The sequence below is a fragment of the Vigna unguiculata genome, chromosome 4 (assembly GCF_037176805.1).
Source record: "Vigna unguiculata cultivar grain cowpea cultivar isolate G323 ecotype 2 chromosome 4, ASM3717680v1, whole genome shotgun sequence".
Lineage (NCBI taxonomy): Eukaryota > Viridiplantae > Streptophyta > Magnoliopsida > Fabales > Fabaceae > Vigna > Vigna unguiculata.
The window spans coordinates 38,281,680-38,353,768 of record NC_140795.1 but is presented as its reverse complement, the minus strand read 5'-3'; the positions used below and the strand labels follow the sequence as shown (position 1 = coordinate 38,353,768).

Here is a 72,089-nt window from a genome sequence, read left to right as displayed (position 1 = left end):
TTGTGTCTTACATGACACCTTATTCGAACATGCTAGTGTGACATGAAACGAATCCGAAGACCTGGGACTTAGTTCACAAGAATTAAAAAAAATGGTTTCAAGTTTTGAAAAGTTAAATTACAAACAAAAAAAAAAATATTGAAGTGTAGGATTGCATTGAAACAAAAATTCCAAGTTATCATAAATTATATGAGGGAGTATAATATAACTAACACTCTTGTATTGGAAATGAACTTAGTTAGCTCACAAATTTCCATTTTCAAAACGAATGCAGAACAACACCTGAACAAGAGGAAGCAAGTAGGCGAGAGTTTTGCCAGAGCCAGTATGCGACCCCAAAACGACACTCTTCTCTTCCAAAACGGCGGGGATGCCAATTCCCTGTATCTCAGTGGGTACTTCGATGCTCATTTCCCTAACCGCCCCCATAACTTCCTCACTCATTCCCAACTCCTCGAAACTGGCAACCACCTTCTTCTCCTTCTTCGCCCTCTCTTTCTCAGCCTCAGCAAAGGCGGCGCCCCTGGCCTTCTTCCTCGGTTCGGGGGCGATTCTCGCGGCATCCCTGAGGTGTCGCGCCCGGAGCCTCTCCAGGAGTAAAGAATGCTTCGCGTCGGCGGTTTCCGGCGCAGCAGCGACGGAGCAGAGTGGGCGGAGGCGGGGGAGAAGTGGGAGGGGTTTGCGTAGTGGGACGCGCTTGGCGAGGAAGCGCGTGAATGAAGAATAAGAAGAAGAGGAAGAGAGGGAGAAGGTGAAGAGGGTTCTTCCTGTAGCTCCCGCCATGGATGCAAAGTGTGGGGGTTTTAGGATCACATAACAGAGAGGTGCTTTTAGAAGCATTGTTGATAACACTTGTTGCAGGATCAAGATAGTTTTGCAAGCCAAACAAAAGCAGCATCAGATATTTTAAAATTTTAAAAATTTAAATTAGACTTAGGAGAAGAAGACATATTTAATTTATAATTTTTTATATAAAAAATAATTATGTTCCAAATGTATAGCTGATAAGATACGGATAGTAGTTCCTCTGTATCTAAAGCTGTCAAAATAGGTTACCCGACCCATTAAGTGGCCAATCCGTTATGGACCGAGCCGGGTTACCCATCTACAAGAAAAAGAGAATGTTAACTAAAAATATTAAAAGATTAAGTATTAAATAATTAAATTATATATATATATATATTAATTTAATATTTAAAATTTATTGGCGGATTGGTGAGTCAACCCGGCTCATCACGGGTTCAATCCGAATGAATCGGATTCTTAATGGGTTGGATTCATTTTTAACCCGTACTGAAATTTGTAATTTTTTTTCAACCCAAGCCGGCCCGAACCCGTGATGAGGCGGGTTGGCTCGCGGGTTATAACCCATTTTGACGACTCTATCTGTATCCTACTTGCTGAATAAATATCTGTCTCATATCCGCAGTCATATCCGTGTAAGTATCCATTATGCGGGTCACATATTTTGTTTAACATTCACAGGTACCCGCAGTATTTAAAAAAAGAAAATTTAATATTTAATCTACTTTAATCATAAAATCAAATAAAAATACAATGCTTAACAATCATAAATTTCAAACAAAGTGTAAATAACTCATTAGTGTTGAATAACAATTTACAAATAAATGGAGATATTTTAAAACCAAGTGATCCAAAACAACTCATTCAAAATCAATATATTAATGTTTTAATCATATTTTTTTTATTGTTTTTACATTTAAATTAGAGTAGTGGGTACGGGTATTCATAGATATGGATCCTATAATATTCGTACCCGTCCCATTAATTCAAATATAAAAAAAAAATACTCATACCCATTACTTGTGTATATCTATTTATAATATTTATTTCCTATCGTTACTAGTTTTATTTGCACATAAGAATTTTTTTGAACATTCTACTTGAGATTTCGTTATAAAAATGGAGACCTCTGAAATGATTTAACAATAATATTTCTAATTAGATGTGGTTTGGTCTTTTACTTTTTAATTTAATTTAATCGTGTTTAAATTCAATGAAAATAATTTTTTTCCCATGCTTTGTGAGTTCAATATAAAATAAAAAATGTTGATTTCTTATTTAAAAATATTTTCTTTGAAAGTGTGACTTTTAAAAGTATTCAGATAGGTTTCTTTTTAGTGAATAATTCCTAGCAATTTAAAATTATAAGAAATTGTTTACAATAAGTAGGTACGGGAGGGAAAGGAGGTCAGTTTTTTTTTATTATTTGTCAAAAATCACACATTATAAATAGTTATTGGCATTTAGGAAACTATTATTTTTGTGTTAAACTTACCAACGGTGATTGAACAAATCATTTTATTCATTTTAAAATTATAAGAAAATAATTTAACTCTTTAAAAGATTAAAAATTATATTGGTCTAATAAGAAATTCATGATACTGTTTAATTATAAATTGTTGTGTGAATAAAGTTTTTGAAGTAAATATTTATATTTATCATTATTAAATATCGATTCACCTTCCATGTCCATTATTTTATGTTATTAAAATGTATCCAATGACTTAAGTAAAAACATTATTAAGTAACTTCATCTTTAACAACAATATATTTATATTTTTGAATTAAATATTTATATTTATCATTATTAAATATTTATTCACCTTTATGTGTGAGACCTATTTTCTTTTTACACCTTGTTCTGTAAGGGGGTTGGGTCTGACCTTTTCGAGGGCCCGTCCACAGATCAACCCATTTTGGACCTCCAAGACCCCTCTCACAATTACTTACTCTTCATTCTGTCACCTTTACAAAAAAATAGTTCCCTCTTCTCCCTCCAACTATTGAGGAGCAACTTTGCTAGGGCTTACATAAGTTCCTCGATTCCAACAGTTGAAGCCTTCTTCAACCACCTCATTAAGTTGTTCCTAGTCCTAGTTTTCCTCCACTAAGAGTCCCTTAAATACGTTTAGCTCCATTCGAGGTAAGGGAAGCTAGGGTTTAAAGTTTTTTATGATTATTGCATGTTTTCCTAGTTTTAAATCATGTTTATGATGTTTGCTCGCTATTGTGGTTGTCTATAAAGGGTTGAAATGTTGTTTGGTACTCCTTTTTTTGGTTTGCATGCATGAGCAGGGGAGAGCTCTGTTGTTTTCATCTAAGTGAGCAACCCTCGCCTAAGCAAAATTAACAAGAAGTTTACCCCTAGGTTCTACTCGAGTTGTCGCTCAGGCTACGAGCTCTAGTTTTGAGCGAGAGTAATCTCGCTCTAGTTTTGAGCGAGAGTAATCTCACTCAAGCAAGGAGGCCTCGCTTAAGCGAGAACTCGCGAACCTTCATAATGTCTTTGATTTCAATCTCGCCCAAGCGAGAGCTTTTCGCTTGAACGAGAGGCTCCTGTCGCCTGAGCAAGAGCTCTTTAGCTTGAGCAAGATTGACAACAAAGTTGTTTGAATGTTTGTATGCTCCCATGATTGATTTGTATACCCTTTTAAAGCATGAAGTATGATGCCAACGTTTTATGCAATGTGTTTGTGTTTTCTTTAGTTTTTGTTGTTTGGGATTTTGTGCTTTTGCATGTTGAAACCAGTGAAAATTTGTCAGTTTAGCTTAAGCGAGACCAGTCTAGCTTAAGCGAGAATTTCTAGCTTAAGCGAGACCAGTCTAGCTTAAGCAAGAAATTTCAGCTTAAGCGAGAATAGCAGAATTTCACTTTGCTTTTTGTTTGAATTTTAGCTTAAGCGAGAATTTCTAACTTAAGCGAGATCAGTCTAGCTTAAGCGATATTTGCTGCAAAATTTTAATTCCTTACTTAAACTTGAACTTGTGGATTGATTCAATTACTCTTAAAAGCATGAATTTGTGATTATGTATATTTCATGTAATATTGACTTGTTTGGTATGAAATGAAATAAGAATGGGGTGGTTGGTTGTGGTGCATTAACATGTGAAATGTTGTTGGTAAAGGAGTTTCATGGGAAACTCTTGGTGATGGTGTGGTTAATGTATACCTTGATATATGAGATGTTTAGATAAATGAAGGTATCCTGAACTCTAATAATTATTCACACTCACATAGAGTAGAATAATTTATGTGGTGAGAGTGGCAGGAAGTCCTAGTCTTGGGACATATTGGGCCCAAGACATTAGAGGATTAACCTTGTGTGTGGTTGGGTGATAACCCTTTGCGTCTAGACTTTGTAGAGTTTGGAAGTCAGCACAGACACATACTTCCTTTAGAATTCTATATCAAGAGTATGATCCGGATATTGAGTCATAGAGTCTTAAAATTGTTTGCTTTCACATGATTTGGGTGCCTACTGCTTTGACTATGCATAATATGATTTGAATATTGATTTGCTTTATAACATGATTAAAACATTTTTTACTCTAGCTTACCCTCTTGCTTGTGCCTAGGGGTGGCAATGCGGCCTGGCCCGGCCCGTTTAAGCCCGCCCCGCTTAAGGCCTGCACAACGCGGGCTGGCCCATCCCGCCCTGCATACTTTATGCGGGCCGAAAACACTGGGCCGCCCCGCATAGTCCTTGGCCCGCGGGCTCGCGGGCCAGCCCGCTTTTTTTTAAATTTTTAAATTTTTTTTATTTTTTATGATAAAACTTTCAATGTTTAAAAATTGGGAAACTTTAAGAAGTTCACAAAATTAAGTAAAGACTTTAGGAAATTAGATGATAAAGTGATAATTCAACATTTTCATCATATTCATACTATCACATACACAATGTATTCTTTAAATTTTAGCACATTAAAAATTACATAATACTTGTCTTTTCCAGTTATACAAGAATTTGAAACGTTAATGTAAGAGTCCATAAAAGAAGTAATTAATATACACAAGTACAAGTTTTTTTTTTTTTAATTTTATGCGGGCTTGCGGGCCGGCCCGCGCAGACCGCGGGCTAGCCCGAGCGGGCCGCGGGCCGAGCCCGCGCGGGCCGAGCCCGCGCGGGCCTGCGGGCTCACTATCCTAGCCCGCCCCGCATTTTTTCTGAGGGCCTGCGCGCCGGGTCCGCGGACCAGGCCCTAATTGCCATCCCTACTTGTGCCTGTCTGTTTTGTGTGGTTTTCCTTTTGCAATGATCACCAATACTATTGGTGTGAGTAGATGTGGAAACCTCTGGAGGTTCTCAGAGTGGTGACGATGCTGCGATGTAGGGTGGGTTCCTTGGTCTGGGTTGTGGTTCACTGTTGAGCTCCTTTTGAAGAATTCTTAGTTTATTGTGAACTTTTTGCTCTATGAGCAATCTTTTGGAAAACAATAGTACTCTTGTGTTATGTTTTTATGGCATCATAATATACCTAAGCTTTTAATCCAAGTATATTATGGATAACTGTAATAGTTAGTACATGTATACTTTATATCGAGTGCTTTTTTATATTATAATTATGTGATGCGAAATTTTAGTAGGTTATTCTATTAGAAATGGAATGCCACATCATGCTCATTTTATGTTATTAAAATGTGTCCAATGACTTAAGTAAAAATATTAAGTAACTTCATCTTTAACAACAATATAATTTAGACAACTGTTTTATTCTAAACTTTTGTGTTCATATAGTATTTTATCGCATTAATAGTTAACAAAGTTATTGACATGTTTTATACATAATTTTCTTTTGTGCGATTACATCACTATTTTCTCATTTTTCTTAATTAATTGGTTTAAAAATCACATAGAAAGAAAACATTTTAGAAATAGCTTCACTTTTTTATTTTCTTTCCTTTTCTATTATTTTAAACTCTCCTTTCTAGAGATGGACAAAAATTTCATTTTCTTGATACAATTCACTATTACTCTAATCCAATTCATTTAAAAATCATTTCATTAAAATTCAATACATTTTTATTAAATCTGGATTTCAATCTAAATTACGTTTTATAATTTTTTTTTGAATTGGATATCCATTCTGTTTATTTATCAAGCGGTACCTATCTTAATCAAGAGAAAGTTTTTCGACTCCTCCTGATGCATGCATTTGTATGAGTCATCTGCCCACAACAGGGTAAGTTATCCACATGTTTGATCCCACGGTGGCATTCAATGTCGACCAACCTTACTACATCTCTAGTTAGGATGGCCGAAGGTCAAGACAGACCGGCTCATACCGAAAGTCGAGAGGACTAGCCCGGGCCGAAGTTGGGTTGGACTGAATTAAAATTTGGCAAAATTCGATTGAGTCAACTCCAACCAAAACTCAATCAAATTCGACCGAGCTGGGACCAATCGAAACTCAACCAAAATTCAACTAAAACTCAGCCAAATTTGGCCAAGTCGACCTCAATCAAAAAGTTGGCCTAGTAAACCCGGCTAAAATTCAGTAAAATTTGGTCAAGTTGGCTCGACAAAAATTCAATCAAATTCAGTTGAGTCAACCCAACCAAAATTCAACCAAATTAGGTCAAGTTGCCTCTACTCAAAATCCGACCAAATCAACCCTGACCAAAATCCAACCAAATTCGAGGTAATTGGGCCAAGTTGACCTTAACCAAAATTCAATCGAGTTGGTTTCACCAAAATTCAACCGAATTCGATCAAGTTGACCCTAGCTGAATCAGATTGAATTCGAATGAGTTGACCCTAACCGAAACTCAACCAAATTTGGGTGAGTTGACTCCAATCGATAATCGTCCAAATTTGGTTGAGTCAACTTTGGTCGAAAGGTCGAGACTAGCCGACATGGACATGAGATCGAAATGGATTGGTTTGGGTCGCAAGTCAGAGGGGTTGACCTGGATCAAAGGGTGAGACTATCCTGAACCAAGGTTCGAGACTGGTTGGACCAAGGCGAGGATCGAAATAGGTTGGGTCATGCCAATGATACAAGTTTTAGAAAATTCAATTTAATTTTTTTTATAAAAAATAGATTTTGGATTTTGAACTTGATCCAAATATTTGGATCTAAATTTAAAAAAAAAAAAATCAAACTATTTCTACAACAAAAATGGATTTGGATCCAAAATCTCATCAAATTATTTGAATCTAGATTGGATTTTTAAAAATCCAATTCATACCCACCCCTACTCCTTTCCGTCTCAGAAAAAGTATACAAAGTATTTTTAGTAGAGAAAATTGGAAAAAGAATTGATAGCTGGATAAGCACATGACAGTGGATGCCATACTAATGAGCCACGAAGAAAAAGAAATAGTGCGTCAATGGCCACCAATATGCTAGAGGAAAGTTGGTTATAATAACCAACTAACAAATTCCACTCTCACTCTAAACTGCCCACAACGCTTAAAGTGATCACACCAGTAACATCAACACTGAGGCTTTATAAATAGTTTGCAACCACACTTTCAATCCTAAAACGAAGGCTTTTTGGATATCCATAGCCTCTGGGAGATCACAATTACAACTGATTTACATTTGTTTGTAATTTTGCACTGCAACAAAGCTACAACCACAATATAAAACCTTGCCCAGTATAAACGATTAAAAACTTTCAAATAAAAAAGCACATTAGCTGGCCAATCAAACAAGACAACAAACCCACCAAATGCAGAGAAGACCATTAAAGCTCTTGCAAAGAAAAGATGAAACCACCAAAGGCAGATTGAACATGTAAATATCAACATTGATTTCACTTAAACCAGCTAAGTCTCTATCAAAACTTATTTCATCATCTCAAACTCATCTGTTTCTCAAGCGGTACCTATCTCGATCCAGAGAAAGTTTTCCGGCTCCTCCTGGTGCGTGCATTCGTATGAGTCCTCTGTCCACGGCAGGGCAAGTTATCCACATGCCTGATCCCTCGGTAGCACTGAATGCCCACCAACCTTACCACATCTCTCTCAGCGCACTTTTTCTGAAACACACATACACATGACGAAACAAACAAGCCTATTTAGATAAAAATTCTTCTTAAACACATAAGTAGAAACCGAGAAGGTAAAAATACATCAAACCAATTTTATAAGTTAAAATCAAATTATAGATACACATTTTATAGAAGCTCTTTCATCCGAAAACCGACAAACATACGTTGATTTTCACCAATGAGAAAAGTTTGATTCATTTGGCTTTGAGTGAATTATACTGACCCAAAATTTTGTCGAATTTCTACTGCCACCCCTCCTTTTTTCCATCCCTAACTGTCCTTAATCATCTGAAAAATATTATACTGACACCCCTAATAGACCACTTACTCGCTACACTAACCTTCCTTAGTTGTTTTTTTTTTTTTAAAAAAAAAACTTCCTGTAATAATGTTTTTGTAAACAGAACTTAAAAATTTTGTTAGTTAATAATTCTGGTTAAGTCTGTTGTAAACCAGAAATATATATAGGGTTGTTTGGTCTTTGTGAGGGAATAATCTCTCGTTCTCTGTACTTCCACTACAATTTCCTTGTTTAGTGTTGTGAGTGAGTGAGTGTCTTTGCTGTGGGTGTGTAATAGTGTTGGTGAGATGCGTGTAAGTGTTATTAGTCCTGTTCTCACAGCGACATAGTGATAATTCAGAAGAAGAAGCATACATATTCTTGTTTATCACACTTATATTACAAGATATACCACTGTACACAGTAAAGGAGATTGCACACAATGCTGCTGAATACGATAAAGAAGAATAGGAGTTTTCCGCAGTCTCGAAATTAAGGTGCAATTTACTCTTTCTTTCTTTTTTTTCTTTTTTTTTTTGGTATTTTTGTACAAAAAAAAAATAGAGTAATTTATGCAATGAGGGAAGAAAGTACCAAATCATTTCCGATCAAGTACTTGGAGAGCAACTCGCGAATGGAATAGAGTTCCCTCTTGCTGAGATCCTTGACGAATTTGTTCTCAACGCCGAGCTCGCACACGATGTGGTGCGCTTTCGAGCGCCCTATTCCGTGCAGGTGCTGGAGAGCGTACTCCAGACGCTTGTTGTCGGGGATCTCGCCTCCCATACCGCCTCCGATGTTGATGTTCTGCACGCGCACACCTCGAAGCTGCAAAACGGAAGAGAAAAGGACAACGTGAAGCTCTAGAATGTTCGACAAAGCCCATGGCGAAGGCGAATTGAACGGAAGGGAAATTTACCGATAGGTTTTGGCGGAGGCGCAGAGCGACATCGGAGAAGATTCGCGCGGAGCCGAACATGGTGGAGTTGGAGGATTTGAATATGCGACTTAAGAGAGAGACGCACTCTGAGTAGGTTTTCCAATTCAACGTTTTGTTCTTTCAGTATGGCGCTGCCGCTGTGGACTGGGAGGTGCAAATGGTGCACCAAAACTCGAAAAAAAAAATTCCAAAACAAAATAAAATTTTATTAATTTTTTAAAATATGTTGTTGAAATTCTCTTATAATAATTTCAATTATCAATATTTAATACTTTAAAATTGAATTAAGATAGTTTTCAATTAATAAAACTACAAATAGAAAAGTGTTTGTCCGACAATGAATAATTTGATATTATGATATCAAAGTTCTCAAGATATAAAATCCTTTTTAATTCTTTTTTTCGCATAAACAAAATTAAACAATCGGTCAAATCTTTTAATTTTGTTTTTAATATTGATGAAATAATTTTAAAATAACTCGAAAATCGCACAAATAAATCAACCAGTCAAAATAAGAAATAATTTAAGTCTACGATCTTTTAATCTTGTGTTTGCATAAGTGCATTAACTATACTTTGATGTATGTACACCTTCTTTCTGTTTCCTCTCTTCATGTAACCTCACCGGGCTTTTCAAGCCAACTAAAACCAGGTTGCTTATGGACATTTTTTTCTTTCATCACATTCCTTACATTCCCAACCTCTTCCCACTCACCCTCAGCAGCATATATATTCGATAGTGTAACAAAGCTACCTGGTCCCTTTAACCTCATTCTCATTATTTCCTCTGCCATCATTTTAGCTAGATCTCTTCTTCCATGGACTTTGCACCCATGCAGAAAAGCTCCAGCCATTGACTCTGTCACTTGCATTGGCAAGGCTTTGAAAAAATCATATGCTTCTACCGTCCTTCCGGAGCGGCACAAGAGATCAACCACACAACCATAATGCTTCTTGCTTACCTCAATCCCATAACATTCATTCATTGATGAGAAAATCTCTAAACCTTTCTGCACTAAACCACCATGGCTGCATGCTGAAAGAATGCATGTAAAAGTTACTTCATTTGGCTGCAATCCTTCTTCCTGCATTCTTTTGAACAGCTCCAAGGACGAATCAACCATGCCACACTTTCCATAACAGCCAATCATTGCATTCCATGACGCAACATTCTTGAATGGAATCTTGTTAAATACATTTTGAGCATCTTTCAAACTCCCACACTTTGAATACATGTCAATGAGAGCGCTAGCAATGAAAACATTCGCATCAAACCCCTTCCGGCATACAAATCCATGAATCTCTCTTCCCCATTTAATGCAACCTTCTGATCCACATGCAGGAAGCAGTGCAACGACAGTCACTTGATTTGGCTGAATCCCTGAAAGTATCATCTCCCTAAACATCTTGAACGCTTCCCTGAGTTGATGACTTTGTACAAGCCCAGAAATCAATGCATTCCATGCAACCACATCAGGAACAACACCTTCCCGTTTCATTCTCTCGAAGAAAGCAAGAGCTTTGCTGCTATCACTTGACCGAGCATACGCTGCAATAATCACATTCCATGTGAAATCATTTGGCTCCAATCCTTCCAGCCTCATCCTCTCAAACAACACCAATGCTCGCTCAATTTCCCCCACGTTACAAAACCCACAGATCATTGACGTCCACGAGGCAACATCCCTTTCACGCATTCCATCAAACACGCTGTGGGCACAAGAAATGGACCCACATTTGCCATACATATCTATGAGAGCATTGGCAACGGAGACATCATTTTGAAAACCCATTTCATAAACCATGGCATGAATCTGTCTCCCCATGTTCACATCCATCAAACCAACACAGGCCTTAAGAACAACGGAAAAGGTGAAATTGTTGCCCATGTGGCCAACCTCACGCATCCAACGAAAGTACAACAATGCATCATCAAAGTGACCATTGAAAGACAGCCCCAAAATCATCCAATTGAATGCAAAAACATTGGGGTGTTCGATCTTTTGAAACAAAAGCCTAGCTGATTTCAGGTCAGCACAACCAGCGTACATTCCAACAAGCTTTGAATTAAGAGACAAAATGTTCGTGTTTGTTCCACTAGTGACCACGGTGGCATGGACCTGCATGCCGGGTCTCAAGGTCTTTGCTTTCAGGCATTTTTCAAGGCACAAAGCAAATTCATGTGGTGACCATCTCAATTGTGAAGAAAATGGCATAGTTCTCATTCTTCTCTGATGCTACTCTTTCTTGTGACATGCATTCCTTTTAACATGAAAATAGTAAGCTTATACTCTAATATTTTAGATTAAATTACATTAATGTCTACCTATGCCTAATAGTTTACAAATTTTACAAATTTCACACAAACCACTCGTTTGTTTTGAAAACATTATGGTATGCTTTTAAGTTTTACACTCTTACACACATTACACGCCCAGTATGAGATAAAAGGATAATATAATGATGATGAGAGATAAAATGTTATTGTAAAAGATTTGGTAACCGTTGTTGCTATGAATGTAAACATTCTTCAATTTTCTAAAAAAAAATTATATAAATATTTGTTATCTTCTGCCTATAAATCATTATATGAGAAAAATAAATTACAAATCATGATGTTAGGAAAAAAACCAAATGTAATTAGATTATTTAAAGTATGTAAATATAACTTAATAATGTGACTTAAACTATTAATACTTATAAATTAAGTTTTAATTATTTATTATAATAAAGCAATTTACACATGTAAAAAACTTAGTTTATTTAATTATAGACATTAATCAATCAATTAAAAACTTAAAATATATTTATATACTTAATTTTAATATATATATATATATATATATATATATATATATCACAATTTAATACAAATAAAATTAAGAAAATGTGGTAGATTGATTAGTAGAATGTACTAAGATTTCTAATTTGTGTTATTGTAGCAACTCGGTACTCTTACGTACTAATTATATATAAAGACAAAATGGGTTGAGCTTGTCCATTTACATTATTAAACTTTGGAAAAAAAAATATGCTTAATTATAAAGTTTTCACAAATCAAATTTAGATGTTAATATATATATATATATATATATATATATATATATATATATATATATATATATATATATATATATATATATATATATATATATATATATATATATATATATATATATATATATTCTAGTTACTCATATTATAGTAATATCACAACTCAGACATCAACACTCACATTGAATTCTTAATAGTTAGTTATGAACATATTTCTTAAAACCATGTGACTCTATGTAATTTTCATATGGATAATAATGATATACTATCCCCTTTATTTGACCCCTTTTTTACTACCTACGTGGAATACCATATTTTAATGTTTTGTTAAATTTGAAATGAAAATTGACGCGTGAGGTTAAGAATCGTTTGTAGGTCACGCGCTCACACAACAAAACAGAGAAAGAAAAGGTGAAGAGTGCGGTTTTGGAAAAACAGAGTTTTCGTCTCTTCTTCATCCACAATTGTAAGTTCTAATTTATCTATTGTTCTTCTCCAAATCAAAGGTTAATTTGGTATGTTTTTCTTCCCCGACTGATTTCCCCTATTTATGTGTTGTTCTTCCCCAAATCAAATCCTAATTTCATATGTTCTTCTTCCCCGAGTGATTTCCCCTATTTATGTGTTGTTCTTCCCCAAATCAAACCCTAATTTTGTATGTTCTTCTTCCCCGAGTGAAATGACATTTTTATCTATCCTTGTTCCCCAAATTGATGCTCTCTCAATCCTAAATGTTGTTGTGGACTGTTAATTCGAAATGTGAATGGGTTTGGGTAAGCAAAAATGGTTCGAATGTGCGAATGCTTTTGAAGAAGAAGCGTTTCGGCAGTTAAGTTTGGGTGGGTACAAAATGCAAACTGCAGTTGTGTTGTTGGATGTTAGAAAGTGAGTTTGTTGGTTTCAGCATTTATGCTTGGGTGGGTACAAAAAGCGAACTTCATTTGTATTGTTGGATGTTAGAAAGTGAGTTTGTTGGTTTTTGACTATGTTGTGTGTAATTTTATTGATCCGTGCCGAATTTGTGTAAATTAAATTTGGTTAATGCGTTTGATAATTTTAGTTTAGTTGACATGAGTGACGTTAGTGAAGGTTTAGAAGGTAGTGAAGTTGGAGATTGTAGTGATCCAAACTCTGTTCGTAGGGTATGGTCCAAAGAAGAAGAGGATACCAAAATAGTTGCTGGAGTGGCAACAATGTGTGTCTGTTTTGTTTTGTTTGATGGAAATGAAATATCATTTTGATTTGTGTAATTTAAGAATGGTTAATTGTAATGCAAATGTATGAAACATGTAGGTGTGAACAATTTGTTTTGTTGTGTTTTTGTACTATTATGTTGTAGTTCATGAATAATGACTTTTCATAAGTATTTGTGGTGCTGTAATGGAATTATTTAGCAGATAAATGATGTCAGGGAAGAATAATTCTGCTAACTCTATGGTACAAAAACCACATATGAGAAAGACACTTATTGAACTATAAGAAAACATGTCCTGTGCGAGATATTAATGTTGGGCTTGAACAGCAATTACGTAGGCCCACTCCAATTCTTCTCTCACTTTCTCTCCTGATGCTTCCACACCACACGTGTACACACTTTTCTCACCTACCCCTCTTTCTCCTTTTTCTCTGTTCTCTCTCTTCACTTTCTACTTCACACTAAGCTTACGTTCGAAGCTTCTTCTCCACTCCACCGTCAAGCTAAGACTTGCTTCCGTTCAAAGCTTTTTTAGAGAAGGTAAAATCTCTTTTTTATTGAATATGCGTGTGTATCTCACAAGTACATGAAATTGAAGCAAGTATTTATATGTTGTTAGTTTGCTATGTTTCTAACAGAAACAAAAACTGAAACTGGAACTAATTTTTGGTTACAACTGTCAACACCCCTCTTAATCCAAAAATTCTAGGCTAGTCATCCCAAGATCCTTCCTCAGCTTGGCGAACCTTGCTTGCTTTAGAGGCTTGGTGAAAATGTCCGTTGTTTACTCTTCTGTGTGACAGTATGTCAGTGTCAACTTCCCTTTGCTCACTTGATCATGAAGAAAATGGAACTTTATGTCAATGTGTTTGCTCCTTCCATGTAATGTAGGGTTTTTTGATAGGTTGATTGCAGATTTGTTATCAATATTGAGCTGAACTGGTTTCATGTATTCCAGGTTCAACTTCTTCAAAACTTCTTCCAGTCATATACTTTGACAAGCTGCTTCTGAGGCAGGTATGTACTCTGCTTCGCATGATGACAAGGCCACAACATTTTGCTTCTTTGAGCACCAAGAGATTGGTGCACTCAAATATCTGAATAAGTACCCATATGTACTTCTTCTCTCAACTCTATCCCCACACCAGTCTAAGTCTGAAAATGCCTCAAGCATTGCTCCATTCTGGTCATCAGCCTTTGGGAAGAAAATTCCCCAATCTATAGTGCCTTTTAGGTACCTTAGGATGTGTTTAGCAACTGCCAAGTGGGGTGTTCTGGGGTCATGCATGAATCTGCTGGTCAGACCTACTCCATAGCTCAAATCTGGCCTGCTATTACGCATAAACCTGAGTGAACCTACTATCTGCTTGCATAAAGTTCCATCTACCACTTCAGCCTCCTTTTCTTCTATCAGTTTTACTCCAGGCAGCACTGGAATTATAGCCTCATTGCACTCTTCCATCTTGAATCTCTTCAGAATCTCCTGTGCGTATTTCTTCTGGTGTAGAAACACTCCACTGGGAGTGTGTACAAACTCTAGCCCAAGAAAATAGTTCAGTGTTCCTAAATCTGTCATCTCAAACTCAGCCTTCATCTTTTCTTTAAATTCTCCAACCTCTGCATCTTCATTTCCTGTAATGATTAAGTCATCAACATACAAGCACACAATGAGTGTATTTGTATGACTTGTGTTTTTCACATACACACCAAATTCAACTGTGCATTTCATAAATCCCAGTTTGGCTAGAACTGCATCAATCAACTTGTTCTAGGCTCTAGGGGCTTGCTTGAGCCCATACAAAGCCTTTCTTAATCTGTACACAAGGTGTTTTCTCCTTTCCTTCTCAAAACCAGTTGGTTGTACAATGTATACCTCTTCTTCTAGTGGGCCATTAAAGAAAGTTGACTTCACATCCATTTGAACCATCTTCCAGCCTTTAGAACTTGCTACTGCTGTAACTAGCCTCACGGTCTCCATCCTAGCTACAGGGGAAAATACCTCTGTGTAGTCAATTCCTTCTTGTTGTAGGAAGCCCTTTGCTACCAATCTGGCCTTATACTTGGCCACACTCCCATCAAGTTTCAACTTTAGCTTGAAAACCCACTTCACATCAATAGGTAGTGTATCTTGTGGTAGTGTAACTAATTCCCATGTTCTATTTTTCTCAATTGTCTCCAACTCCTCTTTCATAGCATTCCTCCATTCTCTCACCTTTAGAGCTTCCTTCTAGGTTATGGGTTCTGTGTCAGCCATCAAAGCTTGGTGAACTAGATCACCATTTCCTGTAATTACACCATTTCCATAAACTTCATGTCCAGTAAGCCTAGTGGAGGGAAACCTCATCCTCTGAGTCCTTCTGTTGTCTGAAACAACAACTGAATGCTCAGTTTTATCCTCAAGAACACATGGAATATGTGTTACCGTATTCTCCTTCTCTTCCCAACTCCAGCTGGCTGTCTCATCTACTACCACATCCATGCTAATCACCATTGTTTGCCTTTCTGGGTCATATAGCTTGTATGCACCTGTTGGATAGTACCCAATCAGGATCAAGGGCTCACTCTTGTCATCTAGTTTCTTTCTCTTCTCATCTGGAATATGTCTATAGCATATTGACCCAAAAATCTTCAAGTGTTACACGTGTGGCTTAACACCAGACCAAGCCTCTTCTGGTGTCACAAACCTTAGTCTTTTGGTTGGGCACCTGTTAAGAATGTAGGCAGCAATAGTTACTGCCTCTCCCCAATAGCCATTTGGCAGGCCTTTACCTTTCAACATATACCTTGTCATATCAACCAACATCTTGTTTCTCCTCTCAGCCAGCCCGTTGTGTTGTGGTGTATAAAGGGCAGTCACTTCATGCACTATCCCCTTTTCTTCACAAAATTTGCTGAACTCTCTGGACTTGTATTCACCACCTCCATCAGTCCTCAAAATTTGTAACCTGCTGTCAGCCTGTCTTTCAACACGGGCACAAAAATTTTTAAAGACAGAAAACACCTCTCCTTTCTCCATTATCAAGTACACCCATATTTTCCTCGAAAACTCATCTACAAATGTGAGGAATTATTTGTTTCCTACTAGTGATAGTGTGTCTAGGGGACCACACACATCGGAATGCACCACTTCCAGTACTTGTTTGGCTCTTTTTGGTGCAGAGTCGCTAAATGCCTTCCTGGGTTGTTTGCCAATCACACACCCTTCACAGATTTTGGCTGGTAACTCGATCTGTGGTAGCCCTTCCACCATTTTCTTGCTACTGAGTTGGTTTAGGCTTTTAAAATTCAGGTGACCATATCTGTAATGCCACAACCAACTCTCATCCTCCACATTACCAGCTATTAGGCACTGTATTTTAGTAGTGTCTAGATTCACCTTAAATGTCCTGTTCTTGGATAGTGGTGCCCTAATCACGAGCCTCTATTGTGAGTCATAAATCTCAATCAATTTTTTATGCATGTTCATGGTGTAGCCCTTCTCTAAAAGTTGTCCAAGGCTGAGTAAATTATTCTTCATGCTTGGAACGTATAGAACATCATTCATGTAGGCCACCTTGTCATCCTTCCTTGTGATCATCACCTTTCCCATTCCTTTTGCCACAATGGAGCTATTATCTGCAAATTTAACAATGTTTCTCATACATGGATTAAGATCAATCAACCAAATCATGTTTCCAGTCATATGATTAGAGCACCCTGTATCCAAGTACCAAGACATGTTATCCTCTTCACTGCCTGTTGTCGCCATCAGTAGTACTTGGTCTGAATCAGACCCATTTCCTTCCTCCTGTGCCATATTTGCTTCTTCTCCTTTTTGCCCCTTTTTTGATCTGTCCTCCTGCCAACACTCATAAGAATAGTGTCCGTATTTTTCACAATTGTAGCACTAAACTCTTCTTTTATCATATGGTCTCCAGCCACCTTCTCCTCTTCCTCTGTTTTGATATCCGCCTCTACCTTCAGACCCATTGTTCTCAGATTTTTCTTGGGTCTCTGTTTCACTATTTTTGCCACCACTTCTGCCTCTAGATCTGCCTATAGACCTTCCTCTACCTCTGCCTCTCCAGCCACTTCTACCTCTGCCTCTAACTCCATAACTCACCTTGGCTTGTAGAGCTTGTTCAGTCACCTTCTCACCATTCTTCCTTTCATTCACTCTCTGTTCATGTGCTTCAAGAGAGTTATGCAGTTCTTCTATTGTCATAACATCAAGATCCCTTGACTCTTCTATGGCCACCACAACGTGGTCAAACCGTGGAGTTAAAGTCCTAAAAAATTTCTCTACAATTCTGTTGTCTTCTATGTTCTCATCACATGCTCTCATGGCATTGGTGATCACCTGCAATCTGTCAAAATACTCTGCCACAATCTCCTTTTCTGTCATAGAGAGAAGTTCATATTGCCATCTCAAGGATTGCAGTTTCACCTTCTTCATTTTCCTAGAATTTCCATACCCATTTTGCAAGATCTCCCAAACCTCTTTTGCTGTAAGAACTTTTGAGATTTTTTGAAAGATAGGGGCAACAACACATTGATGCAGCAATACACGAGCCTTGCAGTCCAACTTCTTCATCTCCTTGTATGTTTTCTTGACTTCTTCATCAACATTCTTGGGTGGTTCTTTGAAACCCACTTTCACGACCTCATCAATTTCTTGAAATCCAAGAATAGCGTCCATCTTTACACACCAATCATCATAGCCCTTTCCATCAAATATGGGTAAGCTTCCCGGGATCAAACCTCCACTAGCCATGAGTAGAGCACACAACAATATTCCCAAGATTCCCTTTCTTGAACCTTGCTCTAGATACCACTCTGTTAGGCCTGAACAACAATTACGTAGGCCCATTCTAATTCTTCTCTCACTTTCTCTCCTGATGCTTCCACACCACACGCGTACACACTTTTCTCACCTACCCCTCTTTCTCCTTTTTCTCCGTTCTCTCTCTTCACTCTCTGCTTCACACTAAGCTTTCGTTCGAAGCTTCTTCTCCACTCCACCATCAAGCTAAGGCTTGCTTCTTCTAACTCTCTCTTTGATAGCCGTGTTTCTCTATTTCTCACTCATTAACTAATTCTTATCTATTTGCAGGACACACACCAGTTTTCATACAAACTGGAATAATGAAGAAAGAAAGAAAACAACAAGGGAAAGATGTGAGCTTTTTTAGAGAAGGTAAAATCTCTTTTTTATTGAATATGCATGTGTATTTCACAAGTACGTGAAACTGAAGCAAGTATTTATATGTTGTTAGTTTGCTCTGTTTCTAACAGAAACAAAAACTGAAACTGGAACTAATTTTTGGTTACAACTATCAACAATTAATAGGCTCTAATTGACATGTAACTAATATTTGTATTATTTTGGCACCGCGAAGTTAAATTTATGTACTTAAAATAAATTGTAATGAATTAAAAATTGTTTATGGGGTGAATTAAAATATGGTGACATTATTAAGTTGAAGATTATATTTATTTGAAATGAAATAAATTTTGTTTAAAAATGTCATGTTCATGAATCAGTTTTTTTGCAACTTCGTTGTACATAAAGTACATATGAAAAAGGCAGTTATGGTACTGTAAGAAGACACTAACTGAACCCATTTGTAGGTGCTCCATTTGATTTGGGAATGATGGTTTAATTGTTGTTAGAGTATTATGATCAAGAATTTATGTATTTGAAATGAAATAAAAAAATAAAAAAAAATGTCATGTTCATGAATCAGTTTTTTTGCAACTCTGTTGTACATAAAGGACATATGAAAAAGGTAGTTATGGTACTAGTAAAAGACACTGACTGAACTCATTTGTAGTTGCTCCATTTGATTTGGGAATGATGGTTTAATTGTTTTGTTTTAGAGTATTAAGACCAAGAATTTATGTATTTGAAATGAAATAAAAAAAAAATTAAAAAAATTTCATGTTCATAAATCAATTTTTTTGCAATTCCGTTGTACATAAAGTACATCTGAAAAAGGCAGTTATGGTACTATAAAAAGACACTTACTAAACTCATTTGTAGGTGCTCCATTTGACTTGGGAATGAAAGTTTAATTGTTGTTAGAATATTAAGATCAAGAATTATATATTTGAAATGAAATAAAAAATTTTAAAAAAATATCATGTTCATGAATCAATTTTTTTGCAACTCCGTTGTACATAAAGTACATGTGAAAAAGGTAGTTATGGTATTGTAAAAAGAAATTTATTGAACTCATTTGTAGTTGCTCCATTTGACTTGGGAATGATGGTTTAACTATTTTAGAGTATTAAGATCAAGAATTTATGTATTTGAAATGAAATAAAAAAAATTTAAAAAAATTGTCATGTTCATGAATCAATTTTTTTACAACTCCGTTGTACATAAAGTACATCTCAAAAAGGCAGTTATGGTACTGTAAGAAGACACTTACTGAACCCATTTGTAGGTGCTCCATTTGACTTGGGAATGAAAGTTTATTTGTTGTTGTATTAAGATCAAGAATTTATGAATTTGAAATGAAATAAAAAATATTAAAAATAAGTCATGTTCAAGAATCAGTTTGTTTACAACTCTGTTGTACGTAAAGTACATATGAAAAAGGAAGTTATGGTACTGTAAGTAAACACTTACTAAGCCCCATTTTTAGGGGGCTTCATTTGACTTGGGAATGATACCTGAATTATTGTGGCAACACAGTTGAGTTATTTAACGATCAAAAGCAATGAAATGCACAAATGTAAGAACGTTATTGTCCTTAATAATGATTATCATAAAACTGGCATGTCATGTGCTCAATTATATTGTGCAATTAATTGCGCTAACATGTTCTCTGTTCAAAAAATATTCATAAACAACACACATGTTGTATCCAACAAAACCAAATACTGCACAAAATATATAATTCTGGTATTGTGTGTTAATTGCAAAAATATCAAGTGTCATTAACAAACATCAACCACATAACTTATAATGTGTTTGTCAATGTCATCGGACTTCAATCATGATAGCGTCCTATCCACACAAAAAAACGTGTTATCCACTGAACTTACAACCTGCAAAAAGAATATAATTTGTTACATTGTGGTTCATGTAATGAACTAAATATTTAACGAAATTCATATTATATTACTGTACCGTAATTGGGACGATATTCCAGACATTTGAGTGTTGAACTCATTAGTTTCAAGCGAAGTTAATAAGGACATGAAACCTGAATTTGGAACACTTGAATTCTGCATCATAATTAAAGAACACTAAGCTAACAAAGTGGAAGTACTTTTTTATAGTTTAACTTAGTAAATGTTTTGTACACAAACCCATTCAGGTGTATTTGTTCCTTGATCATCATAATGTTGGTTCTCATTGGAGACATGAGCATCCATAGGTGCCTACAATTTATTTGAATGTTTTTAGTGGCAAACTTATTAATACATGGTAGCTGTTATAATGCACAAATTACTTACATGAGTGTTGCAGTGTGTTTTTAAATTTGGTTGGGCGGAACAACTAAGCATTTTGGGACTAACAAGCTTGAAAGACGGGTTTCTCACGAAAACCTAGCGGGTAACGATTGGTTGTGTGAATGCCCTTCAATGAAGCAAAAAAAAAAGGCAACGAAGACTGCGACCAAGCAATGCGCCCAACGGTACCCACAAATTTCCGGCGAACCAACGGCGTCCAACAACCCAATCCACTGTCGACAAGTCCGCTCTCCGCTTGGACTACTACCCACACCAAATATCAACAAAAGCAACCTTTGTGGAAGAAGAAGTTTTGTGTTTGTGTGAGCTTGTGGAAGAACAACGTTTGCAGAAAGAAGAAGAAGGAGGGAAAACTTTCGTGAAAACTGCTCTTCTTTTACCGTAGCAAGTCAGTTCATTTTTTAAAAATGTTCCTTCAATTTCACGCATGTGCACACTACGCAAAGTAACCTTGCACTCTGCCTCCAATCACAGTAACACTTTAAAACATATTAAATAACATATGCCACATAGGCGGATAAATTTGGGGTCAAAAAAATGAGTCACTGTATCATTATCCTTTTCATATATACTCTAGTTACTCATATTATAGTAATATCACATCTAAGACATTAACATTCACATTGAATTCTTAATAGTTAGTTATAAACATATTTCTTAAACCCATGTGACTCCATGTAATTCTCGACAACACTATGTAACATGCAGAGCAACTTTGATTCTCGAATGTTACAAAAAATGTTTTATTAATAATCAATTTTAGTAAAAAAAAGATATTAGTCACTATATTGACCAATTTAGATATCAATTTACAAAATAAAAAATTTTAGTCTCCATAAAAACCAATTATAGTTTTTTATTCATAAGAGTGACTATTTTAATAACTAATAATTTTATATTTTGTAAATTAGTATATAAATTGACCGCTATAATAATTAACAACTTTTGATCACTAAAATTGATTATTAATGAAACATTTTTTTAATGGAAGAAGAAAGGAAAAACGAAGAGATATGAAAAATGTATTTCATTAGAATGAAAGAATAATACAACTTGATTGTTTTATAAAGGGTAAAGGTATATAGAAGAAAAAAAAACGGAAGACACATGCATACGGTGCATGTGAAACAATAAATGCAGACGTGGCTCTCAACAATGAAAGGTAGCATCGCAGAATACTAAGACCCCTCTAGCAGTATATATTGTGAGGGTCAAGCTTGGCATTAAGATTGGAGAATAATTATGATGGTAAAGCTTTTGTTAGAATACCGGTCAATAACTGGTTCGTACGAGAAGAAGTTTAATCAAGTCATGCTGGATTTTTTCTCTTACACTGTGAAAATCAATTCCCACGTGCTTGGTTCACTCATAGAAAATAGGTTAGTAGCTATCTTAATAGTTGAAGCATTGTCACAATAGAGGACAATATGTGACAGTAGGATCAGGATTCTTCATATGAGTTATTTCATAAGAAATTTGAGTGAGCGCCCTTGATTCTTATACTTTCAACTTATTGATGACTCTCCAAGGTAGACAATGTAGCTGGTTACACAAATGTTGTTGTTGGCATAAAGAAATATATTCAGATATCGCGGCATACGAAAAATAGCTTGGTGGGTGCAGAAACATACTGGCTAATTAAATATTAGTTAGTATTGGTTCATACATCTTGATTATATACATTTTGCATGTAACTTGACAGAAAAATTCAAAGGAGTGCTAACACGAGATGAATTTATCATTGTCATTTAATAGATCAAAAGTGTATTTTCGTTGAGATAGATTAATCCTTATTTGTTTCAGGCAACTTCAAAATAAGAAAATAAGTAAGATTGCCTAAGTTCTTAATTTTCAAATTCTTATCAAGTTGTAAACATAATTTTGATCATTGCTGGTAAGGATGATATCATCACGTAGTTGCACAAGTTTCAACAATTTTAATATCAAGAGAGTGTTTCTGCTCATGTTCGTCGAAAACCATGTTTCAAAATAAAAGTTGAGAGTTTTGCATACCATTGTATATACTTGTCTGCTACAATCCGTATAAAGATTTATGTAGGAGATGTTAGGTAAGCCCGCCCAAAGAGCATTCATATGTATGGTTTCCTTCAAATCTCCATGGAGAAATGCATTATTCACATTTAACTGTCTTAATTTCCAGTCTTTGGATGCAACGGCTAATATGAATCCAACAGTTGAAAGTTTGGCAATCGGTGTAGGCATCATAGAAATCCATGCCTTCAAGTTGGGTGTATTCTTTAGCAAGAAGCATCCCTTGTGTCGTTAAACGTTGTATTTTACCTTATACACCCATTTGCAACCCACTCTATTGTAGCGCAAAAGTTGTGATATGCCATGTATTGTTATGTTTTAAAGCTTATAACTCTGGCTAATTTCGGTTTGGATCTTGACAACTTCATTATAATATTAATAATTTCACAAAGTAAGAGACAAAGAAAGAAACCATTTGATAGGATATTTAATATTACTGGTAATTATTCACACGATAATCTTGAAGGTATATAGGTAATTTTGTAACTCTATTAGAATGTTTTTTTTAAAACTAATTTGTTTCATTTAAAGTTTCAAAACTTATTTAAAACATTAAAAATACATAACCTATTAACTCAATTAGTTAGAATATCGTACTAAAATATTACAAAGCTGGCAGGTTTAAGATATGCATATGCCATTATTTTCGTTGTTTCTATCCTTTTAGAATTAGTTAGTATCAAATTATTTTTGTCAATACAAAAGTTTAATCGGTATCTGCTTAAAAATTAAGAAAACAAACTATTAGAAATATTACTGTAACATCCTTATCTAATTATCTGACACATGTTTAATAAATAGGTTTTTTCGTCATTTTGGTATCCTGTAAGAATAGTTGAAGCAGTTGAACACGTTATTACGTTTTTGTCCCTGTTTTCTGTTCTGTAATGAATTTGTGATTGGGTATTTCGTAATTTCACAAACTTTTAAATGCATCTGACTGAGACTTTTGAAATGCTTTTTGAAATAGCGCGAATATTCTACATGATTTGATTGGATTTCTTTTCGAAGTCAGAAAATTGGTGAAGATTCTTATTGAAGACTCAGGCGGATTAAAATTTTTGAAATGGCTTTCTGAAATTTGAGATTAAACCAGAAACGTTACCTCCTTCCTCTCCCACTGAACTTTCTTAAACCCTAGCAAACCATTTTCTGATTCGGGAAACCAAAACACCTTTTGCTTTCGTATGTCAGTTCTTCTCCTTCCTTTTCCATGCTTTATCAAATTTCTTTGCTTTCTATTAATTCTTCAAATCCTCACAAATGTCTGTCAAAATTTATTTGCTTTCTATGATTCTATCAAATTGCAATCTCTGTTTCAAGTTATATTATTTATTTTGTTGTATCAGTTCTCATCAGGCATGGGATGTGGTGGCTACCATGGAAGTTGCATCAGCAAGTTTCCATTTTTGTCTTCTGGATTCCAAAGTTTTCATTTTTCGTTATTTTTACTATCATTTCGCCTTTGTCGAACTTGTCGTTTGGTTTGATGAACGTTTCACAACTTTTTTTATTTGATTTTGCAGTATTTTCTCCTTTCCCACTCACTTCATCTTCACCCCAGTGCCGTTTCTTTTGGATTATTCATGGTTATGGTTGACGAGTTGTGTAAGTTTTGGGGTTTTTGAAGAGAAGATAGAAGGTTTTTGAAGATCTGAAGTTCTCATGCAAAAAGACGAAAAAGGTTTAACTTTTATTATTTCTCCATTTTTTTAGTTTTATTTTAATATTTTTGTTCTCTGGACCAATCTGTTCCAATGTTTACTGGGTCATGTGACAAATGATAACGTGTTTCAGGCTCTTTTAATTTTGTGGCAGCAAAACAAAGGAGTTCTTCCCCACTACATCTCAATCCATACAGCTGGTCAAAGGTATGTTTTATAAACAATATGGAATTTTGATTGGAAATAATGATGATTTATTGTGTTAGTTATGTTTTCAGTGTTTGTAATTCATGATCACTCAGTAGTTATGTTTTCTCCTTATCAATTTGTATGTTGTTTTTTATTATAGGTTTCAATATTATATATTTGGTGTCATCTGAGTGTGCGTTGGATGAGGCAATAAGGCTTGTGGCATGGATTAGAGTTGTAAGCTCAATACATATTTTGTTTTCTTGGATCATTTAAGTGATTTTAGTTTTTTAGGATGTGAAACATTCCATTGAAAATATGATGTGGAACAATGATTGTTGTCATATTATTTGGTTCCACTATGTGAAAAGGAGGTTGAAAATGCTTGTATGTGTGGTCACTAAAATGAATATATATATATATATATATATATATATATATATATATATATCCAAATAAACAAAGTCTAAATTAATATTCTATCTAAATCTATTTGTGGCGATACAAAATTCTAAGTTTTGCTTAACTGTCTTGGCAGTGGAATCAAATTCATGATCATGGTACAAGTCATTTATGTGTAATAGATCTTGAGAGAAATGACATTTCCATGACTACTACTGTGAATGCATATTTTGGTTCAAAATCCTTTCACCAAGTACTGAATAATGAGATGGATGATTTTTCCATGCCTAGAAATGTTTCCAAGGATGTTCCACCGCTAGCTCCTGCCAATTTCATTGTGTCAGGAAAGCGGCCACCATCATCCATGACACCAACTATTGCCCTCAAGGTATCAAATCCTTGACTCTTAAATTTGACTATCTTTTTCCACATTATCATCTATGTGGTTTTGAAATGTTTCATTATTATTAGTTAAGGTACTCATTGTTCTCTTGCAATGATTTCTTACTATCTCCATGCAGAATGGGAAGCTAAATGTTGTAGTAGGTGCAAGTGGAGGTGCTTTCATTATTGGTGGAACTTCAGAGGTTCTTTTAAATCACATCGGGAAAGGACTAAATCCTTTTTCTTCTGTAACGGCTCCAAGGGTCTATCATCAGGTATCTTAAACTTTTAAATTCTTTTCCCTGACTCTAATTGATAACCTCTGGTTTGCACAAACTAATATAAACTACTTTTCTATAAAACAACAGTAGAATAAATGTTGATATAGAAAGTTGAACAAAAAATGATTATTGTTGATACTATTGCTATGGACCATTTCATGATTGTAGAATAAATGTTGATATAGAAAGTTGAATTCGCAAGAATCATTATGAAACCATGATCGTTTTTATTCTATTTTTGGTCCAGTTGACGGTTTAATGGAACAATTTTATTTTATGAATCAAAGAAAGCATGGCGGTTTATTTTGACGAATTGAAAAGTTTTACTATGTGAAGCATGTGTTTATTTATTCATGTACTGTTTTAAATCAGCATCTATATTAGGGTGGTAAATTGTGTAAATTAACTCTGTTGGGATATCAACTGATATATAAGAAACAAAGGTGTAACATATGCTTTCCTTTTCCAGTTATTAGAATTTGATGCTTTCGTATCAGCTTTCCCTGATGGTGACAGTATTTTTACATGGATTGGTACAGTTAAAGATGGAAAAGGAACTTCGTATGAGGGTTTATCTTATAAACTCTCTTTATGTTTTCCCCCCTAGACTACCCTTTTAAGCCCCACAAGTGAAGTTTGAGACAATGTGTTTTCATCCAAACGTTAACCAGTTTGGCAATATTTGTTTGGGCATCCTTCATGTATTCATTATTTGTGTTTAATTGGGTTTTGCTCTACCATTAATATGAATTGCCAAGTATATTTATAAATGAAATCTTGATTTTCATTGCATCAATTTGCACCAAGTGTTCCATCCATCACACATTATGTTTGGGCTAATAATTGTCCTACTTGTGTGTTTCTACAGGATAAGTGGTCTTCAGCTTATGATTAGAGCATTATTCTTCTGTCTATTCAAAGATTATTGGAAGGTTTGATCTTGATATTGATATCTTTTGAGCTTTGCATTCAACTTTTCATGCTTGTCTCAGAAATTTACTTTCTAATGACAAAGCCTAACTTGGAGAGTCCTCTGAACCACTATGCTGCAACACTATGGAATGATAAGGAAGGTTTGGAAAACTATTTTTAAGCTACCAACGTTGTATCTGTTATAAACTTGTAATGATTTACACAATCTACGTTTATTGTTTGGCTCCCCAGTTTTTTTCATTTGATTTGCTCTTTGATCTAGACAAACATTGTTGGATTTTTCTTAACTTAAGTTTGGGAGATTTTGTATATTTTAATTGGGACTGTGAATGAAATATACCTTCAGATTACCGGAGAATGGTTCACAAACAGTATTTTTCCAGAGAAGCTCTTGAAAGTTGATTGATACAATTCCAAAGCAAGATCAATCAGTTTCCACGTCATTGTTGCAAATGTTTGTCTCAAGAAACAGTTTGCTCTTTATGAATGTCAATTTTTTTTTTTTCATTTGCTTTCATACTGTAACCTAAAACTACGAGAGTTCTAAGTGGTTTGAAATACTTTTAATAAAATTTTATATAAAAGCAGTAAAAGTTGTCATTACAAAAAAGTTATATGATCCAGTTGACTTCTTTGTTATATATTTTTTTTCCTCGGATGTACAATTCTTACAACTTAATATAGATATTACACGTAATATCTACTTTATGATTAAACATTTTTGCGTAATCATGATTAAACATTATTATTGAATATATTAATTATTGATTATAACTTATAATTGATTTATACGATTTATTTCTAATTTTTTTATTAATTACTCAATTAATTCTATTAATTATTTTTTATTTTCTAATTATGAGTGATTTTTTCCTTTATTGTATATGTTTTGAAATCTTTTAAATTTGTATATTTTATATTAACAATTACACAATTAATTTTTAAATATTTTTTATCAATTACTTTATTTTATTAATTATTTTTAATTTGCTTATTTTATTAATTAAAAAACTAATAAAACCAAATCATAACATATAATAACAGCAGTTAATGTAACAAGATTTTATCATTTATCCTAATACTAAATTTAGTAATTGATCGTGCTCATATGTAAAACATAGATTGATTTATACAATTAAATTGATTTATACAATCAATCATGATTATTTTTAAATCTTTTCATTAACTGACTAACTAATTCTATTAATTGTTTTTAATTTTTAATTATGAATGAATTTTTTTTATTCCATACGTTTTGAAATCTTTTAAATTTATCCATTTATAATTAATAATTACACGATTAATTCTTAAAAAGTTATTATCAATTAGTTTATTTTATTAATAATTTCAAATTTCTTTAATTGTGAACTAAGTTATAATCGGTAATTAATAATACTATTATAATTACTATTGTTTTTGTTATTATTATTTGAATCAATAAATATATTTTATTTTAAATTATTTCTTTAATTATTACTCAAAAATCTTAATCAATATTTATTAAATATTTTTATTACATTTCACTATTTTCATTTACCATGTTAGTTTTAGTATTACTTTATTTTTATAAATACCGTATAGATAAACTATTTTAATCATAGTTATTAGTTGATTATGGAAAAAAAAATCAAGAATCAATTCACGTCGTCTTTCTTAATTTATAATCTATTTATTAATAATTATTATTCATTTTAATACTTTTTTCTCGATTATTAATGTTACTTTTACTATTATTTTTTGTTATTATAAATATAATCAATTGTTATATTTTATTTTAATTTATTTCTTTATTTATCAATTTATTAATGCTATAATTTTAACACTCAATGAAGATTGAATTTATATTTATTGAAAATTAATAAATTTATTACACTTTATTATTTTCATATTTAGAATATTAGTAAGAAAAAAAAAAGACTATTTTCAATACTTGGACTTCATTGAGTGCACAATTACATGATTAACCTTAAATTTGATTGAACAGGTGCTAAGTAAATATACCATTGAGTCCTGTTTTATCTCTGTTGTAATTGTGTGACATTAAACACACTAAAGTTTTATCTTTAAAATCTTTATAACAAATATTTATCCATTACATTTATTTAAAGAAATTAATATTCAAATAATATTATTATTTTTTAATTAATTTGTCACTAAATAATAAATACCCACTACAAAAAAATCAGTTAATAGAGGAGGTTATTTAGCAGAGGTTTGTTGGACCTCCACGAATAAATTTAATTAAGGGAGGTTTTTCTAACTTCCATTAAGTTTTAAAGGTTTATTCTGAAAACATTTTAGACTTATTTCAAAATCTCTAAAATACTTTTTTATTTCCCTCAATTTTTTTCATTCATTCCTCTTACCTTATTTTGAACCCTAATTTTCGATACTCCACGGCCAATGCATCAGAACTCTCCACTACTGAATTTGGCCTCACCACCGTCATTTCTCACCCTAATTCTTCCGCAACTATACCGTAGGACACACTTCAATCCCCTCATATTTTCGTTTTTTTCTTCTTGTTCCTCGAATATGTATGATGCGAAGATCTCCACAGTTCAGATGCACCTGGTGAGTTTAATGCCTTGCACACTATTTTCGTTTCTGTTGGAATCGATGATAGGGAGAACGTTTTAGTGTCCCTCTTCGGCCTCGTTTGTGTGATGCAGATTTCTAGGGTTAAGGTTTATTCTATTCTCATTCTCCCGCTTCCACAATTATTTTTGTAATTAGTTTCACGGTATGACTTTTCTGAAACGAAGCTCTCAAGTGCGAGTGGGAGTAAGAGGAGGGAAGGGAAAACTCTGGAGGTGTTATGGTTTCGAAACAATGGGTGAGAATTTGTTCGCTCCCAGTGAAACATCTTGCTCCTTTCCCTCCATTTTTTTGATCACTCTATCTCTCACACTCTTTTACTCCAACTTGTGTGGTGATGATGATGTGTTGTGTGGGGATTATTTATATGCAGTGAGTGTAAAGATGGATGATAAAAGAAAATCAGAAATTGAGGGTGAGTGGGGGTGGCTGGTGGGGCCTAATGATGTTGTGATTTCTTATCTTTTTGGTCGTCCAATCCTTTCAATTCATGAATTGGTTTGAAGGAGACTTTGTTGGAAGACTATGATCAGAGCAACAGACAATGGTAGCGTCCTTGCTGGCACGCCTCTAACCACGCACTTGATGGCCCACTGTGCCATTTTTCCGGTGAGTTGCACCTTCATGAGTTGGTGGTGCGCCGCCGAATGAGGAGCTCCGGAAAGTGGGGTCTCGCGGTGGCCATGGTGAAGGAGTTTGAGAAGCAGTGTGGGACCTCAATTGCGAAGCTGAGACAGGTGGCTGATGCCATGGACATTGAGATGCACGCGGGTCTTGCTTCTGAAGGTGGCAGCAAGCTCAAGATGTTGATTACCTTCGTCGATAATCTCCCTTCTAGGTTTGTTCTCTTCAATCCCACAACCCCTTTTCTCAGGATTTGACTTTTTCTGCTTTGATTACACTCTGCTTTCATGGCTGTTTTTTTTTTTTTTTGTTCATGGTGGTGATGGCTTAGTGTGTTCTTGTTTGGTTTTTCATATTGTTTGGATAAACTTCTTCTGATTTAGCATGTATGAGAAGAAATAATGAGGTGACATAAATTAAGGTAAAATTATCTCTCAGACATGCTAAATTGGAGTGCTTTTGTTGCTATGATAAGATGAAATTCTCCCTAAACATTATATAGGAGAAGAAAATAAGGTAATTCTGTGACATTATGGGAGAAATTGGTTCCATTTTTCTTTTTGTGGTGTGTGTTCTAGGCATTCTAAAGGAAATATGGTGAAAGAGGGGGTTTGAATGACTGAGCTTTTCTGTGTTTTTTGATTGATGAAAAAGAATTTTGTCATATGAATTTGTAACTCTTGAAGGTTTCTTCCTTTTCTGATTCATTCTTTACTCTGTTGCATTGTTTACAGAGATGAGAAAGGATTCTTTTATGCGTTAGACCTTGGTGGCACAAACTTCAGAACACTTCGTGTGCAATTAGGTGGGAAAGAGAAAGGTGTTGTGAACCTAGAGTCTGAAGAAGTTTCCATTCCTCCTCATTTGATGACTGGTTCCTCACATGTAAGTCTGTTAGAAATTCTGTCAGAGTAATGAGCCTAACCACTCTCTCTAATATATTATTTATCATGGGATTGCAGGAACTGTTTGATTTCATCGCTGATAAACTTGCAAAGTTTGTTAGTTCTGAGCCTGAAGAGTTTCACCCTGCCCCTGGTAAACAAAGGGAACTGGGTTTTACCTTCTCTTTTCCAGTGAGACAAACATCAAATTCATCTGGGACTCTAATAAAGTGGACCAAGGGTTTCAATATTGAGGATGCGGTAATTCTCGTTACCTTGATTTTGTTATATTCAATTCTATCTTCCTTTTATTGCTATTCTTTCTTATTGTATCTCATTTGCGTTATAGTGTTTTAACTTTGGAATTATTATGCTGACCTTTGATGGTTTCCAAATTTATCATACAAACTTTTCCAATGAAGAATCCCTTCGAGTTTTCTCTGCACCTCTCTGCTACTCTTTAATTGAGCAGGCTTCTGACAGTTACTATTGTATTGATTTTGTTTGTGATGTTTGTAGGTTGGAGAAGATGTGGTGGGTGAATTAAACAAAGCCTTCAAAAAAATGGAAGTTTACTAAATCTTATTTAGCTATTATCTGGTACAAGTTTACTTTGACATATATTGGTGACAAAGCAATATTCACAAGTCATGCAGAAATTTCAGTCTTGATTTTTATTGGCTGAGATAGACTATTGATTAGGCATTGAAAATGTTGAATGACGGTTACCAAAGTTTACTGCGACGCAAGCCAGGTTACTAATTTGGTTCATTTGACTTTATTGGCCTTTCTTTAGTCATTTTTGAATGTAAGTAATCAATCTACAACACTTATTCTACTCCTGATTCATTTTACAATCTTCTTTTTGATTTATCTCTTTTTTTTATTTATCTCATATTTTTAGTTATTTTTTTTTTCATAATGTGAATATTTAATTATGGTGCTAAATAAAAAATGGCCAATTGGGTTTGATCTCAAGACCTTAAGGAGTAAGCAAATGCTTTACCACTTAGTTAAACACTATATGTTTTTAAAAGGAATTTAAAAAAAAAAAAATATATATATATATATATATATATGATTTTTGTGTATATTTTTTTCATGAAGTATTTTCTTTTTTAATATTTATATTGTAATTGTTAACACTTTATCAAATCATCAATAAAATTAATTTTAGTTCATTTTTGTGTACTTTTCGAATTTATATATTTTATTTATTTTTTATTATAAAAATAATTTTATTAAATTAAGAAATTATAAATGCAGGTGTGTAATTGTAAATAAAGGATATTTCAAATCTCTATAAAAAAATAGTCACCAATAGAAAATGTTAAAACCTTCAACAAAACAACTTTCATAATATAATTTTGGAAATAGAAGAGGTTAAAACTCTCCACAATATAATTCAGATATCAAGGGTTGTCCAAAACTTTTGTAAATAGTTTGTGACGACTTTAATTTTGGAAGTTTAGAAAACTTCCACAAATTAATTTGCAAGAGGATGATGATTGAAAAAATAACTTCCACTAAATAATATTTTTTTGTAAAGTGACCCATAATTAATGTTTTAGGTTTTTTATCATCAAACTCTCTTTTAAAATATTATTTTATAACTATATATAATTATAAACTTAAATATAAATTAAAAAGAAAAAACAAAAGAAACATCGACTCCCTGCACATCTACTTTTTTTTTTTTAATTTCATTTGGCTAATTGTTTTTAATTATTGTTTTAAACTCAATTTAAATCTTTTGTTGTATTTATTTTGTATCTGACATGTAATGCATAATATCCTTACATTTTATTTTTATTCCGACTGTGAATATATATTTCATTTTAATATAATATGTAACTAAATTTTTAATTATAAATTTTAATCATACAATCATATTATTTTACTATACATAATGAGTAATATATTAATATTATTTGTGTTAAAGTGATTAGTATTTAATGAATATTTAACAATATTACTATTATTTTACTTTACTATTGGTATTATTATTATTTTGTACGAGATATATAATTATAGACTATTCTATCATTATTATTATTATTATTATTATTATTATTATTATTTTAATTAATATTATTAGTATTAATGAATATTTAGTATTGTTAATTTGTATTATTATTATTATTTTTTTACGGAATCCATAATACATCATTCATATATATATATATATATATATATATATATATATTACTTTTTATTATAATAATTTATATTTAGATTCACATTTTTTATAATTTTATATCACCAATTCACTTTAAATATTAGTACAAGTTTATGTTTTTTGTTAACAAATTTTAACATCAATTTTATTTTTATATTTATTTTATACAGGATATATAATGCAAAATGTACCTACATTTTATGCATTTCATACGTTTTTATTACATCTCACACAATATTAAACTTATTTAATTTAGAAAACAAATATATACTAAGCAACTATAATATTATTATTTATAAAGCATTAATTGTTCCATCTATAGTTTTTGTTCTTAATAATAATAAATTCTAAAACTTATATTTTAGTTTGCTAAAAATATAAATAATTATTAAATTTATTGTATTATAACCTCTCTTTTATTTATATTTTAATTAGTTAAAACTATACATAATTATTAAATCAATTATATTATAACCAAAACCAAATATTGTTATTGTAAAACATACTATAACCCTAAACATTCTTTCGTGATACTAAGATATTATATTTGTTCTTTTAGAAACATTAAATTCGCTTTTTGTCCTTTGTAATAAATTATAATATTGAAATGTGAATTCAATGGACATCATGTCTAATCTCTCAGAAAAATATATATACAATAACATTTTTTATAATTAAAAAAATACTTATAATTATAACAATATTATCAATATATATATATATATATATATATATATATATATATATATTTATTTATTTATTTATTTATTTATTTTCATGCAGCTAGCTCCATCTTTTTTAGGTTTATGCATTATATACTTTTTAGATCATTCATCACCTTTAATTTTTCAAACTAATATTCAAATTTCTAATTTATAAAATATAATAACAACCAACATATCATTAATTAATTGACCAGAGAAACCTTTTTATGACCATTTGCAGAGACTTTAGATACAAAGAAGTTAACTTTAATTTATATAATCTAATCATACAATATTATATAGATCATATAAATATACTTTTAAAATAATTTCATAAGTTAAGACATATAATTAAATTACAAATTATATACATGTGCGCACAACTACCATTAATTCTTTGATTATATATTAATAAAAAAATATCATATTATTTATAATTATATTAATTTTTTTAATATAATTTTAAAAAATAATAATAATCCTAAACACATGCGTATGTTTTGATACCAGCCACTACTTTTTATTATTAGTTGTATTACATTAATATTATTATTCTGAAATAAATATTATTTATTACTAAGAATACCAATGATTAGTTATTTAATTATTTTTATACGGATTGTTTTTTCACAGAATCCATAATATTATTATTATTATTTAAATTATTTGAATTATTATTATTAATATTATTAATATCGGTGTTAATATTAGTATTACTAAATATTCAGTATTATTATTACTTTTATTATTAATATTAATGTTATTAATAATAGTACTATTATTTTGTATTAGTATTATAATAATTATCATTATCATTATTGATTGTTATTCTTCTCATTATTATTTTGTTCGGGATTTTTAAAATATCTTATGTTTATATTTTATATTGAAAAGTGTAAACTCCACTTCAATCTAGGGATGTCAAAAATATCCGTACCCGTGGGTATCCGCAGATAAAATCCGCAATGGATAAGAAATGGATATTAAAAATGGATACCCGCTATCCGTGGGTACGGGTATTTTTGATACTCGCATGTTAACGGGGCGGGTACGAGTATCATAGTATCCGTATCCGTGGATACCCTTACCCGCTAAACTTTAATTCACAAAAATACCCTTATATATATATATATATATATATATATATATATATATATATATATATATATTAGTAAAAAACATTTTGTCCTAATTTTTTATAAGTTGCACATCTTGTCTTCTGTCTTCATTCTTCCAACTTCAAGTATTGGTAGTTGTCTTTTTTCAAGTACATCCCTTAACATTTTTCTCTTTTCCTTCTTTGAAATTGGGCATATACATCAAACCATATATAGATAGTGACGTTTATGGTATGATTGTTGTCAAATGATGGAATCAAAATAAGAATATTTGGCACGTGACAGTTGAGGTTTATTATTTGATTATTTTTCAGGAATCAATCGGAGAAAGTGGACTTGTTGATCAAAACACTAATTAAAGAATTTTCATCGTGTTGAACGTCATTTTATAATTATTTGGACTTGAGTTAGTTTAAAATTTATTTAAAATTTATGACAGTGATGTATTTTATTTTATTTGAATTTATGATCAAATATTTATTTTTTAAATAATTTTGTAAATACCCGTGCGTACCCGTGAATATGAAAAAAATAGACAGGTACCCGCATAACGGATACCCGACGGATATGGGTACGAATACGGGACAAATATTTATCTAGCGGGTAGGGTACGGGGGAGCTACTACCCATACCCTACCCGCCCCGTTCCGTTGGCATCCCTACTTCAACCTTTTATATGGTTTAATTACACATCATTAATCAATTTTTTAATTTAAAGCAAATAAATGTACATTTAAATTTTATCAAATTATTTATTTAGATACTATATATAATTATACATCATTATAACACTTAAATATAAATTTTCTATTTAAATATAACAATAATTATATAAATATTGAATTAACGGTCTTCTTTCGATCCAATACATTTTTATATTATATACAAACAAACTTATTTTTCCAGGATGAAAACAAGGTAACGAATTTTGGAATTATTTAGTGCACAATCTTCTTGATACAGTCATGAAGTTGTCTTTTCCTTTCTCACCTAGGGTTAAACTTTTTATTTGAACGCAAACAAATCTACCAAACAGTTTTTTCCCTCTTAAAACATCATTTTCCATCTATCACTTTCAATGTTTGTAATTTTGTATTCCAATATATTAAAAAAAAACAATTCCTCACTTTTGCAACTATGTTTAAACTTTTAATTAATATATCCCTCCAAAGATTATAATAATCAATAACCATGTGACATTTTAATACATAAATATCACAATAATAATAATAACCATAATATTATTTGTAACCAATTTATTTATTAGTAAGCAATTAAAAAACATAATATTTTATTATTCCATCTAACAAAATATCTATGATTATTTGTAAGCAATTTTAAAGTAATCTATTAAAAATATAATATATTTTTATTCCAAGTAATTAAAAAAATATCTAAAGTGATTTGTAATCAATTTTAAATTATTTCATTAAAAATTATAACGATAAAGATTAAAGTAACATTTATCCATCCTAATTCTAATAATATATAACTCTAATATTCATTATTATTATTTGTGTAAACAATAATATTGTATAATAATATATATAAAATAATTATTTACTGTAAATATAACTAATGTTCTTTTATTTTACAAACACAAAATAAAAAAAAAAAAAAAAACACAGCACCAGTGCGTACGCACGGTAGAAAAACACATTGCTAGAGTGTTTGTGTTATTAAATCTAATTTTATTTTCAATAAAAAAATTTAACTAGTATATAAAACAGAGAAATGTATGACCTATTAGTTTAGTTGATTAGAGTGTCGTACTAATAAGGCGAAGGTAGTAGGTTAGACCATTTTGCTCATTGTTTTTTTTCTTTTACAATGAATTAGTATCCAATAAAATAGAGAAAGATATGCCATGTTAGGTCAATTTGCAGGTTCGATATTTACACAGACCATTATCCTATTACTTCAGTTGGTTCACTGAGTAATTGGTAATGAGTATGGTCTCATTTCATCAGTATCAAAATATATATATATATATATATATATATTTTGGATGGTGACGAAATTAAACAATACTACAAGAATATAAAGAATTAGCTGCCAAAGATTAGTGTCGGCTTAAATAGAGGCACTATTAGAATCGATTTTAGTGTAGGCCAAAAGACGCTATCCCCATATTATAAAATTAAAAATAATATTAAATTATATTAATTATTTTGTAAAGACTAGATGACACTATTTTTTTCCATAATAGCATCGGTCATGCAATATATTTATAAATAGTATCCGTAGTGGGACACCAATTCAATATAATGTGTAAATATATAGTATTAATCATTTGTGTAGGCTGACTGAAGCTAATTATTTACGGTAAGCGTCAGTTAAGTTGTAAAAGTATAATTCAAAAAGAACATTAATAATTTGTGAGCGTTGGAGGTCGCTAACTTATTCCTAATTAACGTCGGCCAGTCCACTCTATACTTTTAATTTGTTTTGCATTTCATGATCGTTAGCGGACACTTCGCTTTGAGATTAAATTCTCTATCCATTTCCCTCCTTAATTTAACTTTCTCATTTCGCTCTCTGCGCGTCCCTCTTCAATTTCAATCTGGCAGACACAGACATTCCCCTCTCCATTTTCAACCTTGAACACACAACCATTGCACCTAGATACTAGGTGAACTCATTTCTTCTTTATTGCAATTTCAATGTCGCACAATCTGCCCTAGAAAAATCCCTTTCACATGGAACCCAGTTGAGTCTCAACGATGTTCAAGGCGATTTAGCAACTGGATTGAGGTACTCAAGTACAGTGTTAGGCGTGTTGGTTCGTGGTTCGGTGGTTGTTAGTTCGTGGTTCGCTGGTTCCTTGTTGGCGTGCTATGTGATTATGTGGTAAGGATCGAAAATCTTATGTTTAGTGTGTGGTGTGGTTACTTTAATTCACAGCGTGAAAATTTTGAGTGTGATCGTGTAAAGATGGAGAGGATGCAACCTTCACCTATTATCCTCAGTGTGTGTTAGTGTTATTTAGTTTTGTTTGTCTTAATTGTTGGTGGTCGTGCTCTATAATTTTCTAGTGGTCTTAGTATTGCCTCAAATACAAAAAGAATGGCTTTGTATTCTTGTTAACATTTACAATTCTTTTTATCATTTAGAGTCGGTTAGGCAACCCTATGTATATAATTTTCTTTAATTTCTTTTATTCATTTGTGTCAGTTGGTCCACACTATATGCCATTCAAAGTTTCGTCCACTGGATAATGCAAGTAAAATTTGCTTAGAAGGGGTTTATTGGTGGTTTCTTTTCCGACACAGAACAGACAATAATTTTGAATTAGTGTCGGTTTTTTAGCGTCAACTTCGACCCACGCTATTCTCTTGACTTTTTATAAAATAATAGAACTTTAAAATTAGACGATATTCATTGTGACAAAGTTTCTTTTCTTTTAATTTTTAAATTTTTTTCAAATTTTTTTTGTGTGACAAAAGGGTGAAATAAAAATCTGTTTTCTATGATCAATCTAATTTTGATCTGATTTGCTCCCTAAAAGTACATTTTTCAAAATCAAAATCTAGATTTGAGTTTGGATCTATATTTAATAATTTGACAAAGTAGGAGACAAAGGATACAAAGAAAGAAACAATTTAATAGCACATTTAATATTACTAGTAGTTATTCACACAATAATCTTCTTGAAGGTATATAGGTAATTTTGTGACCGTAATAGGTTGTTTTTCTTTAAACTAATTTGTTTATTTTAAAGTTCCAAAAGTTATTTAAAACATTAAAATGTATGACCTATTAACCGAGTTGATTGAAACATCGTACTGATAATACAAAACTGGCAGGTTTGACATGCATAGTCCATTGTGTTCATGGTTTTTATCCATTTATAATTAGTCAACATCAATTTTTTTTTAATTAAAAAGTTTAAACAGTATTTAAATAGAGAGACGAGAGTTGTGCTAATAAATCTAATTTTATTTTCAACAAAAAAGGTTAACTAGTATATAAGGCAGAGAAATGCATGTCCTATTATCTTAGTTTGTTAGAATGTCATACTAATCACGCAAAAGAAGGTCGTAGGTTAGACCATTTTCTTCATTATTCTTTTTTGTCCTTTTATAATGAGTTAGTATCCAATAAAACAGAAAAAGATATGACAGAAAAATTGGTTATAGTGTTATAATAGGAAGTTTGCAGTTTCGAGATTTACATAGAACATTATTGTCCTATTAGTTGAGTTGGTTAGAGCACGTGAAAGTAGATTTTTGGGTTCGAGAATAATTGGAAGCGTGAAATTTATAAATTTAAGCTTGCACACTTAAATCTAAACGTACAATTTAAAAATTTAAGCTTGCACACTTAAATCTAAACGTACAATTTAAAAATTTAAGCGTACAAAATTTAAACATGGACATTATTAATCATGAGTATTGTCTCATTTTATCAACATCACACTATATTTATATATATATATATATATATATATATATATATATATATATATATATATTTTGTAAAAAAACTTTTATATTTAAATTTTGTATACTTAAATTTATACGTTTACATATGTACTCTTAAATTATATGCTGTAATTTGTACACTTTATTTTGAACACTGAAGTCAGTAATTAAACTTTAACAAAATTTAAGCATACCAAATTTAGGTCTTTTATATGTACAAATCGCAGCGTACAGTTAAGAGTACAGTTTAAGAGTACATATGTAAACGTACAAAATTTAAACATCCATTTTTTTGTACAAATATATATATAAAATCTGTTTTTTCTGATGCAGTCTAATTTTTGATCTTATTTGCTCTACTAAAAAGTCCATTTCTCAAACTAGTGATCCATATTTAATAATTAGACAAAGGAAAGAAAGAAAGAAACAATTTAATAGGATATTTAATATTACTAGTAGTTATTGACGATAATCTTGAAGGTATGTAGGTAATTTTGTAACTCTAATAGAATGTTTTTTTAAACGAATTTGTTTATTTTAAAATTTTAAAACTTATTTAAAATATTAAAATGCATAACCTATTAATTCAGTTGGTTGTAACATCATACTAATAATACAACGCAGGTTTGAGATATGCATAGACCATTATTTTTATTATTTTTATCCATTTATAATTAGTCCGTGTCAATTTTTTTTTAATAAAAAAATTTAATCGGTATTTAAAATAGAGAAACATGGATAGAGTGTTGGACTAAGAAATTTAATTTAATTTTCAATAAAAGAAGGTTAACTAATATATAAAGCAGAGAAATACATGACTTATTAGTTTAGTTGGTTAGAATGTCTTTTAATAACGTGAAGGTCGTATGTTAGATTATTTTGTTCATTGTTTTCTTTTTCCTTTTATGATGAGTTAGTATATAAAATAAAGGTATGCCATGTTGTCAATTGGTAATAACGTGAAGGTAAATGTTTTGATTCGCGAGTAATTGGTAGTAATGAGTATTGTCTCATTTTAGCATCAATATATATATATATATATATATATATATATATATATATATATATATATATATATATATATATATATATATATATATATATATATATATGAATTAAATTTTGTATGCTTAAATTTTGTTAAAGTTTAATTACACCCTTCAAGTTATGTGTAATAAATTTAAGTGTACAGATTGAAGTGTACAATTTAAGAATACATATGTAAACGTAGAAGTTAAGCATACAAAATTTAAACATACAAATTTTTTCGTGCAAATATATATAGTTGATGGTGACGAAATTAGATAATACTCATTATGATATCTATAAAATCATCATGAAAATTTAAAATTAGACAATACTCATTGTCACAAAGTTTCTTTTCTTTTCATTTTTAATTTTTTGAGTGGTACAAAAGATGAAAAAAAAAATCTGTTTTATATGATCCATACTAATTTTGATCTGATTTCCTCCATTAAAAGTTTATTTTTCTAACATTTAGATTTGAGTTTGGATCCATATTTAATAATATGATAAAGTATGAGATAAAGGAGACAAATAAAGAAAAAATTTAATAGAATATTTAATATTACTAATAGTTATTCACATGATAATAAGTAATTTTAAACCTCTAATAGAATGTTTTTTTTAACTAATTTGTTTATTTTAAAGTTTCAAAATTTATTTAAAACATTAAAATGCATAGCCTATTAACTCAATTGATTGGAATATCATACTAATAATAGCAGAAAAATGAGTTATCTATTAGTTTAGTTGGTTAGAGTGTCGTATTAATAACGCGTAGGCAGTAAGTTAGACCATTTTGTTCATTTTTCTTTTTATATTTTATAATGAGTTAGTATACAATAAAATAGAGAAATATATGCCATGTTAGGTTAATTGGTTATAGTGTTTTGCCAATATTATGAAGTTTGCATGTTTGAGATTTATATACACTATTAGTTGAGTTGATTAGAGTATCGTCCGAATAACGTGAAGGTAAATTTGTTTAGTTCGAGATTAATTGGAAGCATAAAATTTACAAATTTAAGCTTGTTAAAGTTTAATTACACACTTCAATCCAAAAGTACAATTTAAAAATTTAAGCATACAAAATTTAAACATACAAACGACATTAATAATGAGTATTGTCTCATTTTATCAACATCACTATATATATATATATATATAATTTGTATATTTAAATTTTGTACCCTTGAATTTGTACGTTTACACATGTATTCTTAAATTATATACTGCAATTTGTACAATTTATTTTGAACACTTAAGTTGAAGTGTGTAATTAAACTTTAACAAAATTTAAGCATATAAAATTGAGCTCTTTTATATGTACAAATTGCAGCGTACAGTTTAACAGTACATAGGTAAACGTACAAAATTTAAACATACAATTGTTTTTTACAAAAAAAAAATATATATCTTATTTACTCTACTAAAAAGTCTATTCTTCAAAATCTAGGGATCCATATTTAATAATTAGACAAAGAAACAATTTAATAGGATATTTAATATTACTCGTAGTTATTGACGATAATCTTGAACATATATAGATAATTTTGTAACTCTAATAGAATATTTAATTTAAATTAATTTGTTTATTTTAAAGTTTCAAAACTTATTTAAAACATTAAAACGGAGTCTATTAACTCAGTTGGTTGGAACATCATAATTTTCATTGTTTTTATCTATTTATAATTAGTTAGGGTTAAATTTTTCTTTAATAAAAATGTTTAATCGATATTTAAAATAGAGAAACATGGGTTGAGTGTTGGGTAAGAAATCTAATTTTATTTTCAATAAAAAAGGTTAACTAGTATATAAAGTAGAGAAATGCATGCCCATGTTTCTTTTCCCTTTTATAATGAGTTAGTATCAAATAAAATAAAGAAAGATATGCCATGTTACGTCAATTGGTTACTGTGTTTTGCTAATAATACGAAGTTTGCAAGCTCGAGATTTACATATACCATTGTCCTATTAGTTGAGTTGGTTCGAGATTAATTGGAAGCATACAATTTACGTACAACATTTTTTTGTAATATATATATATATATATATATATATATATATATATATATATATATATATATATTTTTTTTTTTTTTAATGATGACAAAATTATTAGACGATACTTATTTTAAAATCATAAAACTTTAAAATTTGACAATACTCATTGTGAAAACCTTTCTTTTCTTTTTTAAATATTTTTCAAAATTTGTTGACTGTAACGAAAGGGTGAAAAAAAATCTTTTTTCTCTGGTAAATCCAATTTTGGTCTGATTTTCTTCCTTAAAAGTCCATTTATCAAAAATCTAGATTTGAATTTGTATCCATATGACAAAGTAGGGGACAAAGGAGACAAAGAAATAAACAATTTGATAGGATATTTAATATTAGTGGTAGTTATGCACAGAAATCTTGAAGATATATAGGTAATTTTGTAACTCTTATAGAATGTTTTTTTAACTTTTATTTTAAAGTTTCAAAACTTATTTAAAACATTAAAATACATAACTTATTAATTGGTTGGAACATCATATTAATAATACAAAGCTGGCTATTAATACAAAGCTGGCAGATTTCAGACATGTATAGGCCATTATGTTATTTTTTTATCCTTTTATAATTAGTTAGTATCAATTTTTTTAATAAAATAGTTTAATCATATTTAAATTAGAGAGACACATGGTAGAGTGTTGTTCTAATAAATCTAATTTTATTTTCAATAAAAATGTTTAACTAGCAGAAAAATGCATGACCAGCTTAGTTAGTTAGAGTGTCATATTAATAACGCGAAGATCGTAGGTTAAACCATTTTGTTCAGTTTTTTTATAATAAGTTAGTGTACAATTTACAAATTAAAGTTTGTTCTAAGTCTAATTGCACATTTTAATTTAAGTGTGCAAATTGAAGCGTACAATTTAAGAGTACATATATAAACGTACACAAATAAATATATATATATATATATATATATATATATATATATATATATATATATATATTATTGTATGGTAACGAAATTAGACGATGATATCTATAAAATAATAAAACTTTGAAATTAGACAATTCTCCTTGTGACAAAGTTTCTTTTCTTTTTATTTTAAAATCTTTTTCAAAATTTGTTGAGTGTGACATAAGGGTGAAAAAAAAATTGTTTTCTCTAATCCAATCTAATATAATATAATAAAGTGTGGTAATTGTTTCCCATTTAGTAGTATGATGTGGTTTCAAGCGCACACATGATTGACTTTGTAATATATAAAAGAGAGAAAACTAATACAGAAGGTCAAATCATCTATATATAAAATAGCTGCTGACTTATTTTTGTTTGTAAAGAGGGGCTAATCATCTATATATATACAAAGTGATATATGGAAGTTTGTTTTCAGAGTTTGGTGTCATGCAACATTTAAGATGGGTGAGGTTGTTATTGTTATTTGATGATCAATAAAAAAAGACTTGCGTGGAATCTGTCTTATTAGGTTCAGGTTCGTAGACATAGCAGAATAGATGACAGAATTTGGCAGTGCGATACAATAAGCTCTATTATCAGAGTTTGTGTCAACATGGTAGATTTCATTAGATTTTATTAGGTTTTGTATCTGAAAGCAGGTGAACGTAACAAAAGCAAGCAAAATAATCATTTTTCTTGTGTGTAGTATCTATTATTTCACACATATAAGTGTTTAGAATTAGATGAGAAAAGCAAACCAGTGTGATGGTGAGACAGTTACATGCTACTCTGCAATTGATAGGAAGGAAAAGAGAGTTCAAAAGTCAGTATTGGAACTTCACCTTCCAATACTGAAGCTGAGGAAGGACAACTTTTGAAGTCATCATATAATTTGTCTACAAACTTTCAAAGAGGTATTTTATTTTCTTTTTTAGTTTTTTGGTCTTTTATTTTGATGAGGGAAATACAATAATAATAATAATAATAATAATAATAATAATAACTAATAATAATAATAATAATAACTAATTATTGAACATATTTATTTATGATTTTATGAAAATCAATTCCAAATTTTATTAATGATAGTAATGGTTCTTTTTAAGGATAACAACTTATAATTATTATTTTATCATATATTCTATATTAATTCAACGTATACCAGTTATATTAATTCAACGTATACCACTTTAATAACTTAACTATATTTGAATTTCTTCTTTATATTATTTTTATTTATATTCTTTATCAAAAGTTTTGTAAAATAATACTATCATGAAAAGAAATATAATATGACAATTTAAACTTATTTGGGTGTTATTGTTATGATTATTTAATTATATATTTTATTTTTCGTAGAGTTTCCTGTGAGAACTATATTCCATACTCAAGTGATCTCATTGAAAGTTTATCTTTTTAAAAATCTACCATTTAGTTCTTATAATATATCTATAAACCTTTCACTTCGTGAGAAGAACATTTGATATTCATCATATAAAGAGTTTTCATTATTATCTAAGCAATCCAACCAAATATTTCTAGCCAAACTCAAGTTTTAGTTTTTACTATTTTTCCTTTATTAATATACTTTGATGTGAATCTTTAAGATGTTTTATTTTGAATCATTTGATACATTTATTGGTTTTATCCCATTCACTGCGATATCTTACAGAAAACACCTTTCAATTCTTTACACACTACATCCAATTAGTATTTATTATTATTGTTATGTTATCATTACATTTTTCAAAAGCATCATATAATATACATCTTCATATTGACAATTAATGATTGTCGAGTGTTATAAAGTTATTTATGATCCAATTTTCATATAATTAATAATATTTGAAATTGTTACACATTTTATAAGAGATTGGTAAGAGAATTATAGATTGCACAATTAACTACGATTTTTTTAATTGATTTAATTGTTATTTTATAGATTCTTTATATTGAAAACAAAAAAGTGTATTTTATGTTAAGATTGACTACCACTACAAAAAATGTGTTTTAGTGACCACCATTTTGGTCGCTAAATGACCAAAAATCGGTCACAAATCGTTTATTGACCGAAATAGAGACTAAATAGAACTAGTGACGAAAACTCTAGTTGCAAACCACTTAGCAACCAAATATATATTTGGTCGCTAAATAGCCACCAAAATTGTAATCGCTAAAAGGATTGGTCGCGTTTAACTTTTGGAGACCAATTTAGTCACCAAAAATTTCGTAACTAATTCGGTGACTAATATTAAAAATTTAGCAACCCTTTTTTTTTTGGTCGCTAACGACAAAAAAAGAATATATAATTTTAAACTAGTTTGGTCATTAATTAAGTCACAAATGTGATAAAATAACGACCATTTTTTTATCATTAATAATGAACAGTGTTTTTTCTAATTAAATTTCTTTTTGGTCGTTAAATCGATGGCAAAAACTAGAAATGTATAGGTATAAATATATTCCGGTGGCTAAATTGGTGGCTAAACCAATGACTAAAATGATAATTAAATCGGTGACTAAATTAATCTTTTTATATTCAATTTTTTGTCTATTTATAAATGCTCCATATTTAATTATACTAAATAATAATAAAATCCAATATATAATGTAACAAAAACTCCATATTTAATTATACTAAATAATAATAAAATTCAATATATAAAGGAGTAAAAAGTAATATAATACATGATTTAACATGAAAAAAAATGGACTTCTCATGGGTATATGATCATCAACTTCTACATTAAATGTTGCACAAACAGGTTGATGGTCCGAGAACTTAAATTCCTTGCCAACGTACGAAAAGTTGATAGATTCCTCTTCCATGCCACGACATTTTGTCACGCCTGCAATAAAGATAGTGAACTGTAAAGTTTTTTAAACAAATTAGTTTCCAGAAGTGACCTTTTTGTTCAAATGAAAACAAAAATGCTACTTTAAGAAATCATGTCAAAAGGCATAACGAAATAATAACCTTATCTAGAAAAAAAAATCCTAATTCATATATATATATATATATATATATATATATATATATATATATATATATATATATATATCACATTTAAGTGATTTAGAAAATAACGTGAAAGGTGAGGTGGAATAAATTCGGAAGAAATAAAATTTAGACAATCACTATCCCACCTTGTGAAAGCCATCATGCATAAAGCTAATATGCAACCTAGATATCTTGAACAATGCTCATAACACATCTCTGAATTAAAATAAACAAAATATTTTCACTAATAGTAAAACAATCACAACAGTACATATTCTACACTATGGTATATTTATATTGCATATATACAAATGGTAAAAAAAATACTTAAACCCAAAAAATACTCATCATTAATAAACAAATTCTAGTAAACATCAAAACAATGGGAAAAAACTAGAAAGACCAAGTGGGAACTACGATGAACGCTATTGTGAAATTGTGAAAGATATCCGAAAAAATAACTTCTATTGTGAAATTGTCACTTAAACCTTCACACCACTCATTGCTTCAATGTATTCAGCAAGCCTCATTTTATTGACCCTTTTAACCTACAATATCAAAAGGATAGAAAGAGATATAAAGTAGATCATATGATTCGTATTGGATATTAATCCCCTGCAAAGTACGAAGAAATAGGGAAAATAAAAGAAGCAGCTGTTTCCCAGGTTTCCTCCTCTATTGGTTAAGACTTCCAAAGGAAGTTTGCCTTCAGGGGGAGCTAGCAAAGCCTCCGGACAAGGGGTTTCGGATTCTTCAATCCTCCATTTCCGTTCCCCGTCAATAGCCGGTTCAGAGGAGGAGATGCTGGCGAGCCTTTAGAGCTCTCTCGAGACATCTCTGCTGCAAGTGGAGAAATACCTGAAGAGGAAAATGTGTGTATCGTGAATGAGCGGAAGATGAATAGAAAATAGGGTTTCGATGAAACAATGAAATCCAACATTTGGAACAAATAATCCACGAAGATTGTGAGCCAACAATTTTAAGGCTTAAATACATTTTTCGTCCTCATTTTCGTAGTGTTTGTTACGCATGATTCTCATTTCAACTTTTGACATAATGTTTAAAATGGTCCTCATTTTTACCGAATGTTTAAAATGGTTCTCATTTTCGCAATTCGTATTTTATTTAATTTTTTCCTGTGACACCGTTTAATGTGACACCGTTTAAATCAGTAACGGAGCACTATACAGGTGGCACTGTTTGTATTACGTTCATTTGGGTGTTTTACGTGTACTGTACATGTGTGGTAATTTAGAAACCATGCAGAACATCACAACAATCCAAATACAAATAAACCCCAAAATAGAATTACGAAAACCCTAACCCACGAACAAACACAACCCAGAAAACCCTAAACCCACTTACCTCCTTGATGATGATTAACTGCAAAATTAAAATGAAGAGCACGACTGCAATCCAATAATGAAATGACAAGTATTAGTTGTTTCCTCTGCAAATCTGAGCTCAAGAAAGACGAAGATGAAGAAATTGCCTCCAACAATGAAGAGCGTGACTGCAATCCAACTCAAGCCCTAATTGCAAAATTTCCTCAAATTGAAAAGTTAACGTTAATTAGTCATCTGTACAGTACACGTAACACACCCCCAATGCAACGTAATACAAATAGTACCACCTATACATTGCTCGTACATTGCTTCGTTACTGATTTAAACGGCATAACAGAAAATGATCAAATAAAACAAGAATTGCAACAAACACTACGAAAATGAGGACGAAAGAGGTATTTAAGCTAAATTTTAATTAAAAATTTTAAATTGTGAACTTAAAATATTTAATTAATTATAATATATTAATATAAAATTTACTTTTTATAAATTTAATCTAATTAGATATTAACTTTTACTTTTTAAATAAAAAATTGCCAATTTATTTCTCGTCATTAATCTAATAATAAAATTTAAAATAAAAATATCTTAGTGAGAAATTGAAAAAAAAAACAATCATAATATAATAAATACATTTTTATGAGAGAACTTAATAATAGTAAATATTTTTCATTATTATTAAACTAGTTTTTCACCCGTGCAATGCACGGGATTATTTATAATAATTTTCATCAATTATATATTGTAAACAAAGTTTCAATAACCATTTATTATAAACAATTATATTGTAATATAACAAAGTTCAATATCCATAATTGATGAAGTACATAACTATATTGTCATATAACAAAGTTCAATGACCATAATTCATCAACATTACAAAATTATCGTTAATCTAATCACAACAACAACCATTCACGAATACTTCAACATTTGATTCGATGAAATCATTGTCTACTTGAAAGACAACAATATCTCCTTCTTTTAATTCATTTTCAGAACAAAATAGCCTCCAACCTTGACCAATCTTTGTTGAACTTCGTTGTTTGTTGGATATTAGTATTTTGCAATTCACTATAGTTTTAGGCCCTATAAGAAAGACGTCTTCTACCTTGACCTCCCGAATAAAGTTGGCAAACTTTGATGGCAAATCCTACATCATTAAAACGTTTATTGTTAGTATAAGTATTTGAATTTAATTATAGTAATAAGCATAATAATAAATAAGAAGGAATATACCAAGTGACTTGCTTTGCTTTGATACTTTGACAATTTCACTGAAAATATAGATCTTGTATTTTGATGAGTAATATGGTTCATAAATGTTGTCCAACTTATTCGTGTACATCCACCTTTAAACACTGTTAGGTGAAATAAACAATTTCCCAAATACTGAAACTGGATGTGAGAATCACTTTGAATTTGATACAAATTTCTCATATTAAACCAACCTTCAGTGATCCTTGGGTTATCTGAATCCATGTTATAGGTAATTGTTGTGCTCATACCATTTACGTCTACCAAGTGTCATTGTGGACCTAATTCGTGTGCATAACCAACAGAAAAGTGTCGATCAACAAACAAAAATGGCTACAAAATAATGAGGACACTAAATTATTTTCAGACAATAAAGACATTATCAATATTTTTTCTGCAATAACAGAATGAAAAACAAAACATATATAAGTTGTCAACAGACTTATATATCAACAAAAAATATATTTATTTATAACAGACGTTGATAAAAATTGAATTCAGAATTAATAATTCTTTTAAAAAATAAATAGAAAGAAAAAAAAATTGAAAAACTTCTGAACATTGAAATCTTTAGATATATATATATATATATATATATATATATATATATATATATATATATATATGAAAGTGCAGTACATACGTTATGAATACAGAACACTGCGAACCACATGGAACAGAAAATCTCAATGCAGAGTAATAGATCTAAATTTGTATTTGTGTTAAAATTGAAGACATACCTTAGAGAATATGTAGATGGTGTTGAACTTCCAAAGTATTGTTCTCTGATCTTGGGTTTGGTCCATTTCCAATTTTGTAATTGCAGAGAAATGGAGGTTCAAATGTAGTGTTGAGTGAAGGATGTGTATGAAATGGTAAAGTGAAAGTTGTGAAGGAATGGGAAAGTTTAAGTCAGAATAGAGAACATTGTCACGTGCAAACAGTGACAACAAATTTAAAATTGTTATTGTTCACTGACAGAAAAAGTAACAGATAAAATAAAGTATAGAAGTTACAAGTAAAGTAACAGAAAAAATATATAATTCGGATTCTTTAACATTTAGAAAATTAAACAAATGAAATGCAATTATGTCAATACGGATTCAGTAACACCCAAGCACATGTATGTAGATATTTATTGTTGACAATAAAGTAAAGCAACAAATAACAATTGAAAACCAACATATATATAACTAATAAAAGAAACAATAGTGTATTAATATATAAGAAGCATTATTGGAATTCAAAGAAGTAGCTCCTGGAAAAAAAATGATATCTAATGAAAGTATGAAAACATTTATCAATCACTATATATTATACAGTTCTAATCTGCATGAACTGTAATGTGCACCAAAATTTGTATATGGACCCAAAAAATAAAGTAATCTGCACCAATTGTAATCTGCAAGGTAAAAAATAAATACAGTTAAATGTAAAATAATTGAAGAATTGTAAGAATTATATACCTTTATCAAAGATTTTCAAATATTTCTTTGTAAACCACATTTGTAGTTGTAGTGGTTACTTTTCCATCTTCATCCAGAATTAAGATTTTTAGTCCTTTCTTTGATGTGACTCTATAAATTGTTACGTACAATTGTCCATGAGTAAAAACTGGGCGAGGAAGATAAAGTCCAACTTTACAAAGAGTTTGACCTTGGCTTTTGTTTATTGTTATTGCAAAGCATAAGGATATTGGAAATTGCCTCCTTTGAAATTTGAACGGGATGCTGGAATCAGAAGGTGTCAAGTTCATTCTTGGTATGAATATTTTGTCACCAACATTTTTGCTAGTTATTACTGTAGCAGAGATAACATTCTTTCTCAAATCATTAACTTGCAACCTTGTACCATTGCACAGACCATTTGCTTGATCAATGTTTCTTAAAAGCATAATTGGTACGCCAACTTTCAATTTAATCCTATGATTTGGAATTCCTGAACATTTAATATCATTTAGAAACTCTTGAGTAAACCACTCACCTTGAATTTCTTGATCATCATCAGATTGGCAAGGAGTGTCTGAACTTAAATAAACTTGTTCTTCACCAGGAATCAAAGATAAAATGAAGTCATTTACTTGTTCAACACTATCAATTGTAGGGCAAAGTATTGCACCATCATCAAAGAATCCAAGAGTCATGATATTTTCAATTAGACCACCATAAACAAATTTGACTAAAGAAAGTAAAGGTGTTTCACTTTCCTGAATTAGAAGATCGATTGGTATTGAAAGGTTGGCTTCACCACTTTCATTCAAATTCATATTTCCATCGCCAATTTTAAGAATCCAATCAGCAAATTCTTTTATATCTTTTGCACTTTCATTTGAAGCAGCAGTCTTTAACCTCATGTTTTGTGATAGCTTAAGAACTGTGCAATATTGCCACAAATCAGAATAGTTAATTGATGAGTTCACAATATCATACCTTGATCCCTTTCTTACTACTGGCAAGATTTGTCTAAAATCACCGCCCAAGACCACCACCTTTCCACCAAATGGTTTGTCAGCATTATGTTGATTCGTAGCTCTCTTAATGTCTCTCAATGTTCTATCAAAAGCTTGAAAGCATAACTTATTCATCATAGGAGCTTCATCCTATATTATAAGTTTTGCTTCCATCAATAGTTTAGCACAAAGACTTCCTTGATTGATGTTACATGTTGATTCATCATTGATTGCTAATGGTATGCAAAAAGTAGAATGAGCAGTTTTACCTCCCGGAAGCAATAAAGATGCAATGCCACTTGAAGCTACATTAAGGGCAATCATTCCCTTTGCTCTAATAGCAGCTGACAAAAGTTTCCAGAGATATGTTTTTCCAGTACCACCATAACCATATAAGAAAAAGAAATTCCTTACCTCTGAGTTCACTGCTGTCATAATTCTGTTATAAACATGTAGTTGCTCATTAGTGACAGACTGCAATAGAGATTGATGTAGCTTCTCCATTTGTTCTTTATCATAATTCATTTCATCAACAATGAACCTGTTCTGAAATTTGAATGAATTTGAAAGATCAGGTTGAGGAAGGCAACTATAATCTGATAAAGCTCGCCCATTTGAATTTAGAAGTTCTTGTACTTCTAGTAAGCAAAGATTGTGTAAATCATGCTCTTGAATTTGAAAATCTACAAAATAGAATATGTAATTAATACCTAATTATGGAAAAAACAGTGTAGAATAATTCAATTTAGTACCTGGTATGTTCAAGTCTTTTCTTTTTTGATATAGGATACCATTTGCAAGTAAAGTCCAAGTTGCATCCCAAACAACATTTGGCTTAGACATTGTATTCATGATTAACAAAGCAACAAATAACCTTCTAAGTTGATTTCCAGATGCAAGATGGCTAGCCTCTTTAATGGCATCAATGAATTCTTTGTCATCTGCCAATAATCCTAATTCTTGGCAAGCCTCTTGGTATGTGGATAATGTTTTACCATTAATTGTCTTTATACTATCATGATCAATACAACCTTTTTGTTTTGTTAGTAAGATTCTCATGTAGTAGCATTCATCTGGTCCTGGAGGAACATATGTTAGTCGACCAATACTATAACCTTGCTTTCTTGGTTTCCATTGTTTTTGTTGAGACATCCAAACAAACTTTGTTGGAAATTCAGCACAGGTCAAGTTTCTACCTTCCTCAAATTTTTTGTTAGCTTCAAACCAAGCTAGGAACATGGTGTTCATATTCTCATTCCTATGCAATACATCATCAATTCGATCATCATCTTTAAACAAAACTGGTTCTTGATCTTGTAAGTGAAAAGTTAATTGTTGAACAGCTGGCCACCGATGATGGATATCGAAACCAAAAATTCGCCAAACTGCTTCACATGCAGATAAATATCTAAAATCATAGTATCTTTTTATCTCATCAACAATACGCATCCCTGTAGATTCATTCTCCTTGTCTGTAATTTTAATTGTTGCTCTATCAGGACCTTTGTTGACATATTTGAACAAATACTTGATTGAGTTGGATGTGTTGCAATATTCTGTATTAACATGAGCTTGATAACGCATTAAGAGAAGAGGACTATACGGCACCACATTTGCATTACCTAATTTATGTCCATTTTTCAACACAAATAAACCATCATCTCTACGTTTATATACAGGATATCCATCTTCATCAATTGTAGTTGAATGTCTAAATTTTTTAGGAAAAAATTTAGAACACCGACCTTCTTTCATACATGGCGAGTTGAATCTAGCAACTCCGCAAGGACCATGTATCATATATGTTTGAACAACCTTTGAAAGTTTAGGATAGAGATCTGGATGAGGAAGTTCATCAGAGATAACTTGATCTATATGCTTTGCATTTTCTAACTTGTTAGAGTCACTCAACCATAGTAATATATGAGCATGTGGCAGACCTCTCTTCTGAAATTCAACTGTATACATACCTAAATTTGTAAAATAATTATTAGAGAAAACAATAGGCAGTAAGAAAAATAAATTAAGAAAATTAAAATTGTATACCTGCATTGACTTTGCCAAAGAAATTATTCTTCTTGAAATCGGTCATCATTTGGTCTAATTTCATTTTAAAAACTCTGCAAACTATGTCTGGCCTATCTGAAGCAGTTAATCCTCTTGATTTGACAAAATCAACAATTTCAGGCCAATTTACATTACATGTGATTGTTATAAACAAATCTGAATAGCCATACCTCTTGCAAATTGCCATAGCATCTTGGTAATTATTGAACATGTATCTCCTACCACCTGTAAATGAAGCTAGAAGAACAATACGCTTACCAATGGAAGAAGGATCAGTTTCACCTTTGTTAACAACTTCTTGTAACCCATTCAGAATATCTGAATGAATGAGTTTTTGATTATTTCGTATAAAAGACAACCTTTGGGCTTCAATCATGGTGTATGTATCCACTAAAAACTGTTGAAACAATCTACATGAATTTACAACATTACCAAATTCAACCTTTCTATCTTGTATTATGAAAGCAATGAATTCTCGTAAAGAAATGCGAATTCTTTTTCTACTTTGTCCATATTTTTGACAATTTCTAATTGGAATATCCTCTTGATAACCATCCTCTCCATATGGGAAAATCAAAGGATATTGAAGAGGAATGAAACATGTGTGTGTTTCATGTAGTCTTGTTAATTGACCAGAAACTTTCTTGACAATGATGTCCCTTCCTACATCTAAGGTGCTCAAATCACCAACAATCAATGCTGCCACTTCATCTGCTACTGGTGTATTATATACTCTAGGATCCTTAAAGCGATGTCTAAATAACCTCAATCCAAAATCTGATTGTTCATGATCATGTATAAAATCTCTTACTCTTCTGAATGTTTGAGCAAGTACATTGTGTTTGTCAATCATTTTCTTCAATTCTTCGATCAATGATTTATCAAATATGGATTGCTGACTATCAGACCTGAAAAATTAAAAATTAGTCAATTATATGCGCAATGATGGTTAAAACATAAAGAAACTATTTAAACATACCCAAAGTGACTAACTCTGTTGCTTGTTTCATTTTTTGTGTCATAAATATATAGTTGTGCAAATTTGGGATTTGATCCTTTTTCAGGCAATAAACTTCCAATGCGATGTTAATTTTGACCACTAAGAATAAATTGAAGAGGACCTGATCCATCGTTGATTGAGGAATGGATCTTACCACCAATGGATGTAAATGAGAACATGTTGTTGTAACTTCTTATGTAATGTAAGAAATTCTGGCTTGTACTGTCTTCACCTTTTAACAACTTTTGAAGCAATTGTGGAGGTTTCTTCAACAATGGAAGTTGTACTTTTCCCTTTTGACAACAAAGAATGAAATCAACTTGTTTTAATCTTTTGCATTTATCAAATCTTTCTTCGTACCACAGTTGAGCTTGACAATAGGGACACTCAAGTGAACACTCCCCAACATCAACATTTCCTAAGTACATAAAAAACATATATGTCAGTAATTAAATAACATTTATACTTAAATATAAAAACACTAAAAAGTATTCTTTCACCTTGAATTTCAACTTTTGAATACAAATCAGATTTGAAATGTCCAATTATGTTATCTGAAACAAACAGAAAGTATTTATTATTTAAAAAACAATTTTACATAAAGAAACAGAAAGTATTTATTATTTAAAATGAACCATTATTGATTACCATCATTCTCATCTTCTTCAGAATTATTGTCAAAATCCAATATCTTCGAAATAGATTTAATAGCCTGCTCCCGAGAAGGGTGACAAAATTGTAAACCTTTAACATAGATTGAAATGAATATTACCAAGCTGAATTTGTAACAATTAAAGAAATTAAAGTAATGAAATGAATTTTGTTTATATTATAAATTACCATGATTTTGGTGTTGTTGAACATAAAAAGGATTAACAACTTCAGAAAAAGCACAAGAATTTAGTGAAGCATGACTGGAGCTGGTACCCACAATTTCTTTAGGTAACAGTTCTTCTGTATTAAACACATTGGTTTTGCTTCTTCCAATAGGACAATCAAATTGAACAATACCTGCAGGTACATCCATAAATTAATGAACTAAATATTATTGATATATATGATTTTGTAACTCTGTTCTTAATTTAATTTATCATTCAAATATAATGATAAATAGTAAAATATATTAGTGGTATACATTTGAATAACTAAAATAACTTGAATTTCAGTATGCACAACTCAATTTTAAAAAAAATAGTAAAATATATTAAAGCACTAATATATTAAGAGAAAAGAATTAAAAGAATTAATATATTTTTCATTTGTACCTGTGTTGTTACTGTTGCTGTTTTGCAAAATTGGAGCATTGGTAGATCCAATGGATGTAGAACCATGAAATTCTAATAAGAGAGGTAGTAATAGAAAAATTTATTATGAAAGGAATTCAATTGAAGATAAGATAATAATAGATATATAAAGAATTAGTATTTAATCATTTTTATTACGCTTGTAATTACTTTTTTCTGCCAACTTCTTATTTATAATAAGTTTCCTTCTTCTTCGTGCATCTTTCCCATTATTTTGTTCAAGTTCTGCAAAATGCAGTTAAAAAAAGGATTATGAAATGAATTTAAAGATGAAACGAATTAATTACGAAATGATGTCATCTAATATCAATGTGTGTTAATTGTATAATATGCATTAAAGATGAATAATGAGACTAATAAGTATGCAGTGCTAGCATTTGTACTGAATTTGAATGAAAATTAAATTAAAAAACAAACTTACCACAATATGTCAACTCGGAAAGTGGCTTTCGAATAGTAGATTGAATTCTTTGATTCTGCACGTCTGTATCTTCATTGAGAGATAAGTAGGTTTTGCTAGTTGAATCTGGCGTAACATTTTCTTTCCATACTGGTAGAATAGTTAAAAAGTCAAATGAGAAAAGAATAGATGTAAAATGAATGCAGTAATAAAGATTTGTGTTAGTGCAATCAATGAATGCAGATTTGTGAATGAAATGAAAAATAGTTTGAGAACAATGAATGCAGTAATAAATTTGTTGGATGAAATGTATAGTGAATGAAAAAATTATTACCACAATATCTTAACTGAGAAAGAGGTGTAGTATTTGGAAAAGGAAATGCTTCAGTTGGACTGGATTTGTCCTCATTTGTTACTGAAATCAAAATAAGAAAAAAAAATAACATAGATGAAGCAAGATTAGAATTTGCATCTTTGTTTTTACATATGAGTGTAGATTTAATTGAATTGGATGAGAAACGAATGAAATGAGCTCCAAAAAATGAAGAAACTTAAAAATGCAATGTGAGAAACATAAAAATATTGAACCTGTGGACTTCATCAAGGTATTGGAAAAATTTTGTGGGATAATGTTCTTCCTTTTTCTTCTTCCATTTGTTGAATCCATTTTGTTGTGATAATGTTCAAAGTGTGCAGAAGTTATGCATTGTATTGTGGTATTATGGTGTTTTACAAATTCATTACATGTTGGAGGAAGATTTAAAATTAGAAATAGAAAACTAATAACAAAAGCAATTAACAATGCACTGTGAAGAAAGTAAAGCAGAGAGGAAGAAAAAACCTATTAGTATATGTAGGCACATTTTTAGTATTCAACTAACATTCTTCCTAATGATTCAAGTACTGTCAGTACAAAAAAAGAACAAACATTTCATTGATATGGAAATATCAGAACTGAACAAATAACTCAAAATTTGGAAAAGCGTACCTTTTCAAATAGATTTGATCTGCAAAGTCCAAATTGATGATTTGCAGACAATGCAAAGCCTCATTTCAGAATGTGGATCTGTGATATATGTCCTTTTTTGCCAAGCACAAAAGTACTATGCTTTGTAACCATTAAAGTAAACATTTGTTTCTACATTGAGTATAACATGCAACTACTAAAGAAAGGGCAAAAGAAAATTATTTTATTGTTTTCAATTTTAGAAATGAAAAAAAAAATTTGAAGAAATAAAATTTAAATTAAAAAACTTGTAAGAGAGTTCAAAATGAAATGGGCTTTAATGTTTTCATGGTTACTCTATTACTAAAAAACAATTTCAATAAATTTTGCAAGAAATATTAAAATAATTTTTGTAAAGAAATTAATAAAATCTTTTAAAAATTATATTCAGTTAGTATGTCCAATTATTAGTACTGTAGAATATCAAGTTGACTTCTTTATTATTACTTCTAACCTTTTTTTAAGAAAAACAATCAAATATTTTAACATATTTGAATTCTTATCATAATCATTTAAAATTATTTATAGTATCCAAAATGAAAATTTATTTTAGAAAATCATTACTTAAATAAAATTTGTATTACGAAAATAATTAAAATATAAAACTTGACGATAATTAAACTAGGTTAAATACTTTTAGATATGGCTTCTAATTATTAGAAGCAACAAAAAAAAGGATGCTAAAACTATTACAAACAAAATAAAACCAAAGTACTTTCAAAGTTCTTCAAAAAAACATACATAATATAAATTGTAAACTAAAAGAAAAGTGCAATATTAGAAACTGCATTCTTTGTGGTCGTATACTTTGATCTTCTTCTTTTTCATTTTTTTGTCCGCTAGAAACACAAGAATATCTCCTTCTTCTAAACGATTGAATGTGCAGAAGTCCTTCCATCCCTTCCCAATCTTACTTGACTTCTTTGGTGTATTACGGAGCAGAAGTTTACATTGAACAATGAAGGTGTTGTGACGTCCCTATAATTCCAACCTCCTCAATCTACGTTTACGAACGTAATCTGCAAAGTCAGATTGTAGGTCCTGAAAAAAGAACAAAATAATACCACAAATAAAAATATATAAACAAAACAAAATATAAAACCAAAATAATAAAATTATAAGTTCACCAGATGGCTTCCTTTGCATTGAGATTTTGTCAATTTGACTCTAAACAGATGTTTTTTTCGCAACCGAATTAGGTTTGAAAGAAATTTGGCACCAGTCGATATTGTACACATGTTGGGGAATACAGTGATGTGGAAGGTAGAATTGCCAACATATCTAAATACAATTTGATGGATATGTTGCAGTTTATAAAAAAACTCGTAGGCTATACCAACAATCCATGAGAACGGGATGATTCACATCCATATTAAAGGTTAACTGATGTTGATTCCCTTCAATATCTTCCAAGTGCCAAACGAGTCCTAATTCCTCAAAAAATAGCGAAAAATATTGGATCAACATGTCCAAACTCCTAATGAGACAAAAAACAGATAGAAAGGTCAAAAAGATGAATAAGACAAATATGAAACTGATGATGAAAGCATAAATATTAAAATATAGGAATAAAAACATGCATGGGTGATGTAAAACTGATAAAAACAAAAAACAGAAAAGTAGTGAATTTGAATGGTTAATGAAAAAAGTTGACATCTTTAGAAGAAACCAATAGTAAGTCAGAGTTTAAACAAAGTAAAAATATAAGTTGTCTTATGAAAGACAAAAAAGGTGGACATAGATGATAAATGCATCAAAAACAGAAGTTTTAACTGATTTCAATGATTATTGAAGAAAGATGACATTTTGATAACAAAAAATGAAATGAAGTAAGATTTGGAGAATAAATGATGAAGGAAAATATAGTTTAACATACATGAAGCATGGGAAACAAATAGAAAAAAACGACCTTTGAACGATTATTGTACAAAGTTTGAATTTTTAGAAAGAAAATCGAGAATAAGTAATATTGTGTAAAAAGTGAAAATAGAAATACATGTTTTTGAACGATTAAGATGGATGAAGAAGCAATGTGGTATGGTCTAAACTTAAAAAAAAAAACATCAAAGCACATATTTTTTTTAAGTTTTTGTGAAGTAGACGTACCTGATTATGAACAAAATGATATGTGGTGAACCTTCCTAAAGTTTTTCTGACAGTGACACTCAAAGAGGAATCCATGGAAGCAAGTGTAGGGGAGTGACCTTTCTTTTTCAGTGATTTTGTAAAAACATAAAACTTGATAGTAAATAAGGAAAACAGACAGTTATATAGATATGAAAAGACTTGTAATTAAAGAGAAATTAAAGAAAGCTTTTTGAAAATTGAATCATATTTAATAATATTTTAAAATTAATTTTGAGAAAGTAAAATTAACTTTAAAAATAATATACATTTTTTAAATAAATAAAAACAAATAAGAATTTGAAAGAGTAATAACAGATAAAAATAATATAATAAAATATTCAGAAAAAAGATAACTAATTAATAAAAGAATAAAAGATAATATTAAAAGTTAATATATAGATATGAAAAGACTTGTAATTAAAGAGAAATTAAAGAAGGGTTTTTCAAAATTCAATGCTACTTAATAAAATTTTTAAATTAATTTTGAGAAAGTAAAAATAACTTTAAAAAAATTATAAAGAAATGAACATTTTTTTAATAAATAAATAAATAAATAAAAACAAATAAGAAGTTGAAAGAGTAATAGCACATAAAAATAATATAATAAAATATTAAGATAAAAGATAACTAATTAATAAAAGAAGAAAAGATAACATTTAAATAATTGTACCATTATGATTAAGAAAATCAAAATCAACTTTTATCCTTTAAATGCAAAGTTACAAATGTTTTTTGATTTGTTAATCAATTTGTTTGATGAAGGAATCATGGTTTTGAAAACATGAAATAAATTTTATATGATACAAAAATAATAATGTAGTTGAAAAATATACATAGATAACAACTTAATGACTTTGATGTAGCTAGCATCATAATGTAGTTGACATTAAAAGTAATATCAAAACTTCGACATTAGGCTAGCAATATATACTAAATTTGAAAAAAACCATATACAACAAAACGTATATAAATTTATAGAAATCTATTTAAAAAAGGTAAACCAATAGTGAAAATAAAGGATTTTTTATAAACCAAAAGAAAAGGAAAAACCTATGCTGAAATTAATTAATTTAATGTAGCGAGCATGATTATGGTGTTGACAATGTCAAATTATATCAACACACTTTGATTCAGCTAGCAAATTTTGAATGTAAAGATAGAGTACAGAATTAAAAATAAGCATGAAATCTATTCATAATTAAATTAAAACATAGTTGAAGTAATATTGTTTTCAAAATAACAACCAAAGACAAACAGAAAATAATGGTCATGAGTACAAATAAATAACAGCAGCAAATGTTTTTCAAAAAATAACATAATAAACATAAAAATCCAAATAAAGTCTATCACTTTTCAATCTTTATATTCTTCTTCAACATCTTCACTGGAATCTTCTTGTTTTCTTGAACCATAGATCGACTTTGTCTTTTAAGTACTGGAACAGGTGGTTGAGTACCCAAATCAATATTGTCCAGATGAGATGATTCTTTACGGGTTAACTCATGAATTTGAAGGGAGGAACAAGGCTTGATACTATATTGTTCAAATCATCACTTAGAGTCTCAAGATCATTCGATTCTTCTGTGAATTTGATCAACAAATCCTAAACAAAAAAACAGATTAGCATATACAAAGCTTTATAAAATAAGTTAAATTGTAATCTTCAACTACCTCTGCAATGTCCAAATGAGATTTGATTTGTTCGCTCATTTAATTTGCTTTCTTCTTCATTTGCAGAGTATAGATCCTAAAAATTGTATACAATATTAATAATAAAAAAATAAAAGAGAAAAATAGGCTAACACGTGAAAAAAAAAAAAAACTTACCAAAGACTTAATTTCAACATCACAAAAGCTTTCAATTACTTTTTCATCCATGCAAACTTTTTTAACTCTGAATGATTGTTCAAATTTGCTATTATAATCATTCTTGCACTCAACTTTGAACAGATAGGTCTTATCAATAAGGACTTCAAACTCTTTAGACAAGTCTCCAACAGCAGTGTTCTATTAAAAAAGGATTAATATAAACGATGTAAATTAATGTAAAACAATTACTGTACAACAATAATGAATAAAATAAGTGGAAACGAAGTACCCAATATAGAATATGAAATAATTGATTATGAATTCATTTGAAAATTATACAAAACATTTAAGTTAAATGTCAACAATATAAGCAGAAATGATTAGATTAAAAACTTAACCTTGTCTTGCAAGTCAAAAATGTCAGAGCATGATTTCTTCAACATTGCACTTGCATCACGATCAAATACAACAAAAGTTGTAGAATCCGTAGCATCAATTACACGAAGTTTCAGTTTAAACCTAAAAAAAACAATAAAGACATTATGAACATTATTAAGTTTTCTTAATATTATATTAATAAAATCATGTTGTGAATATTGAAAATATTACCTAGGTGTAACCTTAATGACATGCTTGTTACACTTTTCACAAAAAAACATTTTGGAATCAGGATAAACTGCTTTGTTGCAGATACATGTTGTATACCATCAATCATCATGATCTAGCACATGTTTGATAGTAGCTTTTACTACAAAAGTACTTTCTTGTAAAATAAAGAATATCAAATTATGAACAAAAAAAAAATAGTCATTAAATAAAAAAATTTATGTGCAACATAGAGACAAATATTTGAACCTGCTTAAAATCTTTTAGACCTTCAATTGAACTCCTAGGATGCAGCTTAATGAAATCATCTTCTAAGCTAACTTTAGAAGAAGCACAAAGTTGAGTAAGAGCTTGAGAAGGAGATTCAGTATTATCCCACATCCTACGTTAAAAAAATATGTTATATTACAAAGATATACATATATCTATCTATAAACAAAGATATATGTTATGTATATAGACTTACATTTTTTTCAACTTGGTTGCATCTTCACCATCACAGTTAAAAATGATCTTGGTACAGTTCATACAGTTTTGAATAGAAACTTTATCTACAAAAGAGAAAATGTCAAAAAGATTTTTATTCATTAATACAACTGTAATAATGTGGTTTATGTTAGTTACCTTGGAAGGTCTTCACTTTGCAATAATGCAAAGCAATGACAACATGTTGATCCTCTCCAGAGGCCAGAAATGCATTTAACATATCAACATATTGACCAAATAAAGTACACTCCAGTTGCAAACTATTGAATGTTAAAAATCACATAAAAAGAGAAGCAGATGAAATACATGAAGAAAAATAAAAAACAATAAAGAACAAAAACAAATGAAATCTGCTTACCCATCAGCTTCAATAAGGATGACATTCATTTTGGTTTTCTTACCAGCTTTCTCTAGCTCCCTATCTGTTCCAACACCAGTAAACATCCCAATCACATCTACAGAAAGAGGAAAAAGAAAGAAAAAAAATTAACAAAAAGTTATACAAAAAAATGAAGAAAAATAAGCAAAACATACTTACTAACTAAGTAATCTGTGTCAAAACCAGCAGCTATGATTGTTGAAAAAGGGGTGTATGAAGTTGTAGTTTTCGGAACTAAGGTACTTTGCACCATATTGACCTTGGTTCCAAATTGGAAGTTGATCTTATAGGCATGTTTTGTGGTTCTATAAGAACCACCATTACATGAAACACTGAAAGATTGGATGGTGTAAACCTTATCCTCTTTGATTTCAGACTGGAATTTGTATATCAATGTGCGTCTAACAGATGCATGAATTAGTACACCCTGAAAAAACAGATTCATAAATGAAAAAATAGAAGCAGATTTAAACTTACAAAAACATATCTAAACTTTTGGGTAAAAAAAAAAAGTTAGGAAAAGTCAAAAAATAAAAGGCGTTTATAGTTTAAGGAAGATACCTCTTAGTCTTGAAGAACAATTTCCATGGAAAATGGAGTTTTTCCTTTTGTGTAATCTTCAACAAACCATAACCTTACAACTCTTGCAAGGATATTCCAACTCTCCTTCTCAAGGTTTAGTTCTTGTAAAGAGTGAGTGTGTTTTGGGATAACAGACATGGTTGAAGGAATGAGGGAAATTAGAGTATAGTAAGGAATGAAGAAAGGTCAGCAAAAATGTATTTGTACAAAACATAAAAACATTAAAAAAAATAGATTGGAAGATCATAAATACAAAACAACACCATACGCATGCTCTGGTTTTCATTTCACAAATTTAGAAATAATCTGCAAAAGCAAAAGCAGATTTTGACATGAAAAAAGATATTTACTGAAACAACACGCAAAGTGTGGTTTAGGTTAAACAAATGGAGTAAAAATTGGGAAAAGTGACTGACAAAAATACGAAGACCACAGAAAAAAACAAAAGCTGTTTTTCACATGGTTCAATGTTGTGCAATAAAAGGAAATGTGGCAGAAAGCAGTACAAAAAGAAAACAAAAAGTAACTTTAAATGTTGCAAAAGGTTGACAAATCAACGAAAATAGGAAATAAAGATCTGATTTCAAATAAAGATGTATAATTTGAACATTTGAAACTAATGAAAAATAGCTTGGTGAATGCAATATTCATAACTAATCAACAACATTTTTGCTTATGACTTCAGATGGAAACAGTTTCTGCATTCCAACAAAATTATACCTGAAATCTTGGCGTGTCGTGAAAGTTAAGGGGAATGGAAAGTAAGCGAAAATATAAAAAAGATTAAGAATAACAAAGATCAAGAAGTCAAGCAACTTTCTTAGTTAATAGAAACAAATAAAACATGCAATAAGCCACAAAAATATATTTTTAAAACTATAGTATGGAAGATCTTTGAATCAAAGATACAACAACAAAAATAATCAATACAATAAATTCATAAAGAATCAACAACAAATTATCTTATGACATAAGATGGCAACAGATTCTGCATTTAAAGTTGAGGGACAATAAGATCAAGCTCAAACTTCTTCATCAGACATCAGAAAATCAATAACAAAGAAAGACATGTTTAATCAAAACAATGAATTAAACAATTAAACAATACAACATATTAAAGGAATTAATTTGATTACAACATATTCTCATCAGCAGTGGAGAAAAAGAAATTTGATCAGCAACTGGAATACGTAGTGCACGTCAGGATGAAGTTATCTTATTAGAATTAATGAAGGAATGAACCCAAAAACAATCTACATAAACAAAAAAAAAAAGAGTTAGAACAACATATCAGATTGATGAAGTAAGATAAAATATAAAATTAACATAAAAATGAAATAAACCTCAAATGTTCGGGTTCGAATTAAGCAAACCTGAAATGGTGGGATTTCTTGAAAGTTGATGTATAATCGCATCAAATTTGAGCAAACATTAAGAATAAAAAAGATTAAGAAGTGAAGCAACTTTCTCAGTTAATAGAAACCAATAAAACATGCAATAGGCGACAAAAATAGATTTTTAAAATTGTACTATGGAAGATCTTTGAATGAACGATACAACAACAAAAGAAATCAATACAACAAATTCATAAATAGTTCATAAAGAATCAACAACAAATTATCTTATGAAATAAGATGGCAACAGATTCTGCATTTAAAGTTGAGGGACAATAAGATCAAGCTCAAACTTCTTCATCAGACATCAGAAAATCAATAACAAAGAAAGACATGTTTAATCAAAACACATGAATTAAACAATTAAACAACACAACATATTAAAGGAATTAATTTGATTACAACATATTCTCATTAGTAGTGGAGAAAAAGAAATTTGATCAGCAACTGGAATACGTAGTGCACGTCAGGATGAAGTTATCTTTTAGAGTTAATGAAGGAATGAACCCAAAAACAATCTGCATAAATGAGTTAGAACAACATATCAGATTGAAATGGTAGGGTTTGAGTCTACGTCCAAAAAGAAGTGGAGAGGGTTTGATTCAGCAGAGACATCGAGAGGGTTTCAAAAGGTATAGAACCACACAAAAAATCTACACAAAGAAAAACATGAGTAAGAAATGAAAAATTAGGGTTTCAAAATTAAAAGTGAAGAGATAAAAGTTATTAACCAAGAGCGATGGAGAGCGTTTGAGGCGGCGTCAGAGAGATGGGCGCACAGAAGAACAAAAACAATCTACAGAAACAAAACAAACCAAAATATGAGTTAGAAGAAAAAAAATTGATGTTAACGAAGTTGGATTCATTGAGTCTAAGAACAAAAAATTAGGGTTTGAGGATCGCGTTTCAGGCGGCGTCAGAGAGGTGGCTAGGGTTTGATGAGGCAGAAAGGGGGAGAGTGCGATTCCAATGGAGAGCGTTTCATGCGGCACAAAAGTGGAGATGGTTTCAGTAAAGAGAATCGTGGAGATGGTTTGACACGGCAAAAATGTCGAATGAAGTTGAGAAGGAAGAGAGGTGGATCGCATTTGTGGAGGAAGAGCGTCTGAAGCACAAAAACCATCTACACAAACAAAACAAACCAAAAAATTAGTTAGAAGCAAAAAAAAAATGATGTTAACCCTAAACCAATCGGAATCGAGAGAATCGTGGAGATGGTTGGACGCGGCAAAAAGGTCGAATGAAGTTGAGAAGGAAAGGAGGTGGATCGCGTTAGTGGAGGAAGACAGGAAAAGAGGTGGCTAGGGTTTGAGGACGCACAGAAGTGGAGAATGCGTAAAACAGGGTAGGGTTCGACAGAGGGAAAGTGAAGAGAGGTGGAGAACGTTATTTGGTGTCGCGTTTGTGGAGGAAGAGCGAAACAAAGCGACTGAGGTGGAGGCGGAGGCAAAGAGGTGGCTAAGGTTTGAAGAAGGAGAGAAGTGGAGAGTGCGTAAACGGGCTGAGAGAGAAAGTGAAGAGAGAGAGAGGAAGTGAAGGGTTTAAGGAAGGAGAGAAGTGGAGAGTGCGTAAACAGCCTGAGAGAGAAAATGAAGAGAGAGAGGAAGTCAAGAGAGAGGATTAACGTGAGTGTGGTGAAAAGCGAGAAAGATGCCTGAGACGGGCTAAGAAGATGACACGTGTCAAAATTACCTTAAGAGGTAAAAAAATTTAAATTTCTGAAATTGAACAAATTCTGAGAAAATTACACGTGTAATTTTTTGCTTTTTGTTATTCTTTGAATTGTATTATAAATAGATTAGTTTATATTAGACCTAGATGGAAGATAATGACATAGATGGAGGAAAATCAAATATATTAAATTCATCTTAAATTTGTTAACACAAATAAATCAAGTCCCAATATATTTTTCATAAGATTTATATTTAAAATATTTTTTTACCTAATTGTCAACTTCTCCTAATTGGTGGTAGTGGTGGTGATGAACATGGTCCTGACAATGGTGATGGTGGTGGTGGTGATGTTGGTTATGATGGTGGTGGTGGATGTGGTGTTGATGGTGGTGTTGGTGGTGGTTGTGGTGGTGGTGATGATGTTGGTTATGGTGGTGGTGGTGGTGATGGTGGTGGTTGTCGTGGTGGTGAGTGGTTATGGTGTTGGTGGTGATTGTGGTGGTGTTAATGGGGGTGATGGTGGTGGTGGAGGTGGCGGTGGGGAAAAAAAATTTATGTGTAGCAACAAATTGTAAAAGTAAATAATTTAGTTATTTTATAATTTATATTAAATACTAATTTAAATTTTTTATCATGTTAGTTTAATCTAGTTAAATAATTTTATAAAAAAATATGTATATGGTTTAACGACTAAAAATATTTGGTGGCTAAATATCATATTAAATATATTTAATAAAAAAAATATTTTGATCGCTAAATCGGTAGCTAAAACATTACATATTAAATAATGTTTAGCGACCAAAATTATTCGGTGGCTAAATATCATATTAAATATATTTTATATCGCTTAATCGGTGGCTAAAACATTACATATCAAATAATAATTAGTAACCAAAAATATTTGGTGGCTAATTACCATATTAAATATATTTTACAGAATAAGATTTATTTTGGTCGCTAAATCGATGGCTAAAACATAATATTTAGAGACTAAAAATAGTCGGTCGCTATATGAATAAAAATTATTGTACATTTATTGAGTCGCTAAATTGGTGGCTATTTGCGACTACTATGAATCGATGGCTATTTCAGTCACAATTTGCGACTAAATTATTTCGGTGGCTTATACCGTTGGCTAAATTGTATACATTGTAACATGATAAATGTCATGCCCGTTGAACCTTTGGTGCAACTTTTACATGAACACACTTTCAAAAACCATGTGAATGCAACAGTCACGTAAAGTTGACTCTAATACAATTTTCTCCATGAACGAGCCTCCATAATCATTTGAATATAATCACAACCTTATGATAAAATGTTTCAAGGGTTGGATATTGGATCTTTTCCTATGTGGAGAAAAAGTCCAAAAGTTAAAAAGTCCACTTGATGTCTTTATTAACTTGGTGGAGCGAGGCTGAAAAAAGTAAGAGAAAGATAAAGAATGAAAAGTCATAATTCATTTAAAACACCAACACATTGAGAGTGAGGAAAAAGAGAAAATTTTTCACGTTTTTCACTGAGTTACCACTGTAAAATCAATATTGCAGATTCCTTCATCATTGGAATAGGCTTGAAATTTGATAGCAAGTTTGGGACATCCTATTTTTCATTTTGATCAGTTGGATCATTGATATAATAAGGTCCAAGTTGTGAGATATTTAGTTCGCCAAAAAATTGTGTATTCAGTTTTTCTTTATCTTTCTTGTTCTCTATTTGCAAGCTTTGTTGTTTTACTGTTTGATTAAGTGTGAGCAATATTTTGTGAAGTTGATTAAAACTTTTTTGTACTCTTTGTTAATCATAATGGAGCTATCTCTTTGATCTTAATGACTCATGGTTTTTACGCTTGCTTTAAGGCATTTTTCATGTTAAAAATCTTTGTGTATTTATTCATGATTTTGGTGATTTATTGTTGTTACTCATGTGTTGTTGCTCTTCATAGATTCTTGCGAGTTAAGATAATTATATCCGCTGCATTTTTTGATATTTTGGTTGTGTTGTTATTTTCGCCATCCCTAAGGATATCAAATCAATGGAGTATAACTTCAAACGAATTATGAACAAATTACCAAATATTTGTAGAAAACTTTTAAACAATAAAACTACTAAAAAAATTTAAAGACAAATTAAAAGGTAAAAAACAGTTTAACTAGAAGAATAAAGAGGTTGACAAAAGACACAAAATAAAACATAGAAAAATCTAAAAAGACTCCAGTTGGGTAAATAAACAACTAAAAAATTATCATGATATTCAAACTAACACCGGTGCAGAAAAACTTTTTTATACCGATTAAAAGGCTTTCACTTTTCTATACTGATTCCATAATCAGGATAGAAAGTTTCCTTTTTAAAATTGGTTAAGACCATAACCCGTTAGGGCTGGACATAATTAATTGAACCGTTGCAAATTGTCAATTAATTATACTACTTTAAACTAAATTTAGTAAATTATTTGAAGAAAAAATTGAACTAAACTATTGAATAATTCAATTTTAATAAACTAAACTAATGATAGTGCAGCTCAGTTAAACACTCGAAACTACTTTGAATATGAATATTGTTTTGAGTGCTCCAAAACTCCTCAAGGACTAATCCCTCTAGTAGTTGCTTGTCTCTCACAAACTTATTGGTCCAGAACTCTCTTTTACTCATCTTCTCTTGCAGGTTCTTCATATCCCTATATATTTTATTTCTTTTGCATCACAAAATAACTTATATATATAATAAAATCAACATAATTTTATATTCAATTTCAAGTTTTAATTTAATCTTTTTAGTTATACAATTTTTTCTTTCATTCTTGCACTTAAACTTCGTTCATTTTAAATATATTAACTATTCCTCTGTATTGGGATCCAAAATTCAAACAGAAAAGTTCTAATTAAATGAAATATTATATTATAATCTTTTCTAAATTCAGGTTGATGATTGATGGAAAAGATTGGGACAATTTAATAGTAAAAATCAATTTTATGTATAATTAGGATACAATTTCTCTACGTAGATTCATCATGTATAGCAATGAATTTAGTAACTAAAAATTTAAATGTGAATTTTCATAAAAAAAAAATACAAACCCACTCAACATATGTTACATATGTTTGATAGTTCAACTTCACCAACACAACCGAAGGAAAAATCGAAACTATTTTTTTTCCTTATTCTTTAACAAAATTATTAAACAAAAATAGTTTTTACCAACATGAATTCTTTGAAACAAAAAGAGATTTGGAACTCGAAACAATCTAGAATTTCATTCAAATGACCAATATCTCAAAACCCAACTTTTCATCCTCATCTTCCACCCCATCAACATCTCCAAAATCTTTAAAAGCAATTTCAAGTATTATTTTCTAAGCCCTTTTAAATTATAAAAGTTAGATTATTATTGTATCGTACAACCATATACAATAAAATTAGTGCAGTTCAGTTCAAAATTAGTACAATTTAGTTCAAAAACAGTATAGTTTGATTCAAAATTAGTGCAATTTGGATAAAAAACGGTATTGTTTGTTTCAAGAATATTGTAGTTCGATTCAAAATTGGTGTAATTTAGTTCAAAAATAATGCAGTTCGGTTCAAAATTAGTGCAATTTGATTCAAAAATAGTATAGTTTGGTTCAAAAATAATGCAGTTTGATTCAAAATTTGTACAATTTAATTCAAAATTATTGCAGTTCGGTTCAAAAATAGTGTAGTTTAGAAAATAGTTTCATTCATAGCAGTTCAGTTTAGTTCATATTATAGTGCAATTCAATTCAATGCAGTTCAGTTCAGTTTTTTAGAACAGAACACAATTTAGTTCAGTTTATTTGAATTATTTTTCAGTTCAGTTCATGCGAACTAGTTTTCAATTCACTGTAGTTTATAACAGTTCAGTGCAGTTCAATAAATTATGCCCAACCTAAACCCTATAATAACCTGAGGTTATACAACCCATGTTTGCTAACAAATCATGGCACCAGCATGGTTTCAGCCAACTGAATAATCAGTGTTGCAAATGAAGGAAGATTTAATGATTTTTTTCTATTGTTTTGTTACTAACAGAAGCAATGTGGTGGTGAATATTGCTTCTTCGTTATCAACTTAAAGGCAAGAAAGTTTTCCAAAGGGCAACCTATCATTTAGATTTTACAACCAGAACCCAACATTAGAATGTGCTTTGCCTTTTACGACTTATACAATGAAGATTCAAGCTAAACCAAACACATCATTAATATTATTTGAGATCAGCTCATCTCCATCCCTTAATCTTTAATCAAACAATGAATTTACGGATAAGTGTGAACCTTTATGTTAGAATGTAATCGGCTGTTGCAGATTTGTAGAAAATTAACAATTACATATTCTAAAAAATTAAAATGATTGATTCCTAATTATCAGGTGAAATTTAATATAATTGATTCTGAAAAATTAGTATATATACATATTATATGATCTGTAGGGATGGCAATGGGACGGGGTGGGGACGGGTTTCGCTATTCCATACCCATTTCCGTAAAAAAAATTCATCTCCATCTCCATACCCAAACCCAACGGGTATCAAAGTTTTATCACATCCCCATCCCCGTCGGGTAACGGGTATAATCTTGTACCCATACCCGTTTCCTTACTACTTTAATATAAATTTTAATTAATTTTTATAAAATAATAAAAAATTACAGTAAAGGAAATATAATATTATCAAATATTCAATATTAGGATGATGATTGTTTCTTCGGTATCAAATACTTTGAAATAAATTATAATTGTTTACATTTTAGATTAGAATACCAAATAAAATTTCATGAGAACTAAAACATTTATTAAATTTACAAACTGCAAATATTAATGAAACCTAGTTGATAAAATTTAAAAATATTTTTGAAAAAATTTAAAGGAAAACAATATTCAAATTAAAATATATTTTAAATGTTTGTTTACTTCAATTTTTTAAATTCTAATGAATCTCTTTTTTTATACACTAATAAAAATGATAATACATCACTTAATCAAAATAACGCAAATAACAAATAATAAACATAATAATAAAATTTTAACATGGACATTGTATCTTTTGAACTCCAAAATATATTGGATGGTGATAAAAAAATATTTATGGCAATTACATTAAATTTTGATATTGTAGTAAATAAAAGTTATTTATACAATTATAGTGAAAAATTACAGTATAATTGATACAATGAGTTAGAAAATAAAAAATAATTAGATAAAATATATTGAAATAGTATTCTACATAATGAAAATAAACAACAAATAAAAATATTAAAAAATTAACAAATGTATGTCTTAGAAACAATTTGAGAAATTATTGAAAGAAATCGCACAAAGAAATATGAATGTATAATTAAGGGTATGATAAGATGAAAAATACCTTAGACATCTAAGAACACTTTTCAAATATAAAAATATATAATCAATGGTTGAGAAATAATTGTTTTAGCGAAACAAATAAGTTCTTCAAATGAAACAAAAATTAATAAAAATAAGTAAAGAATTTTTTGTATATTACCTAGTAAATGAAAGGTTTATGCTATTAAACATTTAAATTGAGAGTATTAAACATACTCATGTGAAAAGAAAATATACAATAAATAAAAATATTAAAAAATAATAGAAATATTCAAATATGAGACATAAAAACATTTTAATTGACATACATCATTTTAACATAATTACATAAATGTTATGATAAGATGAAAAATATATTGGAGATGTGGATGAGTTTCATGACAAACCAAATAACTAGAAGAAATAAAAAATTGAAAAAAAAAAAATATATATATATATATAGTTATTTAATTAATTGTGAATATTTTAATAATTTAAATGATGACGGAGATATGGTGAGGACGAGTATTATGGCGGGGATATGTACATCCCCATAACCATCTCCATATCCAATTGAAAAACTCGGAATTCTCCATACCCATACCCATATCCATACCCAGTCAAAACGGGGATTTTTTGTCAAAATAAGGATGGGTTCGGACAATACCCACGGAGGCGAGTTTATTTGTGATCTCTAGTGATCTCCCTATATTCAACAAATATA

General features: G+C 30.6%; 5 protein-coding genes, 1 long non-coding RNA gene and 1 pseudogene across 11 annotated transcripts in view; 1 reads left to right on the top strand and 6 right to left on the bottom strand.

The window, feature by feature from the left end:
- Positions 1 to 868, bottom strand: part of RH39 — a 6,940-nt gene extending 6,072 nt beyond the window's left edge. Inside the window, exon 1 of the mRNA XM_028069240.2 lies at positions 283 to 868. Within this exon, the coding sequence (XP_027925041.2) occupies positions 283 to 840 (558 nt within the window). The 5' untranslated portion in view covers positions 841 to 868. The remainder of the gene's footprint in view (positions 1 to 282) is intronic.
- Positions 869 to 7,236: 6,368 nt separating this feature from the next.
- LOC114181356 (small ribosomal subunit protein uS13m-like) lies at positions 7,237 to 9,197 on the bottom strand. The gene is made up of 3 exons (XM_028067782.2): positions 9,001 to 9,197; positions 8,676 to 8,909; positions 7,237 to 7,789 (listed from the first exon to the last, which is right to left on the bottom strand). The coding sequence occupies exons 1-3, from the start codon at positions 9,058 to 9,060 to the stop codon at positions 7,637 to 7,639; spliced, it is 447 nt and encodes a 148-aa protein (XP_027923583.1). The 5' UTR covers positions 9,061 to 9,197; the 3' UTR covers positions 7,237 to 7,636.
- A 305-nt stretch (positions 9,198 to 9,502) lies between these two features.
- On the bottom strand, positions 9,503 to 11,290 carry LOC114180743 (pentatricopeptide repeat-containing protein At5g59600 pseudogene; annotated as a pseudogene).
- Positions 11,291 to 15,496: 4,206 nt separating this feature from the next.
- LOC146887129 (uncharacterized) lies at positions 15,497 to 18,022 on the bottom strand. Its single transcript, XM_085672040.1, has 5 exons — positions 17,162 to 18,022; positions 16,796 to 17,107; positions 16,382 to 16,690; positions 15,954 to 16,225; positions 15,497 to 15,872 (listed from the first exon to the last, which is right to left on the bottom strand). The coding sequence occupies exons 1-5, from the start codon at positions 18,020 to 18,022 to the stop codon at positions 15,497 to 15,499; spliced, it is 2,130 nt and encodes a 709-aa protein (XP_085528166.1).
- Positions 18,023 to 28,947: 10,925 nt separating this feature from the next.
- Positions 28,948 to 31,617, top strand: LOC114181203 (hexokinase-1-like). Of its 6 annotated transcripts, none has more exons than XM_028067585.2 (6): positions 28,967 to 29,212; positions 29,404 to 29,474; positions 29,610 to 30,074; positions 30,595 to 30,745; positions 30,823 to 31,005; positions 31,264 to 31,617. In XM_028067585.2, the coding sequence occupies exons 3-6, from the start codon at positions 29,884 to 29,886 to the stop codon at positions 31,321 to 31,323; spliced, it is 585 nt and encodes a 194-aa protein (XP_027923386.1). In that variant the 5' UTR covers positions 28,967 to 29,212; positions 29,404 to 29,474; positions 29,610 to 29,883; the 3' UTR covers positions 31,324 to 31,617. The 6 variants fall into 6 exon arrangements, with proteins under 6 accessions (XP_027923388.1, XP_027923382.1, XP_085528424.1 ...); XM_028067584.2 differs by having other exon boundaries at positions 29,375 to 29,474; XM_028067587.2 differs by lacking the exon at positions 29,404 to 29,474 and having other exon boundaries at positions 28,948 to 29,212; positions 29,743 to 30,074.
- Positions 31,618 to 46,628: 15,011 nt separating this feature from the next.
- Positions 46,629 to 56,636, bottom strand: LOC114180742 (uncharacterized). Its single transcript, XM_085672039.1, has 15 exons — positions 56,558 to 56,636; positions 56,304 to 56,384; positions 55,991 to 56,119; positions 55,720 to 55,794; positions 55,531 to 55,602; positions 55,106 to 55,276; positions 54,914 to 55,009; positions 54,766 to 54,819; positions 54,626 to 54,683; positions 53,245 to 54,173; positions 51,990 to 53,168; positions 51,468 to 51,881; positions 50,733 to 51,311; positions 50,551 to 50,687; positions 46,629 to 46,694 (listed from the first exon to the last, which is right to left on the bottom strand). Exons 1-15 carry the CDS (start codon positions 56,634 to 56,636, stop codon positions 46,629 to 46,631), a joined length of 4,119 nt encoding a protein of 1,372 aa, XP_085528165.1.
- A 5,392-nt stretch (positions 56,637 to 62,028) lies between these two features.
- LOC114181306 (uncharacterized) lies at positions 62,029 to 62,422 on the bottom strand. Its single transcript, XR_003603790.1, has 3 exons — positions 62,362 to 62,422; positions 62,142 to 62,263; positions 62,029 to 62,068 (listed from the first exon to the last, which is right to left on the bottom strand). It is a non-coding gene; the product is annotated as an uncharacterized LOC114181306 (long non-coding RNA).
- Positions 62,423 to 72,089: the final 9,667 nt, after the last annotated feature.

Excerpts from the sequence above, each read along its gene's own strand:
- LOC114181356 (XM_028067782.2), bottom strand. The coding sequence starts at position 9,060 with ATGTTCGGCTCCGCGCGAATCTTCTCCGATGTCGCTCTGCGCCTCCGC. Across the intron at positions 8,910-9,000 it reads GCCTCCGCCAAAACCTATCG|CTTCGAGGTGTGCGCGTGCA; the intron begins GTAAATTTCCCT and ends TCCGTTTTGCAG. Across the intron at positions 7,790-8,675 it reads ACTTGATCGGAAATGATTTG|AAAAAGTGCGCTGAGAGAGA; the intron begins GTACTTTCTTCC and ends TGTGTGTTTCAG.
- LOC146887129 (XM_085672040.1), bottom strand. The coding sequence starts at position 18,022 with ATGGCTAGTGGAGGTTTGATCCCGGGAAGCTTACCCATATTTGATGGA. Across the intron at positions 17,108-17,161 it reads GACCATATGATAAAAGAAGA|GAGGACAGATCAAAAAAGGG; the intron begins GTTTAGTGCTAC and ends GAGTGTTGGCAG. Across the intron at positions 16,226-16,381 it reads TGGAAGTGGTGCATTCCGAT|GCTGACAGCAGGTTACAAAT; the intron begins GTGTGTGGTCCC and ends GTTGAAAGACAG.
- LOC114181203 (XM_028067587.2), top strand. The coding sequence starts at position 29,884 with ATGAGGAGCTCCGGAAAGTGGGGTCTCGCGGTGGCCATGGTGAAGGAG. Across the intron at positions 30,746-30,822 it reads TGATGACTGGTTCCTCACAT|GAACTGTTTGATTTCATCGC; the intron begins GTAAGTCTGTTA and ends ATGGGATTGCAG. Across the intron at positions 31,006-31,263 it reads GTTTCAATATTGAGGATGCG|GTTGGAGAAGATGTGGTGGG; the intron begins GTAATTCTCGTT and ends TGATGTTTGTAG.
- LOC114180742 (XM_085672039.1), bottom strand. The coding sequence starts at position 56,636 with ATGGATTCAACAAATGGAAGAAGAAAAAGGAAGAACATTATCCCACAA. Across the intron at positions 56,385-56,557 it reads TACCTTGATGAAGTCCACAG|TAACAAATGAGGACAAATCC; the intron begins GTTCAATATTTT and ends TTTTGATTTCAG. Across the intron at positions 53,169-53,244 it reads CTTTGGCAAAGTCAATGCAG|GTATGTATACAGTTGAATTT; the intron begins GTATACAATTTT and ends TTACAAATTTAG.